The 72,089-nt window shown below is 34.9% G+C and overlaps 1 pseudogene; it reads right to left on the bottom strand.

The window, feature by feature from the left end:
• Nucleotides 1-25,095: 25,095 nt before the first annotated feature.
• LOC141489372 (nuclear pore complex protein Nup50-like) lies at nt 25,096-27,999 on the bottom strand (annotated as a pseudogene).
• Nucleotides 28,000-72,089: the final 44,090 nt, after the last annotated feature.

Below are 72,089 nucleotides of genomic sequence, written 5' to 3'. Positions count from 1 at the left end.
TTCTCAACACAGCATATCATCTGGTGTGAAGACCAGGTTCTTCATCTGTAAAATGAAAGGATTCAGTTGGATTATTTTTCATAGATTATTTTTCAGGGTCTATGAACTTTTAATACACACACAAAAACAGACATACATATACATACGTATATTTTTTATTTATACTTAGATTTCTATATGATTGCTTTTCTTTTTAAGATATTTTACAAACTATTATTCTGAGTTGTCCATAGACTTCACCAGACTACTAAAGGAGAACCTGAGACTAAATGAATTAAGAATCCCTGAATTAGGGATGGCTAGGTGGCGCAGTGGATAAAGCACCAGCCCTGGAGACAGGAGTACCTGGGTTCAAATCTGGTCTCAGACACTTAATAATTACCTAGCTTTGTGGCCTTGGGCAAGTTACTTAACCCCATTTGCCTTGCAAAAACCTAAAAAAAAAGAATCCCTGAATTAGATAATCTTAAAGGTTGCTTCCAGCTTTACATATCTGACCCTGTGATTCCATGAATTATCTTATTGCATACTTTACTCCTCTCCTATACATTTTCTTATTTGAAATATATTGCATTACTCACATCTACCTTGCACCTTGCCATTGCTTGCTGAGTCATTCTCAACTTTATCTGTTCAGTGACTGCCATTCTACAGCTAAGAGGTTTGAAATATCAACTGAATAATGTTGTTATGAGTCTTTGTTTCCTATATGGTAGTATGAATGAGGTTGTTTTTGGCTTAGTGCAATATTTCTAGAGTTGAAATGTTAAATCTGTCAAAGCATAAGAATAATTATAGAATTAGCACAATATCAATATATTCCTTTCTTTTTTTAACTCAGTGTCTATTTCCCTTAATATTGATTATATGTTATAGGAGCAGTTAGATAGTCTGGAGTTCAAATCCAGTCTCAGACTCTTGTTACTTACTATATGACCTTGGACCATCTCCATCCTCATACCTAGCCACTGGATCCAGATGACTCTTGAAAAGAGAGTGAGGCTGATGACAGCACAGCAGCTCCTCACTCAAATCCAGTACTTCTGCTTGTCATGACATCTCCTTCCTGATATCATGGTCCCCTTCAAGAATGAAGGACAAGCATATGTTACATGCACAATGGTGACGACCATGTAAAAGGAAAGAATAATGGCATAAAAAATCAAGTGATTATTGCAAAATTATGAAGAATAACCGCAGTTGGAATGAAGAGATATGAAAGGATGCTGCTTACTCACTCATTCATGGAGATGGAAAGTCTACAGATATTAGACATTGCACATATTTTCAAATGTTTTCTGTGAATTGATCTGTTATACTGATTTTTCTGCATATTTTCCTTTTTTTCATCTTTAGAATTGTTTGTTAAATGAGGTGACTGAGGGAAATGGGGAAGATATATGGGAAAATAAAAATAAAAGAAAATAATAATAAGAAGAAAATAATAAAAAATAAAAGAGTGATAAAATTTTATTTTAAAATATTTGTTATACAATCAATTAAGAATTACTGGCAATGGGGGTGGCTAGGTTGCATAGTGGATAGAGCACCGGCCCTGGAGTCAGGAGTACCTGGGTTCAAATCCGGTCTCAGACATTTATTATTACCCAGCCATGTGGCATTGGGCAAGCCACTTAACCCCATTTGCCTTGCAAAAACCTAAAAAAAAAAAGCATTACTGGCATGCTGGCAAAAAGGATAGAGCTAAGGATTATAGATTTCAAGTTGGTGATCATTGGATCTTTGAGTAAACTTCTTTCACTTACAGATGATAAACCTGGAGCACATATGTGGCTAAAGCAGTTACTTCAAGGTCATAGCAAGTAGACAACAATGATGGGGTTTGAACCCAGGGTTTCTAATTTGAAACTTAGGATTCCATTCACTATTCCTTCTTGCTTTCTAAATGATCTGAGCCTTAATTCCAGTTAGGTTATTTATTACTTGCATGACCTTGGGCTAATCACTTAAATTCTTTGGGACACAAAGGCTTATCAGCATAAAAAGGAGAGGGATGTAATGTCTTCTGAAAAAGGTGCTTTTAAACCAAAGTCCATGGCAATTTAAGCTGATATGATGTTGCTCTCTTATTAGACATATCTCTTAGAAATTTAAATAACTACATTTACTGAACCAGGAAAAGTAATAATTACCATTTATCCTTCGTATTGACTACATTTATTATATTATTATATTGCATACATTTATTTTCAATTTTTAATATTTTGAACTTATATATCAACAAACAAATATTTTACTACATAAAGAGAAAGGATTACCTAAAACACTGAGATTCTGATATATTGTTGTTCAATAATTTCAGTTATGTCCAGCTTTTAGAGTTTATAGAGTTTTCTTGGCAGAGTAAGAATAGGTTGCTATTTCCTTTTCTAGTCATTTTACAGATAAGAAAACTGAGGCCAACAGGGTTATAAGACTTGCTCAGGGTCACATAATCAATAAGTATCTGAGGCTAGATTTGAACTCAGATCTTTGTAACTCAAGGCCAGACTACCTATCCACTGTGCCACCTAGCTGCCCCTTCTGTTGTATATAGTTTTTATTTTTGGAGTTGTTTTTTTTTTTTTTGGCAAGGCAAATTGGGTTATGTGGCTTGCCCAAGGCCACATAGCTGGGTAATTATTAAATGTCTGAGTCCAGATTTGAACTCAGGTAGTCCTGACTCCAGGGCCGGTGCTCTATCCACTGTGCCACCTAACTACCCCTTTATATATTTTTTAAAAGTAATGGAAATATAGTGTGTGTGTATAGTATTCTATGAGGCACTAACAAAGTTGCTATTTTTGTTTGTGTCCCCTTCTGCACTTCTATTTGTTATATTTTGTGCATTTAAACAATACTTTCTTGATGCTTTTTTTGCAATTATATGAATATGTATACGTATATGAATCTATCAATCTATCAATTTCTCTATCTTCTATCTCACTATTCTCTAAGTCATTACTCCCTCGCAACAATCAAAGCTTTCTTTTATAATGAATGAGAAAAACAACTGATTAATTCAACATTTTCCCCGTATTTAAAGAAATGTCTCATTCTGTACTACCATTCTCCTAAGAAATTCCCTCAGAAGGATACACAGCTTCAATTCAATTAAATAAACATATAGAAAACACTTATGGTTGCAAATCATAGAGTCAGGCTGTGGGTATACATAAAAATGAATACTGATCCAGGGCCTGCTCCCAGAGAGCTTACAGTTTACTTGATGGTTATGATATATTTTCAAATTTGTATAATACTAGGGCGGAAGGGATAAGGCTATGGAATACAAGCTTCTTAAAATTCTTTGAGGAAAAAAAGAAGTCTTTCAGCTGGAGTCAATAAGGGAAGAATTCAATTAAGTAAACAAGCCATTAGATTGAGAACAGAAATATCAACATCAACATATTTCTTTAATTTGATCTCTGGTGAAAAGTAGTAAATTTAAGATTCTCATCTCTTTACATATATCTGGATTATTATCTAGCACAATGTCAAATTAGTCATTCAACATTTTACAACCTGGCTCCAGCTTCACTTTCTAAATTTACTTACTTTTGCATACTGTACTTTCCACACAAATTCCATTCCTCATCTCCAAGCCTTTCCTGTGACTGTGGTCTCCCATTCCTGGACTGTATTCTCTCCTCATATATACATCTTAAAGTCCCTTTCCTCTAAAATTCAGCTCAAACGTTTCTTACTTCATTAGACTTTTTATGACTGTCTTTAATTCTTATTGCTCACCTGAGAACTGACTGTTACATTATATTTTGTTGTTCAATAATTTCAGTCATGTCAGATTCTTTATGATTCCATTTAGGAGTTTCGTGGCAGAAATACTAAAAGTAGTTTGCTATTTCTTTTGCTGACTCATTTTACAGATGAGGAAACTGAGGCAAATTTAAGTTACTTGCTCAGAGTCAAACAGCAAGTGTCTCAAGAAGGTGAGACTTTCTAACTCCAGGCACAATATGCAAGCCAGCTGCCCACTGCATATTGTATGTTCATTTTTTACATACATTTAGAGCATGTAAATATGACAATGGTTAGAGTACCTGGGCTGTAGTCGTGTAGATCTGAGTTCAAATCTGCCCGCAGAAACTCCCTAGTTGTGTGACCCTGGGCAAGTCACTTAATTCTCTTTGTTTCCTCAACTGTAAAGTTGAAGTAAACTATTTTAAAATCTTTGCTAAGAAAATCTGAAATGGGGTCACAACTAAAATGGTGATAAAACAACAATTGCAACATTTGCAGATAGGTTATGCATTGAAAAAGTGTTGAAGTCAGAAAGATCTTAGTTCAAATTTTGTCATAGATATTTATTAGCCAAATGCAAGTCAGTTAACTTCTGTTTTTCCAGGTTTTCATATCTGTAAAGTAAAGATAATAATAGTCCCTACTGCCTAGGATTGTTTTTGAGGATTATGTGAAGTAATGTTTGTAAAATGTTTTATATAAGCATGATATGAAAATTAGCATTTTTCTTATTATTTGAGTTTTTTTATACAGGTTTCTCTCCTTCAGAAATATAAGTTCCTTGAGGGCAAGAAGACTGACATAGTGCTTGACATATAAAAGGAAATTAAAGATTGGTTAATTGAGTAATTGGCTGATTGAATCAAGGCAATATTTTATGTGAATGAAGGAAAAACTGGTTTAAATTTTTAACTGAACTTGACTAAGTGAATTGTTTCCCTCCTAATAGATTATTTTGTTGTCTATTTTATTCTCTATTTTACATTGTCAATGGTCATTATTATCTTAGAGTTTGGGGGATTCACATTTAGTCTTTCAAGAAATATAAGGAAACAAGCATGTGAAGACTTCCCTGGGTAGAATGGGTAGATTTGTTGTAATAGCCTTGAAGGCAGCCAGAGCAGAGGCCATGGGGGCAACGGCTAGGTTGCACAATGGAAAGAGCACCAGCCCTAAAGTCAGGAGGACCTGAATTCAAATCGGACCTCAGACACTTAATAATTACTTAGTTCTGTGACTTTGGCCAAGTCATTTAACCTTATTGCCTTGCAAAAACCAAAATACAAATATATAAAGTGGGCACTAGGAAGCACTTCGACCATGCATGAGGAAACTTTTTCTTCTGCCAAGGGCCATTTGGATATTTATAAGATCAGTTGTGGGTCATACAAAATTATCAACTTAAAAATTAGCCTGCTATAGTTGTCAAACATTTAATTAATTCATCCCTAAACCACTCCTAGATTTATTCAATTTTGAGTCTCACTTGTAGTTACCATGGCAGTACCAGACCAAATGATTTTGCTGGCTTCAGATGTTCCCCTCCCTTGAGACCCCTTCTTCAGGCACAGAAAACACCAAGGGGGTCATTCACTGCATCCTGGGTAATTACCGGGCATGTTGACTTTTGTCCTGCCACGGAACTGTGATGCCTCAGGAAGAGAGAGTGAGGCTGACCCTTTGTGCATCTCTGCTTCATTTAAATCCCAGTCACCTGAAAGTCAAGATATTAGCCATGATGCCATCTGTCCTCTTCAGAAATCAAGGACAAACAGCAATAACAATTATAGGTACTAAAAGGGGAACCCCTCAGTCTCCACAGTTGTACAGATCCAACATAAGAACTCTCAGACATTTCAGTTCATTCACTGAAGAAGGAAATACAATCATTGGTGTTGTTTGGAAACTTTTTAAGAAGATCATTCTAGCTCGTTGAAACAACTTCAATTTTTAAGTAGTCATGGGAGCATAAACCTAAAATAAAAGTTATAATGAAATACAAGATGGGAAGGTACAGCAAGTTTAGAATTGATCACATCTACAAGTGGGAGAACTAGACGTATGCAATTTTGTGGCAAGCGGGGAAGGGTAAGAGAGACTGGACTATCCAAAGCCTGGGTAAGTAGACAAATCTGAGTTGTGTGTCACTAACTGGTGATCACAAAAATTAAATAGTCTAGTAGGTAACATTTAGCCACTAGATCTAAAGAAAATTCCCTTCACTTTTAATTACCATCCAGAGAACTTGGACTCAGTTTTCTATTTACTAATGCAACCTGACTCTAAATGTGGAAAAATCTACTTTAAAGGTAGGAGGGGAGAAGGAAACAACAACTTTGAGAGCTATCATAGGCCTTGCCTCTTTGACAGTGATTAACAGTTTGGTAATGTGGAGCTGTTGTGTGGGGGTGAAAATCCAAACATGGTGTCCAATAGTTAGCTGCTCTTTTCATGACCCCCAAACACAGCAGTCCTGGATCCCACTAAGAATACTGTTTATAAAGTGTGACAAAAGAAGAGATAAATATCACTACCTTTACAAAGCTAGAGTCAAGAGATTTCTCTTAACTGCAGCCAGCCAAAGAAAATGAGTTGTGGTAATAGAGCTGATAAAAATGACAACAATACAAATAGCTCTTGGTGCTGATGAAAAATACAAACAAACAAAAAATGATCAAAACAACTGAAAATGCATCCTAAGAGAAAAATGTCTTTTTTTCTTTTCTTTTCTTTCTCTTCTCTTCTTTTCTTTCCTTTCCTTTTCTTCTTTTCTCTCTCTCTCTCTTCCTTCTCTCTCTTCCTTCCTTCCTTCCTTCCTTCCTTCCTTCCTTCCTTCCTTCCTTCCTTCCTTTCTTTCTTTCTCTCTCTCTCTCTCTCTCTCTCTCTCTCTCTCTCTCTCTCTCTCTCTCTCTCTTTCTTTCTTTCTTTCTTTCTTTCTTTCTTTCTTTCTTTTTAAAACTTAAATGTGCTGTTAAGAAAAGCTTTGAGAATCCATATACAATTCCCAGCTCAGTCAAGCTAATACTTGTGCCACCTTGGGCAAGTTGCTTTATCTTTTGAGGCCCCAGTTTTCTCATCTATAAAATGTGGAGGGTTGGATTTATTAATCTCAGAGGTCCCTAAATTCTATAACTATGATCCAAATTTGCAGTAAGGGTCAAATTGCTTTGAAAGCCTATAAAGTAGTATAGACTGTAAATGTGATTTTTGTTGTTGTTATCATTGACCAGGTTTCTAATTTTATTGAAAAGGAGTTGACCCTGAGAAACTTCCTTTACTGGTACATATAGGTACCTTATTTCTATTAATAATCTTAAAGAATGACTTGTTGAAGGTCACACAGTCTTTATATATCACATAGGTTTTCTTGACTCTGAGACCAACTGACACTAAGGTTCCTTGACCTCAAGGATCTTATATACTAAAAAGACAGACAATATATACATGTGTAATGAAAATAAAAATAATATTGTATATAACATAAAATCTGCATTTTATGTTAGATATGTCAAATATACTCATATCAATATATTATGTAGCAGGAGTGGCTAGGTGGCGCAGTGGATAGAGCACCGACCCTGGAGTCAGGTAGTACCTGAATTCAAATCTGGCCTCAGACACTTAATAATTACCTAGCTGTGTGACCCTGGGCAAGCCACTTAACCACAATGCCTTGCAAAAAACCTAATATATATTTATTACACAGCAACCATTATCATCAATAACTGCATTTAATTTTCTTTATTATTTGATCATATATATTTAACATTGCTCCTACAAATCAATGAGACAAAAATATGGGGTGAGAACCAACCCTCCCCAAGAAGTTGAAGATGCAAAAATAAATATATCTACAAGAATGTTTTACATTTTATGGTTATAATGACACTGTTGTTATTCATTCAACAATAAGAAACATTTATTTAGCATCTAGTATGGGCAGCTAAGTGCCACGATAGAGTACTGGGCCTGGAGTCAAAGAGGACTCATCTTCCTGGGTTTCAATCTGATCTCAGACAGTAGTTTTGTGACCTTGGACAAGTCAGTTACTCCTATTTGCTTCAGTTTTCTTATCTGTAAAAATATCTGATGAGGAAATGGCAAATCACTCTAGTATCTTTTACCAAGAAAACCCAACTAAAAGGCTAGATTTGACTGAAATAAGTGAACAACATTAGGATGCGCCAAATTATTAACAATCAACTGGGCTGGACACTGTGGACCCAATCTTTGACTTTAATTGGTTTAAGTTCATAGTACAATAGTGACAATGTCCATGGAGGGACTTAAGATTTTGGTACCTCCTGTTCATATCCCTTGGAACCATGACATTGTGATCCATTAACCCCTTCCATGTCTTGTGGGAAAGACAGATAGAAAAATAAAAACCTACTAGGGAGAGAGGAGAGGGAAGCAAATATGCATTACTTAAAACTTCTTCAAAAAAGGAAAGAAAAAATAATGGGAAAGAACAGGGGGTCAGAATTCCAGCTGGGTGCTTAGCATTACTATTATTGTTGTTGCAACCACTGCTGGTGCAGTTCTCTTTGGGAAAGAGTTACTGGGGAAAAGATTGCATTTGAAAGAAACAAACAGCAAGCATGTCAGTGTCTGTCTCTAATGCTGAGTGAGAAAAAAAGGACAAAACTCATACTTTCTTCTCCCTTACCTTGCTCTGGCTCTCTCTGCTAAAGCCTAAATAGCATCCTTTACCTTTCTCTGATAATACTTGCTTTTTATTTGGGTATTTATTCAAAAACAAAAACAACTGCAGCAGCAACAATAATAAAACTGGTTAATTGGTTGCTCTTTACTGTATATTGGTGTGAGAATGTGAGGGGGACTAAATGCAGAGTTGAATTGGAGCAGTAATTGGCTAAGGATACAGAGAGAAACAGAAGACTCTCTCCTTTTCATTTTCTGGGATTTGAGGCACCTAGGTAGCCTGATGGTTAAGGTATTTCTTTGAAATAAGGAAGTCCTGACTTCAAATATTACCTCAGACAGGCAATATCTATGTATCGCTAAATCTCAACCTAAAATAGCTGATCTGTAAAATGGAAATAATATTAACACTGGAACAAATAAGATAACTTATGTAAAGTGCTTTGTAAACTTTATAGCTTTATATGGTCAATGCTATTGATCATTTTTATTACTATTTGTTGATATGAGACAAATTTTAGAGATTTTATTAAAAATATATGATGATAACTCCCCCAAAGAAGGAAAAAGATTAAATGAATATAGACCATCCTGGATTTCCCTGAATAGAGAGGGTATGCAGATTTTTTACAAGAGAAAGCAATGGTTAATAAAAACAGAGAAAAGCTCTCCTGTGGTGACAGCCTTAAGCTAATTTCTATCTCCCTCCTTTAGAAGGTTAAAGATCCTAATCTTTTTTTTTTTTTTTTTTTTTTTTTGGTCTCAGCCCTTTGGGTTGGAGTGAATAGTCTTTTAGGGGAAAAGTCTGCCCAACTGGAACTTCTCTAGAAAGCAGTTAAGAAAGAAGGTTTTGAATTGGGCAAGGGTATTCTCCCCACAAAAGAATTGAAGCCAGAGAAGAAATGTAACTTATAATTCCTCTACAATCAAACACCTTCTATTTAGTTGTTCATTTGGTTCCAACTCTTCATGACCTCATTTGGGGTTTTTTTGGCAGAGATACTGGAGTGTCTGTCATTTCCTTCTCCACCTCATTTCATAGATGAGGAAACTGAATCAAACAGGATTAAGTGACTTGCCCAGCATCTCACAGCTAGTAAACATCTAAGGCCACATTTCAGAACTCAGGAAAATGCATCTTGACTCCAGACCCAGAATTCAATCCACTGTACCACTTAGCTAACTCAAGCACTGTTAGGATCATAGATTTAGGGGCCTATTTATTCTCTCATTTTGAAGATAAGAAAAATGGGGTCAAGAGAAATTGTCATTTGCCTTAGGTCACACACATAGTGACATAAAGTAGAATTTGAACCCAGTTTGAAATCCAATTCAGTCCTCTGATTTCAGAACCAGAACTCCTTCCGTCGTACTGTTTTTTTTTTAAATCAGACAAAAAGTCATGGCAACATCACTTTTTTGAAAATATTTTGATAATAAGAATATCACTAGAGTTTAAGACTGAAATTTTGAATTCACTGAAATAGAGAAATACTGGTTGAGAAAATTCTTTCAGCCAATACAGGATATCACCCTTCTCTACAACTTAGGCACTTAGAGAGTTTCCTAGATTGCTGAGACTGCATAACTTGAGCAGGGTCATAATAGTCTGTAGATAGAAGATTGAAGAATCCAGGTCTTTCTTACTCTAAGGAATTCAATAAATTTTGCTGCCTACCTTGATAATGAGAACCAGAAAAATCAAGACAATTAATAAACCTGACTTCAGAAATGATTGTGGTATTTTTTACACCTTAGTGACTATAGCAACATGACAAAGTATTTTCATGTTTTAATAGGATTAGGATAGCTTTATGAATATTAATGAGAATAAATGTTTGAGGTAAAATATATTATTCTGTAAGCTAATTCCTTTGATGGGTAATGGCAAACAATTTATATTTGTAAAGTTAATTCAATAAGTCTTTCTGAATTACAATTAAATTGTAGGAAAATAAATCAATTGAAGTCCAATTTTTAAATAACTGCCTTAGGGAATATAGATAGATTTTTTTTTCAGGTCTTAGATGAGGAAATTAAAATAAAAAAAGTCATCTATGGGTTAAAACAACTTTTCTGAAGGTTTGTGTATGTGTGTATTTTGGTGTACATGTGTATTTGTACTGTGTACCTAAAAATCTTTATTAAAAATATGATTAATAAAATTTAGAAACAAGTGCCAATTTAACTAAAAATGTTCATGACTGACTTGAGATATACAAGGAAGGAAAGGAGAAAAGGCAGAATATGCCCAAAGTGGATTTTGGCCCAAATAAACTGGACAATTGCATCAACACAAGGAAGCCAAAGGAAAGCAAAGACCTGTCCAACAGCAGTCTAAATATGCAAACATTAAGCTATTGCATTTGGAGGAATTCAGTAATTCATAAGTTATGTCCAGCTTTAGTAGGATAAGTACTTTTCTTCTAAGTATGGGACTAGTATGTTTGATTATCTGAAACAGTCTGATGCTATTAAGAAGATAAATCAAATGTTTACCTATTTAAACCTGATTCCCTTTTCATCCATCACACATTTAGATTTCTAATAATTACATCCTGAAACACATCAAATTCCATCGGTTATATTCTTGTCTCTACACAAACTAGTTTTTAGTATCTAGAATGGGATACATCTGATCTTTGAGACTCTTAGGTTTTCTTTTATAATAAACAGAACTTTCTTCTTATCTAATCTTTAGATGTGCATGTGTTGATATATTTCAGTCCTTGATATACTTGTGACCTTGCCAATTCCATCTGGTTATGGGGGTGCTAAGTACTCCGCATCCCCAAACTCCTGTTCTAGTCCATCAAAAATACACCTCTCTGTTCCTGCAAGTTTTTTTTTTTTGAGAACCATATTGAATTGTTTGTAGAAGTTACCCTTAGACTAAGGAAGACCTGGATCCAAGTCCTGACTCTGGTACATATGGTCTATGGGCTGTATTATTATTTTTTAAAGGTTTTTGCAAGGCAAATGGGGGTTAAGTGGCTTGCCCAAGGCCACACAGCTAGGTAATTATTAAGTGTCTGAGACCAGATTTGAACCCAGGTACTCCTGACTACAAGGCTGGTGCTTTATCCACTACGCCATGGGCTGTATTATCTTTAATAAATTAACTTGACTTTTCACTTCTAGTCTTTTCCTTTACCATCATTTCACAACCTTTTATCCTCTGAGAATCATGCTATCCAAATTCATCATTCAAATCAATCCTGATGGCCATTTTCTGTTACTCCCTAATATACTCTCCTTCCTTACTCAATTGTTTTAGTGACTGGAACGTAGTGTTTTTTTCTCAATTCCTGCTCTTGTACTAGAGGGCTTCAACATATAAAATGAGCTGTCCTCTAATTAATTTACTAATCTACTCCATTTCCATTATCTACTACTCCTTCAGTTAAATATAAAGATGATCAGACCCTTCACCTTTCATTTTACCATCATCCTTAAGTATTTTGCTTCAATGTTCATGAATTCTAAACTTCCTTTAGCTTATGATAATGTTAATTTTTCACTCTCTTTCCCAGAATTTTATGATTCCTAATCCTGTTCCTTATCTTCATCCTGATCTTTTTGTCCCTCTACCCTTTAGTGCTTTCCCATGCCACTGTTTCTGCTTCAGGTATATTCTTCTGCATTCCCTATTTCAGTATTTTGGTGAACCAACTCAATCCTTTTCTAATTCCTATTCTCAAATATCTTACTCCTCATGCTATCACTGGTTATGCCTTGTCATATAAAAATCCTGGAGGTCTTCATTCATCTAAATTTTCTATCCTAAGCACGTGTTGCTAAATGAAGCTAGAAGAAATTATTAAACTATGATCAGGACCTCACAAGTTTATGATTTTTTAATATTAATTATTCCTTCACTTAAGCAAAACTATTCCTTCAGTTAAGCAAATACTATTCCCACTGTTTCTGTTTCAAACTTTCTTTTCTCACCTCAAGCTTTCAATGTTTCTCAACCCCACCTTGGTACATTTTCCTAACATTTTGCTTAAACAATTGAGGTTATGTTCCATAATCTTCCCTTCTTTTCTGTTCTCCTCATCTCACATCACTTAAACATCTTCCCCTACTATCTCCTTCTTCTGTCTTATATTGGATGAAGGAGTATCTTCCCCTTGACAGAGCCAATCTCTATTTTCACTATAGAACCATTGCTTCAAATACGTTTCCCTTATAATCATTCCCACTCAGTTTTCATCTTCTATCTTTTTCTACTGGATCCTTACTCTGCTGCCTACAAAAAATATCAAATTATCATATCCCCCTTATCTATAAAAAATTTCTTAAATAATTCTAACTTTACTAAGCCTAATTAGTATTATTTTGCTTTTCTTCTCCAGTTTTAGTGGATATCCTTAAGAAATTATCCTAATATCTGTGTCTCCAGTTCTTTTCATCTATCTGGCTTCAGACTTCAACATTCAATTGAAATTGTATCCTCCAGTTACCAATTTTAATACAATGAATAAACTGATAGACTCAGAGTCAGGAAGACCTGAGGTTGAATCTGGTCCCAAACATTTATAACCATGTGACCCAGACAAGTCATTTAACCTTTTTTGGCCTCAGTTTTCTCATCTGTGAAATGAGCTGAAAAAGGAAATGGCAAACCCCTCCAGTGTTTTCTGAGAAAATTCCAAATGGGAGTCAAAAAGAGTTAGAGTGCATTGTATAATGATCTTTTTCAATCTTCACTCTTCTTGAGTTTTCTGAATTCTTTGACTTTGTGAATTATTTTCTGTCTCTGGATACTCTCTCTCCTAAGTTGTTATTATATTGCTTTCTCTTGATTCTTCTTCTATTTGTCTGACCACTGCTTGTCAGTCTTCTTTGCCAATGCTTCACTGATACTACTACTAAACACTAACCATGTTGTCCCCCAAGATTCTACCTACCCTATTCTTTTTTGTTATATTATCTCATTAACTCCTAAACATTCCATTATTGTCTCTATGCAGATGAATAATAATTCTATATATCTAACTCTCCTCTCTCTCTGGAATTATATTTTTGGATATTTCCAGCTGCATATCTTATGGACATCCAGAAGTTTCCCCCAAATCTTTTCATCTTTTAAACTTTTCCATTACCTTTGAGTGCACTATCATCCTTCAAATAATCTAGATTCATTCTGATATCATCCTTACTTTCCTTTTCTTAACAAACCTTCAGATGCTTTGCCAAATCTTGTTAATTCTCCCTTTACAGTATTTTTCATATATGTCTCTTTCTCCCCACTCACATCATTTCCATCCTATTGCAGGCCCTTATCACCTCTCACCAGGATTATTAAAATAACATTGTAATTTGTCTCCTCACCTCAAATGTCTGCCCACTCTAATCCACCCTTTACTAAGCTCCAGTCATTTTACTAAAGCATAGGTATGATCATTAATTCTTATTCAGTAAATTTACTCTTCAGTATTCAAATTATCTATGTTCAATAAATTCCAGTAGTTGACTTTTACCTGCAGAATTAAATATAACATCCTTTGTTTGACTTTTAGAGTCCTTTATTCCTAAATCTTACACTACTCCTTTTTGCAATACAGCCATTTCCTATCTCTATACCTATCCACTGTTGGTTTCTCTGGAATGTTCTCCCTCAGTTCTGTCTTCTAGCTTTTCTTCAAGATTAGCTCAAAATTCATCTTCTTGGGTGGTCTTTTCTGTTCTCCCATCTACGTTTGTATATATCTTGTAGAAACATAGCTATGGAAATGTTGTCTCCTTCATTAGAATGGAGCTCCTTTAAGGCCAGGGCTAACAGTCATATTTTGTGTCCCTGGTATTCATAGTAAGAACTTGCTGACCACCTCTCAGTGCCCCAAGTAACTCTTTAAAACTATAATTTGCAGACAATTTCTGATCAGCATTTATAAGAAGAAGCTTCCTTATGGCAGTATTCAAATAGTCTAAACAATTTTTAAATTTTGAATTTTAAAAATTTGAATTTTTTTAAATTTTAAAATGTTAATAATTAAAAAATTAAAGGCTAAAAAGGGTCATTTAATGCTAATTACAAAGATATAGCATTCTTAATTGTATTTTCATCCTCATTTGGGAGGCAGTATAATACACCAGAAAGAGCTTGGAGGGACAATTAAAAAGCCTAGATTCTAATTGAGGCTCTGTCATTAATAATATATCTTAGGTAAATCATTTAACTTTCCTGGACCTTGGTTTCTTGACCAAGGTAAGTTGGGGTAACTGTGTGGTGCAGTGGATAGAGCACTGGCCCTCAGGAAGACCTGAGTTCAGATCCTCCCTCAGTCACTTATTTACTATGTGATACTAGTCAAGTCACTTAAACTTGTCTGGGATCATTCAACTGTAAAATGAGAATAATAATAGCAATTAACTCCCAAGGTTGTTGTGTGGATCAAATAAGATAATGTTTATAAACTTCTTCCTTTCTGGTCTTCAAAGGAAAGCTTGGCATGATTAATTACAAGATTCTTTTTTTTCTGAAATCATATTTGATTTTTTTTATAAATATTTACTGATCATTACATGAAGATGGAAAGGATTATTTTCATGTAGTTTTTTCTTGCTTCAGAGAAACATATGGTATGAGAATTTTAGAGTTCATGTACTTCAGTAATTTTTATAAAAGAGGGAACTGAAGCCAAGAGAAATGAAGGGATTTACCTAAAGTCACACAGACAATTGGCACAGTTAAAATTTAAAACCAGCTCTTTTGACACCAAGGCCATTGTTCATTAAAATTGGAAGCAACTGAAATGGGGGCTGGAGAGGCATATGTTGCAGTAATCTGTAGAATATTTTATTTTATTTGCTTTTTCAATGGTATGTGACCTTTTCCTTATATTTGGGGGGGAACATTTCCACATTGGTGGATGGTACTGCTGCATTAGTTGACTGGCAGAAAGTGTGGTAAGAATGATACTAGTGTCAATCCTTCTCCAGAGACCAGTTTAAACCACATTTAAAAAAAATGACTTTTCATCTTTTTTTTCCTATGAGGGTATTCTCTTTTGAACATTCACCCTGGAATAATTTTCATGCTTTCTATTAAATGTGGTAGAATGACTTTGGAGAAAAATTAGACTTGATTTTTCCTACTATTTCCCCCCTGATTTCTTGTGTACTTAGAGGTAAATAATTTAATTTTGTTTTAATTTTGTTTGATTTAATTTTGCCATCTGAAAAATGGGCATAAACTATGAATGGAAGATTAGCAAAGGTATGCTGAGAACATTTTTGAAATCCCTTTTACCTGCTTTGATGTCCTTAGGAAGTAACAAATGTTATTTTAAGCAGAATTATATTATTTAAAGACTTCTAAAAAACATAACATATAGAAACTCACCCAAAGCAACTAGATTCCATCCTCAAGAACTGGATACTTCCAAGAACTGTAACAGGTTTTTGCTTCTAAATTCAACTTGTATTTTATATTCCCAGTGGGACAAAGAAATTTGACCTGATACATCTTCTTAAATGCAATGCAGCCTGGATATAAACTTAAGAACATCACCTATGTAACCTAGGGATTTCTAAAATCTTGAAACATAAGCATCTTCATATGGCTATCATGTTTGACATCACCATCATCATCATCATCATCATCATCATAATTTCTTTTCTGTATTCTTTTGAATGTGTGTGTGTGTGTGTGTGTGTGTGTGTGTGTGTGTGTGTATGTTCAGTCCCTTTTGACAGAATGTAAGCCCATTTGAACACAGGCTCTATTTTATTTTTGTCTTTATATCTCCATTACTTAACACTATATCAAACACATCATGGAGAAACACTTATTTATTGTATGCCCTTTTTGGTCTTTACAGAAGTAATTCAGGACACTTAATATTTACTTAGCTATGTGAGCCTGGATGAGTCATTAAGTCCCATTGCATTGCAAAAAATAAAAAATAATTCAATTGCTTGATGTGATCAAGAATGTGATATTTATATATAGGCAATATAATTCAAAGGAAAAGCTATCTCTAGGTACCGCTAGAACTTTTAAATATACTTATGTGAATCAAATAGATATCTATAATATTCTATATATAATAATCATGAAAAACTCAATATTATTGCTCTTACTTTTCTATTTTTCATAACTATGTGGTTATTGGAAATTATAAGAATATATAACTTCTGATATAATTCAATGAATACAAAGTATAACAAGAAAAAGATATTATATATATTTAAAAAAAGACCACTGCTTTAAGAATCAAAGACTCTACTATTTATAACCTCTGTGACCTTGGGTGAATCACTTTTTTCTTCTTTATTTTCTTATCTTTTAAAATGATGAGTTGTACTAAATAATCTCTCTGTTCCTTTTGAGCTATTTTTATTATTGTTCATTGATTGGTCATTTTTAAGTTGTATCTGACTCTTTGGGACTCCATTTGAGTTTTTCTTGGCAAAGATACTAGAGCTGCTTTGCCCTTTCCTTCTCCAGTTAATTTACAGATGAGTAAACTTGAGGCAAAGAAATTTAACTGACTTGCCTGGTAAGTGTCTTGACCAGATTTGAACTCAAGAAGATGAGTCTTTCTGACTCCAGTTGACATGTCACTAAGAACTCTAGAAATCTGAGTTAATGAAAAATTTATGACTACATATTTATGTGTGTGTGTGTATATACACACAAGCATTCATATATATATAGGAAGCAGAGATGACAGTGCAATAGGAAATAAAATAAATAAAAAATATGAAGAATTTCTAGTCTAGAAAATACAAAATGAAGGATTGCAGTATCATATATTTAGATCTAGAGGGATCCTACCTCTTCATTTTACAGATGAGGAAGTTGAGGTCTAGAGAGTAAGGATTAAAATGGAGATCATTTTTGACTCCAAATTTCTTACCTTCTTCCGGATCTTTTATGATGCAGAGTTTTTAATAGGATGGACATGGAAGCTTTCCAGACTTTTCTTTGGTAATTTCCTGGTCTAGAAGAAACTCTGAAGAAATTAGTCCTGGTATTCTTGGGATTGGATGTCATATCAAGTAATTCATGCTTTACAGTGATTTTTTTTATCTTTCATAAGGTAAAAAAAAGTTATACCTTGAAATTGAATGCAAGTTGATTGCCTTTTTTTGAAGGGGAAACAAAATGCCAACACTTCATTCTTTGCCCCAAACTAATTCAACACCAGATAATTCTGTAGCTGTTCCCATGGTCACAGAATTGCAATGAACAACAGACCTTGGCAATATTATTCACCTAGCTCACAGGGGTGTTGGGAGGATTAATTAATTAATGTTTGTGAAGCACTTTATGATTCATAGGTCAAAGACACCATATATGTGTAAAGCACTATTGTTACAATGTTACCACCTGTGGACTTCGCTGCTTTCCATCAGAAACACGGCATGAGAGGCGGGATGCCTTTTAGGAAAGCACATTTTCTCATGGCTTTTCTTTTGCCCCCTCTGGAAAAAAAAGTGCTGTCTTGCAGTATTTCAACAAGAAATATTACCACATTGCTTATACTTGAGGGATTTCCAGGAGAAATACCACAAAAATGCTTTTCTTTGGGGGGTATTCAGAAAAATTCTTACCAATTGAATATGTATCAACATAGTTCAAACTAGTATTGTGTAGGGTTTTTTTCCCCCAACTGGAGGGTCTGGTATGCCAGATGAAAAAGACTTCCTTTTTAGATGGGGAACAGGAAGCAGATTGTTGACTCGGAGAGCAGAATAGGCCAGTGGATAGATAAATTGACCAGGGTTGGAAAACCAAGATTTAATTTCCACTTCTTATATAGTTATCCTATAAGTTAGATAGACCTGAACAAGTCATTCAACTTTGCATATCTCATTCCTATCTTTATTTATTTTATTTATTTATTTTTTGCAAGGCAAATGGGGTTAAATAGTTTTCCTAAGGTCACACAGCTAGGTAATCATTAAGTGTCTGAGGTCAAATTTGAACTCAGGTACTCCTGACTTCAGGGCTGGTACTCCATCCACTGAGCCACCTAGCCACCCCTCATTCCTATCTTTAAAATGAAGGATTGAGCTGGATAAACACTAATGTGCCCTTTACTTCTAACAGTCTATATGAATCCAATCTTTCAGAAATATTTTCCTACATCTGAATAAAATTTATCTCATTTCCAGTTAAGTTCTCCAATTGACTAAAGTAAGATAAAAAAAAAAAGATTACATAGTTCAATCACACATTTAATCACAATATCCTTGGGGCTATTTCTCATATACACAAAGAACAGGTCACCCTTATTTCTCTAGAATTTATTGGGAGAGACCATCAAAACTTCCCTTTCCTGAGAGTTGTTATTTTACATCCATCTGAACTCACAGAAAGAGGCTGCATTGGTGTCTAACCTCACTCTCAGCCTCAGACACTTAATAATTACCTAGCTGTGTGACCTTGGACAAGTCACTTAACCCCATTGCCTTGTTAAAAAAAATTAGGTAACCAAACATTCTATGTTATTATTGAATCAAAAAATGTTTATTAAATGCTTATGCTATTATCAATACTGTCTTAGATTATGAGGATTACAAATAATGTGTAAATCTTAGTAATACATTTAAAACTGGAAGGGACTTTAGAGATCATGTAGCTACCCCTTCCTCATTTTATAGTTCCAGAGAAGAAAGATAACTTGCAAAGCGCATAAAGGTGATAATCAGGATTCAAATCCAGGTCTTTTGACACTAAATCCAACTCTTTATTCATATTAAAATCTCACTTCAGATTTTAATTTTAATTCAGATATATGCTAGAAAAACAGATAGGGAATGATCCAAGGTCACCCATTGTTGAGCTTTGTTCCTTCTAAAGCCAAGAACACAGAAAGAACACATCTCAGTATCACTATGTGTGTGTTTCCAAGAGAAACTATCCCACCTGTTTTGAATGAGTTACATTTTAAATTTTGAAATATAATGATTCTTTAGGCCTTTTCTTAGCTTTCAAATTTAGCTTCTCAAAGATCAATGAAAAATAGTTCTTGATATAAGAACAAGGAGCACACCAAATATGGGTGTGAAGACAAGGCCAGTTTCATTCTGACTAGGCCAGAGGTTTCATCTCGAGTTAACTGAATTCATGGCAGCTGCCTTGTGTTGTTTTCAAAGTAAAAGGTCTGGGTTAGATTGCCATACTGGCTCTCATCACTGGTTAATTCATACAGAATAGACAGAAAGAAACCTACCTCACTATATTCTCTTTTGCCAGAGAGAATATAAGATGTTCTCAATTTTGTAGCACATCTGGTAGTGCTGTCACCAAACTTGGTTTGTTTACTTATTGTCTTTTTTTTTATTTGAGAAATAACCTTGTTCTAATACTGTAAGCTTGGGGAGGCCCTCTGCATTTGGAGTCCATTTTAAAAGTAAAATGTGAGACTTTTCCATGTGTTTTTGCTTATTGTAGAATCATCCATAATTTGAACCTTTAGTAGATCACAATTTATCACACCAAAGTTGTCAATGCTGCCACTTATATAGTAGGAAAGACTGGCAAACCAATGTAAACTTCCCATAAAATGTTCTCCCTATATAACCTTATTATAGCAGCATTCAAAACTTCCTCCTTGTACTTCCACTTTGTTTTTCTCTCCAACCCTCAAACTCAAACCCAAATCCTTCACTGAGGCATTCTATGTTCAGACAGAACCCAGTGATTTGACATCACTAGTAATCAAAAACCAGGGATTAATTGAAAACCCAATTGTAAACTTGAATTTCCATTTCATTTTTTGAAATACAAATGGATTATCTCTTCTCTACCATCTAGTGAGATAGTTATGTGACCACTGGTCAGAAGCTGAAATCTCATGACCTCCTTTTCCTTGTAGTAACTATTGAACTTAGGGAGAGGGTTGAAGTGACATGGTGAATAAAGTATTGACTTTTTGGCTAGTGGGATCCAGGTTTCTGTTTGATCTGCTGCCCTACATAAAATGGATAGTTTTAGTCTTTTCCCTAGGGGCATGTTAGAAAAACCACTGTACATGACTCACCACAGTAGGTAGTCCTGCTAAGCTGCGAGTTGGGACTAAATTGGCAAAGTGAATTGAATTTTCCCCTCCCCTTTTCCAACTGTAAGAGAATGTGAAAGGGTGGTCCTTTCCTGCTGAGAATTCAGGTCATTGACAGGGTTTGGGTGGAGGAGTCACTCCACAGCTGTCTTTTGTACCTGTCCCATAGAGAAGGAAAAGGAATCCAAATTCCAGAAACAGGATCCAAATCTGTATTCTCTGGGCATAAATCAACCTTGTTCTAGCTGCCTGAACTTGGACTAGCTAGACTCATAATAACAAGCACAAAAATTCTATTGCACACCCCTGGGAAATAATCACTATCATGAAAAACACTTAATTGCCCATTGTATAGGGTTAGACTGGAAGTTCTATACATGGTTAGGCACCCCATTCTCTAAGAGACTTCTGTTTTAAGATATACACTACATTGATGTGAATATATATCCATAAAGGAAACATAGTCATATGAAAAATCAAACATGAAACAAAGAAATCTTATATTTCTGTCATGTTCAAGGGAAAGGGCAAATGGGGAATGTTGAATGAAATAAGACTAATCACAATTAGATGTTTCAGCAAACTGAAAGAAAGAAATAGAGAAACATTATATCCATATCTGTTGTTACCTCTGAAAGACAATCTTGACTACAACTAGGGTGAACTACTCAAGAACTTTTAAAATATAGTTTCCTTTCTCCCACCATAGAGACTATTTGACTTTTGTCTTTGAATCTTTAATACCAAATGAATCTCTTGTAACAAAGGTGGTGTGTTTAATAAATTCTTGAAGACTGATTGATTCCCATGCTCTGTAGTGGTCATACCTGGCATTGGAATTATTGTGTATTGAGGTTTCTAACTGATGTTGCAATTTCATGTATTCCTTACATTTGAAAGATGTATTGCAGTTGCTGTCCCAATCAACTGATTGGATGGGTTTGAATATTTTCCTTTAGAAACTTCATAATCCCTTGTTCCAAACTGTTGAATTAGATTTTAAATCCTAACATCAACTTCCTTTTAGTTTCTAAGCACTTGGTGAGAATGATTAACACCCTTGCCTTGATCTTGTCCTTTTGTGTTCAGTTTTGATCCAATTTCTTCATTCTTAATGTCATCTTTGTTTCTACAATTGCTGCCTACAGTTCAAGAAAGATATATATATTGACTTGAGAGGATGAAAATATTTTCATAATATGATGTAGTGGAAGAATACTGTTCTAAAACAACTGAGTTTTAGTCCAAGCTCTGCCATCAGTTCATTATATGATCTCAGGCAAGTGACTTGACATATTTGGATTTAAGTTTCATTTTATGAGAGTTTGCTTAAATTATCTTCAAGGTCACTAGAGAATAGAGAAAAAACCCTGAGACGGTGACTCCTAGGATCATATGAAGGGCAAATGATAATAGTAATATCACAGGGACTAACAGGCCAGATTGAGCATGGAAGAAGATTAAGGAAATATCAAAGATACTCAGTAAGGAGAGGATAAGGGTATTGGTTCCAAATCCCAAAGAAAGATAGAGATAAATTATTTTTGTCTCCTCAAACTTCAAAATTTTGTATCTTGAGGAATTTTTATAGCAAGATTGTGGGAGAAGAGCAATTTAAGTACAGGAAAATGAAGAAAGGGGAAAGAAAAATGAAAGTGCTATGTGGGAGGAGGGAGGAAAGAATCACAACTTGGAAATGTGCCACAATAATGCTTAAATTTTCTGTGAACCTGGTGACCATTTCTGTGAACCTGGTTGTAGTTTGTGTTTGTGTGTGTGTTTAATAAAGTAGGTTTACATGTAACAATTTTGGGGAAAATACATATTCTCTGAGCATACAGGGGTACATTTCCAGTCTCCTCTTGTCTTCTTTCAGAGAATCTATCAATGCAAATACCACTGACTGATACCTACTGATACACAAAATAATGGGGGCAAACATGTCAAAGAGCAGTACAAGAAAATATTTGTGAGGATCACATAGTTCAATGAATTTCCATAATACTCAGCTGATTATGACTTAACTATATATATATATGTATATATATATATATATATATATATATATATATATATATATATATATATACTTTTTATGTTTTTTTCAAGGCAAATGGAATCAAGTGAGTTGTCCAAGGCCACACAGTGAGATAAGTGTCTGAGGCAGGATTTGAACGCAAGTACTCCTGACTCCAGGGCCAGTGCTCTATCCATGTGGCTAGCTGCCCACAACAATATATACTTTTAAGACTTAGTCATTCATTTTTGTTTCTCATAAATCTCTCTAAAGGCAGTTCTGTGCTATGCATTATTCTGAAGAGTACTGGAGATGCAGTTAGAAGAGTCTGGATTCAAATGCTGCCAATGATACTTCCTAACTGTGCGTGTAATCCTATATACCCAGTGTTTCGGATTCCTCATTATTAAACTGAGAAGATGAGACTCAATGAATTCTCAATGAATTTAGTTCTAAATATATGATCCTAAGTCACTTAATATTTAAATACTCTGGGCAAATAAAACTATTAGTCATAGAGAATGTACTGACCTTCATACATAGAGAGATTTTACTCATCTGAGAATTCATTATAACAATAAAATCACAAGTCCATTCCTAGTACTTATCTTCATTTCTATACCTTTTTAGATTTAAACAATATGAATTTCTCTCCTTAAATATATAAAATCTTCAACTAAGGAACACTGACAAATGAGGTGAATAAATCAGTGACATAAGTCCAAATGAGATCAGTTCATTTTTTCCCCTCTAAAAGCATCCCTTAAATAGAGATCAATGCTCCCTTCTTACTCTATGAACCCATAGCTTATTTCAGTATTCAGCTCATGTGACTTCCTTCAAAATGCCTTTTTCTAGTTTCTCACTTAGTTTTCCACAAAATCATTTTGCATTTATTTTATGTTGTCTTTACTAACCTTTGAATATGTTATGTCTCATGCACCTCTCTCTCATCCAATAGAATGGATACTTAGTAAGGGAAGGTGCTATCTCACTTTTGTTTTGGTATGACTAAGACCTGGCACAGACCCTTGCACACAGTAGGCAATTAATAAATGCTTATTTATTGATTGATGGAAAATATGAAGCAAATTATCAGTTTCATAAGGTGAAAGATGCTCTGCTGCAATATAATTTCAATTAATTGCAAGAATCACTGCTTTTAAAATATCATTTTTTAATTTTAAGTAGAAATCTACTTTCTTAAGAAATAGCTATAAAGAAAAATGTAATCCACAAGGTCAGTTAATAGTCACCAACTGATTTTATAGCATCTACTGGCAGGCTAGAGTGCAAAAAAAAAAAAACAACAAAACAGTATACATTAATTATGAGGAGAAATTCTTCCAAGATGTTTATATATAATTTCTACTAATCTAAAACTCCTTAGAATGAGATACAGAAAAAAAAATGTTTGGAATAAAATATGAGGAGGCCTGGCACATCCAGAACATTAAAAACCATAGTGAGATCAATTTCAGATTCCTGACCAGTTTACCTAGAGTATCTTTCAAGTCTAAATGGAAATATTTAATTTTTTTTTTTAAGAAAGGTGAGTCTTGGTCACAAGTCCTACAAAGAGTTAGGGCTAGCACACACCAGAGCACTTTAGAAAGGCTAAGTAGAAGAAGCTCATAAAATTGATCTTGTCCAAAGCACAATGTCGCAAACATTTTCTGTCACATGTGTTCAGAATTGAATTGAGTAAATGGGGCTCAACATGAAATTTACTAATGTCATTGAGTACAGTGGGTTACACCCCCTAAACATCCTGGAAACCACATCAAGGTACAGGTCCTTGCAAAAACACCAAAAATTATTGGATGGGAGAAGGTAATAATTACAGGGAAAGCCTCAATGGGCAGCTGGTTATGATTTTAATTGCTGCTAAATACAAGGCTAAGAACTTTACAAAAGGAAAAAAAATATCTCTAAATCAAAGTCAATTCCCCTTTTATTTCTGACTTCTAAAGTAGAGTAAATTCCAAGACTTTCAGATCAAGCTGTCTCCTTCGTGCTAACTCACCAATAATCTGAGGTCATTAGTGTGGTTTGTTTGGCAAATCAGAATGGTCATCTTCTTTAGTTTGAATGGGAACTGCTTTTGAATATAGAGCCATTTACAGTCAGAAACCTCATGGGGATATTTTTAGGTACTGGTACCCTCCAAGAAACCAACAAATATAGGAGGGATTATTCTTCTCACTGGTGCTAAAAATCTTCCATTTTATCTCAACTATGAATCTCTGGTTAAGAGGCAAAAAGAATATCAGGAAGAGAGGATTCTCTTATAGGAGAATTGGATAACTTCCAGAAAGCAAAAGGTTGTATAAATGCCCATGGTACCCAGTCACTAAACTGTGTTTACACAGGGTTTTCAGGTAGTCCCTTCTCTCTCTCTCTCTCTCTCTCTCTCTCTCTCTCTCTCTCTCTCTCTCTCTCTCTCTCTCTCTCCCTCCCCCTTCTTCTTTATGACAAAAAAAATGGAAAAAACAAATCACTAAACGATTAGGCAAATGACAAAAAAAACTTCTTTGTGCTAACTCATTCATTCACAAGATCTCCTGATTTCTTTCCAAGTGCCAAATGGCAGCAGATAAAGAAAAAAAATGACAGCAGGATCCCATTTGGACTTTTGGGCAAGATATTTTTCAAATGCATATTTCACTTCCAAGTGGGGTTCCTTAACTTTTCTTCCCACAGTCTACAGTAGGTTGGTAGTTATCATCTCCAGATCTCCATCTCAAAAGCATACCCTGAGAGGGAAACAATGCAAACAACAAAAACAGTGAACTTTATACTCATGTCAACTTAAGGGGAAAATTCAGGTTTCCAAAAACAGGATGTTAACAATAATTTTTATTGATTGTCCAAGTGCCAGTGGGAATTTGATACATACTAGTCAAGGAGATCTAAATTTGTAAAGCTGTCACACTATGGAAAAGCCTAGAGGAATTCTCATTAGCAGAGGCAATCACACATGGCATTCCTCTCTGTTTTTCTACAAGGCTTTTTCATCACAGAACTCACATATACTGGGAATAATTAGATGGAGAAGCAATTTTGTGCGGTGATACAATCAGAGATCCAGTATGAGCAGGATGGGCAGAGTAGTAGTGAATAGCAGGCTGGATAGTTACTTTAGTATAAAGATACTTCCCATGAAAGAAAGGCTTTCCTCAGATTCAGGGTATACTTCTCCACAACATCCTAATATATTATATTATGCCTGCCCCTTCACCTCTGACTGTTGGATTGGTCTTAACTTAGTGTTCCATTTTGATCTGTAGCTTCCCTGGATTCTTATTGTTTCATATACTGCCCTGAACAGTTAATTCTTTTGTATCTATCACTCTTTTGCATTATTTCATTCATAAATACGCATGTGTGAAATTGACTAATAAATTAATTTTAAAAATTACTTAGTTTCTTAGTAAATAAAAAAGCTACATAATATATTTCATGCAAATTCCAAAACACATAGCATAATTCACACATAAAAGAAATGAATATAAGTAAAGAAATCTGCATATTGGTAATATTTTGTTCAAAGGATCATTAGAATAACAATTTACAGTGTCAATGACTTAATAGCAGCTATTGTTTTTTAATCCAATTTTTTTGAAGAGGACAAATGACATCACAGACAATGTTTTGACTTGTGAGTGGATTGGATTTAAGTGAGGCCAACTTGCACAGTCATCAACCTTACTCTGTCTTCCTGAGTCAATAAAGCCTAGTGGTAGGTCAAAAGTCAGGACATCTGGTGATGACCTAGGATGAACCAACACTTGACCTTGGTGTCTTCAGTGCCTCATCAAGTCGAAGTGCTTCACAGTGCCTACTTTGGGCACCTTCATGGCTATTGGAACAAATTGCTATTTGCTCATTCCACCAAAGGATGTCTTCAACATCCTTGGGGTAAACACTCACTAAAGGGTTTGAGGCCTGGCCCATTCAGTTGCCCTCAACCTTATAGCAAAATGCAACAATAAAATGAAGCCAGTGACAACAGTAACAAAAGCAACAATAACTAAATGACATTTGTAAAAAGAGAGTTAGGTAAATATGTATCATATATTCTTGTCATTATACATTAGACCTATATATAACTAACTTTTCGTTATCCCTAATCAGAGGTGAAAAGGGTGGGAATGGGGAAGGCTGCAATGTGTAGTTCATCCAGAAATTTTTTTCCATTTCCTTTTAGAATGAACTATATGCACAGGGATACCTTGCTAAATTGATTTTGAGAATGATCTCCTATATAAGGAGAATTTGCTAAAGGATCAAAATCAGTTTCCTAAATCAGGATTTATATGCGATGACTTTAGTGGCAATTTTCCAGTTAAACTATGTTATTAGAACCAAATTTAATTCCATTGGCAGTTTCTGTTGCTGCAAACATTAAAAATAAGTAGAGTGAGCATGAAACCAGATTGTGAAGGTAGCAAAAGTTATCTTTAATGTCTCTAGACTCCTTTTTTCTGCACCTTTCTCTTACTGTCAGTGTTGATCCTAACTCTATTCCCTGCCATTGGAGGAAGCTAAAGGCTCCCCGATAATCTCATTCTGTCAAAACAGTTAAGTATCTGATATCAGTTATCTCTACTTGCTGAGATATTATTCACACAATAATTAATACTTAATATCCATAATTGAGTTCCAGTCAATAAAAAGCTCAAATCCTGGAATGTACTTTATGCCCCCTGTATTTTTTTTCCTCTTTTTTTTTCAGTTAAAGCTTTTTATTGGTCATAGTTAATTTCCCCCCCAAAACCTTTCAGAATATCTGTATGTTCTTAGAATGTCAAAATGGAAAGTTAAGACTAAAAGGAATGAGTTTAAGGGAAAGAAGCAGTAATTTGGCAAACAAGCCTTTGAATCCCACACCCACCTTCAGGCCCCCTTTTTCTCCAGTAAGAATTTTGTGCAGCTAGTGGTCAGCATCCTCCTTCTACCGCTGCTGTCGGGTAGATGCTGCTCGATGCTGGCGAGGCATCTCTCCGAGTCTTTGAAAATGGGCATCAGGTAGCAAAGCGGTTGGTGTCCACAGTGCTTGACGATCCAGTCCTGTACCCAGCAGTTTAAGTAGTGGTGAACTGCGGTGGGCACGGGCTCTGGGACCCGAGGAGGAGGAAGACTGCTGCTGGTCCCCACTGGTCTTAGGGTCAAGCGGCCTTCCTGTCTGTTGCCAAGGGAGGCTTGGAGCCATTGACTGTGATGCCATCGGAGGTTGCATTGTTTTCTAGTGTGGCCCTGGCAGGGGCCCAATTAAGACACAGCACTGCCGGTGCCAGTGCTGGAGCCAGCCAGGCCCCCTCCTCCTCCCAGAGGTACCACCAGCCTTTGGGACCTTTAAAAAGACCCTGTGCTTTCAGATTCAAAGGCCACACTCCTGAGCTTCACCCTCTTGATAGCTCTGTTCTTAAAGATTTCCTCACTTGCCACTGAGAAAGTTCCCATCTCTTCTACGTCGTTCTCTTGATCCCAGTTCCTGTCTGTCAACTACTTCTCTGCCTCTCTTTTGGCCATTTTTTTGGTACCCACCGGCTGCTTCCTGGGACTAGCTACACAGCATCATCCCGGATGCCTTCTTCCCTTCAGCCTCAATTGACCCCTGGGTTAGGTGGTGGAAGGGGTGGGGGTGGGGGTATCACCGAGAGAGAAGGGTCGGTGCACAAGTGACCAGAGTGGATCAAGAAAGGCCTCTGATATTTCTTACAATAAGCATGGCATTGAAATTTCATCCTCTTAATACAAATGTGTGTTTATGTGTGTGTGTGTGTGTGTGTGTGTGTGTGTGAACACATATTCAGAGAACTCTAAAAATCATTTTATTGTAGATTTATATTAGAAACTATATTTTTATTAGAGTGATTTTAAAGTTAGTTTGAATTTATTGAGTACACAAAATCTCAACTAAAGGGTATAAAGGGCAAGGGGTAAGAAACTTTGATGTTGGTTCTTTTTATTTTCCCTCTTTTGGGGGGGGGGATTTTTACAAGGAAATGGCAATAAGTGACTTGCCCAAGGTCACACAGCTAGTTAATTATTAAGTGTCTGAGGGCACATTTGGACTCAGGTCCTCCTGACTCCAGGGCCAGGGCTCTATCCATTAGATGCTGGTTCTACTCCGAGTTCTGCTCATTAGTAGGTAGGGAAATTTACCTAAATCACTTATGTCTTCAGAACTAAATTTTTCTCAGCTGCCTATTTATCCGTTGTCAGATATCAGGCAGTCAGGAATCATTTATTAAGGTATTAAGGATCAACTACCCACTATACATTGTATCAAGCAATGGGGTTTACAAAGAAGGGTAAATGATGATCCCTGATCTTAAGGACCTCATGAGCTACTTTGGGGAGACACAATGCAAACAAGTATTGGATAATTTAGAAATAATCAGCAGGAAGAAGGCACTCAAATTAAGAGAAATTGAGAAAAGTTTCCTATAAATTATGGAATTTAACCAGTATTAGGAAAAATATATCATGTGAAGATCAAATGGGAGATTGCAGAGGAGCAAGCTAATGTAAATTGTGAAGCAATATGAAAATTCAGTCATCATTATTATGACTGAATTTAAAGTTTTAAAGATCATAGAATCTTTGAATTTTAAGGTGAAAGGAAGTTTTAGCTATCATCTAATCAAATCCTTTTGGTTTCAGATGAGAAAATTGAGACTAGGAAAAGTTAGGTAACTTGCCTAAGCACAAACAGGTAAATAAGTGGCTAGCAATGCACAAAACTGAATGAGCTGATTGTATCACAACTCTCCCCAAAGCTGCAAAGAGATCCATCCACAAGTCAAGAGGAACTTCCTGATATTCAGCACTGGAGGTTAACTGGAAAATGAGAATCAGGAAGAGTAGAAATAATAGGAAGATAAAGAAGAAAGAAAGGAGAAATAAAAAAGAAAGAATTGGAAAAAAAGGAAAGGTGGAAATAAGCAGTAGATTGTGACAAATTTAAAAGGCTAGATTATGACAATAAATCTAGCCCCTTTCTCCTAATTTAATGCTCCATATGTTTAGCTTAATTCCTGGCAATGGTTATAATATCTCTTGTATAAAATAAGTTTTATTGTGCTCCATTGTCTATTTCTAACAAAAATTGGATGTCCTATTTTTGAGAAAAAATTAATGACAAAAATTTCCCATAGTTACATGCCAAAGTTCCCTGTGAAGAACCCACTGTAAATTCTCATAGAGGACCAAAGTCCAATGTAGGAGGATTCAACATTATTATTCTTGCTGTGTGTTCTTATACCTAACCTTCTGAAACATACTGAGTAACCAGATAGTTACTCATGAATGGAATTATATGAAATTATAAGCACATTTAATTCCATAAAATAGCTAAAATAAATTTATGTCCAAAGGTGGCACTCAATTGTGATTCAATATTAATTAAAAAAATCCAGCAGCTCAACTTCAGAAACATGACTATTAGCTAGAAATTTCACTGAAGCTAATGAATAGAAGAGAAAACAGTGCAAGTTATAATACATTTTTGTCTCTTCATGAAAATAGAAAAATAATTAATTTTTCCATTAGGTTATTAAAAAGATTTTTATTACCATGCCCTCTATGAAAATATAATAAGAAACCTAAGTCACTTAGTAATTTCTGCCTTTATAATTATTGTTATTTAGTCAGTCATGTCTGGCTGTTTGTGGCCTTTTAGAATATACTGTTCATGAGATTTTCTTTGACAAAGGTATTTCAGTGGTTAGTCATTTTCTTCTCCAGTGGATTAAGGCAAACAGAGTTTAAGTGACTTGCCCAGGATGACACAGCTAGTAACTATCTGATCTGGATTTGAATTCAGGTCTTCTTGATTCCAGGACCAGTACTTTTATCCACTGAGTCACTTAGCTGTCTTTACAATTACTGATTTTCATTCTATTATGTTAATTAATATGCTTTCAGTAAAATAATGATTTACTTTAAATCATGAGATAAAGAGTTGTGGAGAAAATATACTAATGTTTGCAGGCTCATAAGAAGCCCTTTTTGATGAATTGACAATATAATTTAAAATTAAAATATGCTGTTTACTAAAGTAATGCTGCATATTTGAGACAAATGGGATACTCTGCATTTTTAATTAATGGCAATGGATAGAATCTAAGCTCCTTAAAAATTAAGGAATATTTATTTTTTGTCTTTATGCTAAATATACAGCATAGTTTCTGATCCACAGGTGTTACTTAATAAATGTTTAATATTGATTAATTGGTTTATTGGCTGGATGAAGTCATCCACACTCTCTCAGTCAGTCTACTTTGTAATGAATAACACAACTGAAAAATAATTTTCCAATATTCAGAGAGAAAACTATGATCATAAAAAAGTTTTCTTTTTTGTTTTGGAAGGAGTTAATTGACCCATTCAGAAATTGAATTCATACTCCTGTCTTCATTAGAATTGTACTCTAGCCAACTAAACCAAGTACCCATAATTTACAAGAAAATATCTGAAAATTATGCTACCTAGAAAGTTCTAATGTCAAGAAATCTATTTCTGTTGGAACAATGGACTCTACTACAAACACTAAGAAAGGAGCATTATTTACTTTAACTTCTTAACTTCTTTTTCCAACTTCAATACCCTAGAGTTTCCATTTTTCTCTCCTACTAAGCCATTCTTCTGTTGACCTTGGCCTTCTCCCCCAAACCTGCTCTAGGGAACAATTCACTGGACAGTGGGAAAACTGTTTCTTGGCTGGCAGCCTTTTCAGGTGGTTGGCCTCCAACCTGAGCTCTGGGGAGGGGCTCATAGGAATGATCATGCTTGATCTTTTTTCCAAGCAGCTGGTCCTTTCTTACTGCCCAATGTAGTGGGAGTTCAGAGGAAACAAACAGTAGAGAAGCCAGTATGGCAAAACACTCTGTCAGGTGGAGAAATTGGCAGATGTAATCAATGAGTGAGCATGATTATTTCCCTATGGAAGTTTTAAGCATGCTTCTGAGTTCATGGGCATTTCTTGAATCTGCTCAGTAAAAGCTGTTTCATCACAGTAGTTAACATTCAATTGTCTATTGGAGACTTCAGGGTCAAGGGAACAACAAGATGGTAGACTAGGCACTTTCCTCAATATTTCTTTTGTCTTAAAAAACAAAAAGAATTTTATAATAGATATAGAGTAATTAGAACTGAATCCACAAGTAAAAGATTAGATAAAATGCTTATGAATAACATAAAAAGTACTAACCTTTAAGATGTTAATTCAACATTTTCCCCATATCAACCTGCAAGTTCCTGGTCAGGACACTCAAGCAGAAACATGCAAAGTGATATAAGATTACCTAAGGTCTTTTTTTCTGAGAACAACATTGAGAGTCCCTTCTTCTACTGAGACCTTCTGCTGACCTTATCCCCTTTGCCACTCCCCATAACAATGATCAGTAGACTGATTAAACTGAGTCAGTTCAGAGTTTGGAGATGGGGAGAAGTGTAATGTCTTCTGTCCTACAATTAGCAATGTTATGACAAATTGTCAGAGAGTCTGTCCAAAACATTGTCCATTGCCTATAACACAGTAAAAATGGTGGCAAATATTTATTCAGGAAAAGAAGAGCTTTGCAATAATTTTGCCACTCAACCCTTCAGGATGTACCTTTATGGAAAGAAGAGTCAAAAAGTAAGTAATGGGGACATTTAAGGAAAGAAGGCTAAAACAATAAAGATTGCAGAAAGATTGAAACTCAAAAACAGAACACAAGTGCATAAGTGAACAAAATAGATCTTAAAATTCAAAGGAAGGATAATTACTAAGGCCTTAAAAATGAACCAATGTTTAATGTAATATATATATGAAAAAGAAGTAAATGAAAAAGTTCAAAAGAAATGAAATTCATAAGAGAAGGAAGTGGGAATGAATATATTTCAGAATTTGTAACTCTTAAACCAGAAATGAAAACTTAAATAACAGATTAGGCTTCATGGTAGAGAGTTTCTCTAAAATAATGAAATTGACAGATTTTTAAAACTAAAAATAACTGAAACATAGGAAAATGTTGCAGGAAAAAAGCAAAAAGATAATGTTTAAAGAACAAATGTAGTCCAAGTAACCCAAAAGCACTGACTTTGAAGATATGCTGAGACAATGAAAGACCTTGATTATTCAAGAAGAATATGACAATTAAAAAAAAGGTCAAATGCCATAATTCAGCAAATGATGAGGGAATTCTTCAGAACTTCTAAAACAGAGCACAAAGTAGCAAATAAAAAGGATCAACAAATAACTCCCAGAAAACTTTACTCTTCCAACTCCAAATCTTATAGTGGTTAAATGTAGCCTTTAGAATAATAACCAACTTATCTGCAATTATCCAGGAAAAAATCTCTAAGTTTAAAGGAAACTGAATTATATTTGTATGATTCTTTCACTTCTACCACGAAGTCCAAAAGGGAAGAGAATGGTGGAATCAAGAATGTGTCAGTAATTTAACTGCTATAGAAAACTCCCATGTGAGAAATCTTTCTTAACCAATTATGTGCTTATAAAGTTTCTTAGACCTCTGAAAGATGAGATCTCTTGGTCAGGTCACACAGCCAATATATCCCAGAGACAGGATTGAAATCCAGATCTTCCTGGCTTGGAGGCCAGAACTATATGGTACTTCACTTTCTCTATGAAAACAAGAGCAATAACTTAATTTGCAGCCTACAAAATGTGAGCCAAATCATAAAAGAAACAAAAGTTCTTTCAATAAAAGATGTATAAGTCATTTCTTTCCCTCAACCCAAATGAGCAGATTATTAAAAAAACAAAAAAAATCCAAATAATAGAAAAAAGAAAACTAAATAAGTAAAATTGTCAATAAATGCCAAATAACAAAATAAATCATTTCATGTTCATCAGTTATTTTTAAATGAGCTAAAATAAATAAAATGATTAATAAACAGGTATAAAATATTTTGATTATTTAAAAAAAAACAATAAACAGGAACCAGAGTAGATGTCCATCATGTAGAGACTTAGGGACAAAACACTGAAAAATACATGTAATGCAATATTGTTGAACTATGCAAAACAATGACTATGATGAGCACAGAAAAAGCATGGAAATGTTTAGATGAACTGATAAAAGTAAAGGAATTTAGGAAAACAACATTCATAACTACAATAATATAAATAGAATGAATGATGATAAAACAATGGAAAATGAATGCTGTGAAAATGTAGGGGTAAACCCAAAGAAGATAAAATTAATGCTGTGAATTTATGAGGATAAATGCAAAGAAGATATATAATAAAACACTTTCCCCACTTCTCTGCTGAGGTGGGAGAGCACAAGTGTAGAACATGGCATAAAATGTAAGCTTTTTTTATATGATAGCTAATTTTCCTGAACTTTTTTATTTTAAAGTATGGTACTCAAAGAGGATACAGAGGATGAACTTTTAAAAAATATCAATGATATCAAACTTCATCTTAACAAATGTTTATTGGAAATTCATCCTTGTCTTTTATATAGCAGAATAAGAAAAATCACTAACACCCATAAAATACCCATAAATATACCATTGCAAATATAATTTCTTTGATCAAAGTAATTTTTAAAAGATTAGGCTTTTACTAGAATTTCCATGTTTCATGTACTTTTTAAAGAGACTGTTAAGTTCATTGACATTACTTCTTAACTGGTGTTTTCGGTAAATAATTTATTTTAAGAAGAGGTAAAGAAAATCAGCAAGTGGAAAATTATCCATGTTCTGATAGAAAGAAGAGAACAAATATTCCTCATATGCATATCAAGTGCACAGTTTAAAATCCCTTTGCATTCAATCAACAAAAAAGTCAAAATAATTATTTTACCCAATTGGTGTGTACAGGTCCAGTCTATTTTTGTTATACATGAAAATTTAAGCAGGTGGCTAGAAAAAAAAGTTTAAGACATCAGAAACAGCTGAATAAACTTTCCATAGTCTGAAGGGGAAAAAGAAGTAAATTTGTTTTTTAACCTTCTTTATATTCTTTATATGCATTGGGGATTTAATTGAGCAGGGTTTCATTTTCTGTTTTGTAGAACATGCTTTGATCATTTTTTTTTAAAATAGGAAAATGTAATTACCATTCAAAGGGATGAAGCTCAATTATCATTTTACCAGAACAATGTTACTTTTAAGTTATTATTTAATTTTTTTTCTTTCCTGAAGTCTTCTGATACTTTATTGTGACACAGAAGTAACCCTACATACTCTGAGTTTATACCAATGAAGGGCAAGCTCTGGCTAGTTCTGCTAAACTAGAAAACACAATAACTGGTACATATTAAAATAATGTTTATCCTTCATTTTCAAAGAAGACCATGATATCAGGGAGTTGGTGATGCCATATTAAGTGTATGAATTGGATTTGAGTGAGGGAGGGCTGTGCTAAAGCACTAGTTTCATTTTTTCCTCCAGAGCCATCTGGGTCCAGTGGCCAGCTATGAATGAGGACAATTGGAGATGGCCCTTGGATGCAAGGCAACCAAGGTTAAGTGATTTTACCCAGATCACATGGGTAGTAAAGTGTCTAAGGCAAAATTTGAACTTAGGTCCTCCTGATTTCTGGGCTGGGCTGGAGAGAGAGAGAGAGAGAGAGAGAGAGAGAGAGAGAGAGAGAGAGAGAGAGAGAGAGAGAGAGAGAGAGAGAGAGAGAGCAATTATTAAGTGTTTACTAAGCTCTGGGGAGATAGATATAAGTAAACAGAAGAGTTTAGAGATCTTATTTTCTAAAGGAAGAATAAAGGAGTGTTTGACAAGGGGTGGGGTGGCAGGAGGAGTATACTCTGAGGTTATAGCATAGAAACTTCAAGATGGTAGAATCATGATTCCTGGCAAGATATGCCAAATGGCTCACCTATAGGGAAGAGTGTATCTATGTGAGTGAGTGAATGTGTGTGTGTGTGTGTGTGTGTGTGTGTGTGTGTGTGTGTGTGTGTGTGTGTCTGTCTGTCTCTCTGTCTGTGAATTGAGGGTATATAGGAACTATGGATTGTTACAAGTGAGGGATATCATACATAAGAAATCATCGTTCTTTGGAAATATTTGAATAAACATTTCCTTATCTCTAATGCATATTATTGTTCCACCAGAGAAACTCACATCACTCTCCCATGGGGATGATGTGGGTTGGGGGATGGAAAGAAATGCTGGGATGCTGGAAGACTTTTGCTGAAGGGGCCTGACTGATGGGAGTGGAGCAGTGACCTGGAAGGAGTTCCTATGTGATGCTCGCTACAATGAAAAGATTGCAGTTAGCATCAGTAATGTTACTTATACCATAATTTCAGTTGTTTTCATATCATTAAGATGTGATATGTTGGGGTGAGTAGGTGGTTTAGTGGATAAAACACCAGCCTTGGAGGCAGGAGTACCTGGGTTCAAATCCAGTCTCAGACACTTAATAATTACCTAGCTGTGTGGCCTTGGGCAAACCACTTAACCCCATTTTCCTTGCAAAAAACCTAAAAAAAAGATGTGACATTTTGTCATCTGAATCATCAGATCAGTTCACAACTCCACTATCAGTGCATTAATATTCCACTTTTCCAACATCTGCAATAATTATTATTTTCCTTTTCTTTAATATTAGCCAATCTGATAAGTGTGAGGTGGTACCTCAGAGATGTTTTTATTTGCATTTCTCTAATCAATAATGATTTTGAGTATTTTTTTAATGAGACTATAGAAAGTTTTATGGGCAGCTGGGGGGGGCATAGTGCATACAGCACTGGTCTTAGAATGACGGGAGTTTAAATCTAGCCTCAGACACTTGCTGCTAACTCCCTGTGTGACCTTCAGCAAGTCACTTAAACCTGATTGTCTCACATCCAGGGTCAGCTCCAGTCATCCTCATTCATATCTGGTCACTGGACCCAGATAACTCCAGAGGAGAAACTGAAACTAGTGTCTTAGCACAGCACCCCCTTACTCAAATTAAATTCATGTGCTGGTCATGGTATCACCTGCCCTGATGTCATGGGTCTTCTTTCAGAATGAAGACCAAACATTAAAGGTAACTTTAATTTCTTCATGGAAAACTGCCCGTTCATATCCTTTGACCACTTATGAATTGAAGAAGGATTTGTATTTTTATATATTTGATGTCATTTTCTATATATTTGAGAAATGAGGCCTTTACCAGAAACAATATCTGTAAAGATTGTTTCTCAGCTTTCTGTTTTCCATGAATTTTTGGTTGCATTGACATTTTTGTGTAAAACCTTTTTAATTTAATGTAAACAAAATGATCTGTTTTGTCTTTCATAATGTTCACCATATCTTCTTTGGTCATAAATTCTTCTCTTCTCCATAGATCTGAAAAGTAAACTATTCCTTGTTCTCCTAATTTGTTTATGGTGTCATCCTTTATATATAATTCATATACCCATTTTGACTTCATCTGGTTATAAAGTTTTGTTGCTTGTTGTAGGCAAGTAAAAGAAATATGTGTCAAACCAAAAGGCAGTTCCCAAAAGATAAATAACCAGAGGGTAACAAAGAAGGAATTGAAAAATATTAGCAACCATATAAAAAATGCTTCCAATCAGTGAAATGCAAATCAAAACAATTTACCTCACATGCTGGAAATTGGCAAAGAGATTCACCTCCCTCTGACCCACTGATAGGCTGTCAGAAATAGGAGAAGTAGGTGAAAACCTCCTAATGATTAAAATGACTGTTCATAGAGGACTGTGTTTCCTTTAAGGCATAGATTAATAAATTGGAGAACTTGAACTTTTAGCAAATTATTTTGATAATAGTATTTCAAATATAATGTTTCTGTTGTAGTACTATTTCATTTTGTCCATTTAAAAACATTATCCTATGAAAGAGTTGACAAAGTAGGCTGTCAGAGCAGTTCATGACACACCAAAAACATTGCTGTTGAGGTGTTGTGATAGGTGGATGTTGTTGGGGATTTATGAGCAATAGAAGTCTTTAGTTAAGATGCTGGAATGTCATAGATAGGATTCCTTCTCTAGGAAATTCCTAAGGATCTAGGGGATAGATACCTTTTGTAACCTCTTCTGAGATTCTATGATTGTGTTACCTACTTGTACTTTTCTACTAACTGCAGACTCATAGTTATGTATGTATGTATATATATATGTGTGTGTGTGTGTGTGTGTGTGTGTGTGTGTGTGTGTGTGTATGTGTATGTGTATCCACATACACAAAAATTTAGCATATCTATCAAGACAGTTTTCTGGGGCATGGCCATTGCACATGCTACATAGTTTCTTATACCGCAGGTGAGAGTTAAATGAAAGGTGGAGGAGAAACCCTGAAAAAGTTTCGGCAAGCCCTCATACCAGAAATCCTCCCTTAATATCCCACAGGACCCTTATTTGTACTTATTTGTTCCCTCTCTCCATCTATACCTATATCTATATATACATACATACATACATACATACATACATACATAGGCATATATAGAAACATATATATATATACACAATTATACATTTACCATGTGTACATATGCATACATCTGTATTTCTGTAAATATTTCACATATATTTATAAATATATACATATATACACATATATTATATACATACAGATGATGAATCATAAGTGGTCTCTCAAACTTCTCATTTTTCATATAAACAATGTAGAACCATCTTTTAAGAATTGTTTCATTACTTCTAGGTCACCCATTGGACAAACTTGGCAATTCTCTCAAAAATCAAACTTATTAAACTTAGACCAATATTTATGCCATATTCTATGACAAATTCAAAGAGAATATCTGACCTTAATGTTGAATGTAATACCATAAAAAAATCAGAAAGAGAGTGCTTATGGGGGCAGGGCCAAGATGGCGACAGGGGAAGAACCTCTCTTAGGTGCTCTCTACATAATATTTCAAAAATCTTAAAATTATGACTCTAAATTTTTGAGAGACAGAACCCACAGAAAGATTCAGTGAGGCAATTCTCCAGACCAATGTAACCTGGAAAATAGTGGACAGACTCCACTACATGGGGCTTGAGGGGCAGCCCATCAGAGTGAAGAAACTTCAGTCTCCTGGAGGCAGCCCCAGAGCACTTGGGAGGTAGTGCACAGCAGTGGGGGCAGTTTCCTGACCTACACCCCAGAAGAGCACAAGGCACAAATTGGAGGATCAGCTGAGGGGACCTTTGCCAGAGCAAGCACAAAGCCTAGGCCCTCAGGAGCAGTGGCCATGCAAGCCCAGATCCAGGAAATGGAAGCAGGCCTAGAGCTGGCAAGTAGTAGCCCCCAGGCAATTGAACCTTGAGTGCTCTTGAGAGACTTTCAAGGTCTGTCCTCTGTACCTGTACCTGTACCTGGAACAGGACTCTGGGGCTCTGACCACATTCAGAACCTGATCAAAGTCTAGGCCCCCCATAAAACAGGACCCCACCACCTCAGTCCCATGGCAGAAGGGTGTACTTGTGGTCATTCACAGGCCAGGAGGGAAGTCAGAGCTTCACACACTGAGATCTTTGTGGGGGGGTGTCCCAATAATACTCAAAAGCTTAGGAAGCACCTCAAAACCAGGCACAGACTAGAGAAATGAGTAAATATAGGAAAAAAGAGGAACACCATTGAGAAATACATTGGTGGGGTGGCTAGGTGGAACAGTGAATAGAGTACCAGCCCTGGAGTCAGGAGTACCTGAGTTCAAATCCGGCCTCAGACACATAACAATTACCTAGCTGTGTAGCCTTGGGCAAGCCACCTAACCCCATCTGCCTTGCAAAAACCTAAAAAAAAATACATTGTCTATGATCCCAAGAAGGATCAAAATACTCAATCTGAAGGTGAGGAAGAACAAGCTCCTGCATCTAAAGAATGCAAGAAAAACTGAAATTGGGTTCAGGCTATGGAAGAGCTCAAAAAAGATTTTGAAAATCAAATAAGGGAGATAGAAGGAAAATTGAGAAAAGAAAGGAGACAGATGCAGGAAAAAGATGAAAGATTCCCAGTGCAGGAGAGATGCAGGCATCAATCCCTGGGCTCCTCTGGTCTGGAGGAACTCAGAGCCCACACTTCCATTTCAGCAGAAGCCCCTTCCCAGAACAAACACAATTACAGAATACCTCTGCCCCAGACTAAGGCTGAGCAACAGAAACTCCACAGCTGACAATATGGAGAGTGATCACATCACAGGGTAGAACCCACTAGTGACTGAAGGCCAAAGTATTTAACAGCTTCAACCACTCCCTCTAGGCCAATGGAAAGGGACTCAATCAAAGTCACAGATACTCCAGAGAAAGCAACCAGCACCCCTACAGGCTGGCTGGAGATATTACATTCAGTGACCAAAACCTCTAGCTTCCCCTACTGGTCAGCTGGAGATTTCACACTCAGTGAGTAAAGCCTCTAGAGATCTTGAAACCAAACCCCTGTGAAACAGCTCCTCCCCCAAACAAGTTTTTAGGTTAATGAAGAAAAGCAAGCACAAAGGAGGGTCTATAGAAAAAATTTTGGAAAGAAAAGACACTAACTCAGAGAGACCTAGAAACTCTGAGGAAAAGATTACCTGCTCTCCAGAACAGAAAGATTTCCTTGAAGAAATAAAGAATAATTTTAAAGATCAATTGGAAAATGTGGGAGAGAAAATTAACACCTTGCAACAAGAAAACCACTCTCTCAAAACCTCAATTGGTCAAATGGAAAACTCTTAATAAAAACAGAATCAACCAATTGGAAAAGGAGTTGAAAAGATAAATGAAGAAAATTCTTCTCTAAAAAAATAGAATGGAGTCTGTGGAAACTAATGACTTCATGAGACAGCAAGAGTTTGTTAAACAAAACCAAAAAAATAGAAAAAGAGAAGAAAATGTAAACTATTTCATCATCAAAACCACTGACTTTGAGAATAGATTGAGGAGGGACAACCTGAGAATAATAGATCTTCCTCAAAACATTGAAGAGGGAAAAAAAGCCTGGACTTAATATTACAAGATTTGGTGATGGGAAATTGCCCTGATATCATGGAACCAGAGGGAAAAATAGTTATTTCCAGAATACATTAATCCCCTCCAGAAAGAGATCCTAAAATGAAAACACCAAGGAATGTTGTGTCCAAATTCCAGAACTATCCATTAAAAGAGAAAATCCTGCAAGCAGCCAGAAAGAAACAATTTAAATAGCAAAGAGCTACAGTAAGGATTACACAGGACCTGGCTACATCAACATTAAGGGATCAAAGGGCCTGGACTGAGATATTTCAAAAAGCAAGGGAGCTTGGCAAAGCTGAGACTTCTCTTTCAGGGGAAAAGATGGACATTTAATGAAATTGAAGACTTCCAACAATTCCTGATGAAAAAGTCAGAGCTAAATAGAAAATTTGGACATCAAACAGAAGGAGGTTCAAGGGACATATAAAAAGATTAAAAAGGGGGGGTAAAGAAAAAAACTGCTATCCAATAAGAAGAAACTGGCTATATCCCAGCATGGGAAAATTATTCTCACAGCTCTTGAGAACTGTAACTCTATCAGAGAGAATATACTTAGCCAGAAGTGATGGACACTCTCATGACTTAGCAATGAGAAAGCTACACAATGCCATGAAACTGGCTATAACCTTACTTGGTAGAAAGACCTTAATAACTCTCAAGAATTATAACTCTATTAGAGAAAATATACTAAGCAAGAAGTAATGGATACTCAGGATTTTCTATGACTTAGATAGAATGATTTAAAAACACTTCCTCCTTAAAAAGAGGGATAGGAAGTAGACAGGAGGATGGAGGGGATTGAATGGAGTAAATCTCATTACATTAAGAGATACAAAAGATCTATTGTAATAGAGAGGAAGAAGGGAGGAGATGAGAAACACATGAATCTTCCTCTCATCAGATTTGGCTTAAAGTTAAATTACGCACACACACACACACACACGCACACACTCACACACACACACACACACACACTCACATTTAAAGTATTAAAATGGGAAAAGGGGAGGAGAGAACAGAGAGAGGGAGGGGGAGAATAAAGGGAACTAAAAGAAGGAAGGGAAGGGAAAAGGGAAAAAGGGAAAGGGAAAAGAAAGGGGAGGAGGATATAGGATGGCAAACATACTGAAGGTGATGGTATTCAGAAACAAAATACTGGGAAATACAGATAAATGGGGGAAAGGGGGAAAATACAAGCAGAGAAAAGATAGCATGAAGGGCAATAAAAAGTTAGTAGCTATAATGTTAAATGGGAATGGGATGAACTCTACCTTAAAACATAAGCAAATAGCAGACTGGATTAAAAACCAGAATTCTACCATATGTTGCTTACAAGAGCTTCAGCTGAAACAGAGAGATACATATAGGGTAAAGGTAAAAGATTGGAGAAAAATATATCTTGCTTCAGCCAAAGTGGAAGAATCAGGGGTAGCAATCCTCATCTCAGACAAAGCTACTGCAAAAATATATAGCATTACAAGAGATAAGGAAGGAAACTATTCTCCTAAAAGGTACCATATACAATAATGTGATTTCAATACTCAATATGTATTCACCCAATAAGATAGCATCCAAATCCTTAGATGAGAAGCTGAAAGAACTACAGGAAGACATAGACAGCAAAACTCTACAAGTGGGAGACCTCAAACTCCCACTCTCAGATTTAGATAAATGAAATCATAAAATAAGCAAGAAAGAAGTTAAGGAGGTAAATAGATTGTTAGAAAACCTAGATATGATAGACTTATGGAGGAAAATGAATGGGGATAGAAAGGAATATACACATGGCACTTACAGAAAATTTAACCTTGTACTAGGGCATAAACACCTAATAATCAACTGCAGAAAGGCAGAAATAGTGAATACATCTTTCTCAGATCACAATGCAATAAAAGTCATATTCAATATTGAGCCAAGGAGATATAGACCCAGAACAAATTGGAAATGGAATAAAACTCATTTTAAAGAATGAGTGGACAAAAACCAAATTAAAGAAAGAATTAATCATTTTATCTTAGATAATGATAATAATGAAACAACCTACCAAAACCTATGGGATTCACTCAAAGCTGTTCTCAGGGGATATATTGTAGATTTAAATGCTTATATGAATAAATTAGAGAAAGAGGAAATCAATGAACTAAATAAGCAACTAAAAAATTAGAGAAAGAACAAATTAAAAATACCCAATTAACTGCCAAATTAGAAATTCTAAAACTTAAAGGAGAAATTAATATAATCAAAAGCAAAAAAAAATTATTGAATTAATAAATAAAACCAAAAGTTAGTTTTTTGAAAAAACCAATAAAATTGACAAAACTCTGGTCAATTTTATTTAAAAAAAAGAAAGAAGAAAATGAAATTTCTAGTATCATAAATGAAAAAGGTGAACTCACCACCAATGAGGAGGAAATTAAAGTAATAATTCGAAATTATTTTCCCCAACTCTATGCCAATAAATTTGACAACCTAAGTGAAGTGGATGAAAATTTATAAAAATATAAGTTGCCTGTGATAAATGAAAAGGAGATTAAATAACTAAACAACCCTATCTCAGAAACAGAAATTCAACATGCCATCATTGAACTCCCTAAGGAAAAAATCTCCAGGGCCTGAATGGATTCACAAGTGAATTCTACCAAACATTTAAGGAACAATTGGTTCCAATTCTATATAAAATCTTTGGAAAAATAGGGGAAGATGGAACTCTGCCTAACTCTTTCTATGAAACCAGTATGGTTCTAATACCTAAACCAGGAAGAGTAAAAACAGAGAAAGAAAATTATAGACCTATCTCCCTGATGAATATAGATACAAAAATCTTAAAAAAAATCTTAGCAAAATGATTACAAGTTATCACTGGGATAAAACAATATGATAAAGTAGGATTTAATTAGGAAAACTGTTAGTGCAATCAATTATATCAACAACAAACCTATCAGAAATTATATGATCATATCAATAGATGCTGAGAAAGCTTTTGACAAAGTACAGCACCCATTCCTACTAAAACACTAGAGATTGTAGGAATAAATAGACTATTCCTTAGAAAAAATAGCAGTATCTATCTGAACCCATCAACAAGCATATTCAATGGGGAGAGGCTGGAAGCATTCCCAATACCATCAGGGGTGAAAGAAGGATGCCCATTATCACCAGTACTATTCAATATTTTATTAGAAATGTTAGCTTCAGCAATTAGAGAAGAAAAAGAAATTGAAGGAATTAGACTTGGGAAGGAAGAGACAAAACTCCAACTCTTTGCAGATGACATGATGGTATACCTAGAGAATCCCAAGAAATCATCCAAAAAACTACTGGAAACAATTAGCAATTTTAATAAAGTTGCAGGATATAAAATAAACCCTCATAAATCCTCAACTTTTCTATATATGACTAGCAAGATACAGAGGAAGAGTTAGAAAGATAAATCCCATTCAAAGTAACCTCAGACCATATAAAATAACTGGGAGTCTATTTGACAAGGCAGATTCAGAACCTTTTTGAACACAATTATAAAACACTTCTCACACAAATTAAATCAGATATAAATAACTGGGCAAACATCAACTTCTCATGGATAGTTCAAGCTAATATAATAAAAATGACAGTTCTACGAAAGCTAAACGACATTTTTTGTGCCCTACCAATCAACATTCCAAAAAATTACTTTAATGACTTAGGAAAAAGTTGTAAGTAAATTCATATGGAGAAATAAAAAGTGAAGAATTCCCAGGAGCTTAATGAAAAAAATGCAAAACAAGGGGGCTTAGCCCTACCTGATCTAAAATTATATTATGAAATATCAGTCATTGAAACTGTCTGGTATTGGCTAAGAAATAGAGTGATGGACCAGTGGAACAGACTAGGTGAAATAGCAGGAAACGATTATAGTAATCTGCTATTTGATAAACCCAGAGTCCAGCTATTGGGATAAAAAAAATCTCTCTTTGATTAAAAAATTCTGGGAAAATTGTAAATTAGTATGGAACAAATTTTGATAAAAGACCAACACCTCACACCCTTTATCAAGATAAGAGCCAAATGGATACAGGATGTAGACATAAAAAAAACAATTCTATAAGCAAATTAGATAATCAAGGAGTAGTTTACCTGTAAAATCTATGGAAAGGGGAGCGGTTTATGACTAATGAAGAGATGGAGAACATCACCAAAAACAAGCTAGACGATTTAGATTACATCAAAGTTTTTACACAGGTAAAACCACTGTAAGAAAAATCAAAAGAAATGTAGTAAACTGGAAAACAATCTTTATAACTAATGATTCTGACAAGGACTCATTTCTAAAATAAACAGAGAACTGAGCCATATTTTTTTTAAAAAAAAGATATTCCCCAGTTGACAAATGGTCAAAGGATATGCAAAGGCAATTTACAGATGAGGAGATCAAAGCAATCCATAGTCATATGAAAAATTGTTCTAAATCATTAATTATTAGAGAAATGAAAATTAAAGCTTCTCTGAGGTACCACCTCAAACCTCTCAAACTGACCAATATGACCAGAAAGGATAATGATCATTGTTGGAAGAGTTGTGGGAAATCTGGGACACTATTACACTGTTGGTGGAGCTGTATACTCCCAACTTTCTGGAGAGAAATTTGTAACTACGCCCAAAAGACAACAAAAATGTGCATACCCTTTGATCCAGCAATACCACTACTGGGTCTGTACTCTTAAGAGATGATGAAAAAGAGTAAAAACATCACTTCTACAAAAATATTCATAGCAGCCCTGTTTGTGATGGCAAAGAATTGGAAATCAAGTAAATGTCCTTCAATTGGGGAATGGCTTGGCAAACTGTGGCATATGTATCTCATGGAACACTTGTTCTATTAGAAACCAGGAGGGATGGAAATTCAGGGAAGCCTGGAGGGATTTGCTTGAACTGATGCTGAGCGAGATAAGCAGAACCAGTAAAACATTGTAAACCTAACAGCAACATGGGAGTGAGGATCAACCTTCATGGACTTGCTCATTCCATCAGTGCAACAATCAGGGACAATTTTGGGCTACCTGCAATGGAGAATACCATCTGTATTCAGATACAGAACCGTGGAGTTTGAACAAGGTTCAAGGACTATTCCCTTTAATTTAGAAAAAAAAAACCAGATATCTTATTGTCTGATCTTGTTATCTCTTCTACTTTTTGTTTCTTCCTTAAGGATATGATTTCTCTCTCATCACACTCAACTTGGATCAATGTACAACATGGAAACAAAGTAAAGACTTTCAAATTGCTTTCTGTGGGGTGTGGGGGAAGGGAAGTAAGATTGGGGGGTAAATTGTAAAACTCAAAATAAATAAAATTTTTAATAAAAAAAGAAAAATAAAATAAAAAAAGACATTTAACATATTTTAAAAATGAATTCTCTATTCTACCATAAAGTATCACAGTCATTCTCTGTGTTTACTTTTATTAAATTGACATGCCTTTCTTATTTCTTACTTCCTTTAGTGTCTTTTATTATTCCTCATTTAGCATAGCATTTCAGAAACTATGATGTTGCCCAAAGTGGCAATTCAACTCTTAATGATAGAAAATAGAATTTATTATAGAAGTCTCTATCAAGATTTTTTTTTTTATTTTTTAGCCATTTGTTTTCCCCTCTGTTTTTTTTTTTTATTCTGTGATAATCTGTATTCTGGTTGTAATACTGGCTATCTCACAAAAATATCAAAAATCTTTTTTCCATACACTGCTTCCCAGTGTTTTACTGTAAGGTTGTGTACAATTTTCCACCATCCTCCTTTGTAAGATGTTACAAACATTATAAATAACACTGCCCTTAACTGTTCTGTCTCTGTTCTTGGCAAGGATGTCAAGCTGCTTGAGATAATTTATAGGATTTTTAAGTCTTATTGTGATGATTGATTTCAGTATTTAGACTTCCTTAAGAAATGGTAATAGGTTTTATTTATGTTTATTCTTTTTAACTATTTTCCATTTCTTGTATTAATACAGTATTCATAAATGTTAGCCTAGAGTTTCATTGAGTAGATACTGTATCTTTTCATTTTTATATTGTATTTGATTTTTAATAAAAATTTATATTCTCTGCACTAAGTTCATATTCTGACTACATATAGAGAGCTGTCAACTTAGAAAAAAGGACCCAAAGCACCACAGGTTTCTTATTGTTTCTCATTTGATGTAAGTGAAATAAATAAAACAATGAGTTAAAACAATAAAAAAGGAGCTGAGAAGGGGATTTCCAAAAGAATCCAAAAAAAAAAAAAAAAAGAGAAACAAATCTGGCAAGTCTGATGCTTGTAAATCAAGAAAGTCAAGGTTGAACAGTTTATTGATAAGTATGAAGTATTCCATTTGACTGGTGTGACTAGATCTAGTCATTGTAGAATGATTGCAAGTTTCCTGGGCTGCCATATTACATGGGATATCAGGGATCAGAATTAATGAAAGCCTATGCCTGTCTTTTGGTACCCCGTGGCCCTCCTACTTTTCTATAATGAATTTAAACCAGATATTCAAATTCAATTTCCAGTTCAAATCTGCCAGAAAATATTTACTAGTTAAATTAAAACTACTTGTTTTAGCTATCAAATCTGATAGCTTTTCTCAATTTTCACTTTCCTTGACTTTTCTACATCCCTTGACACTATTAGTCATAATTTCCTCCTTTTTATTCTCCTCTTTAGAGGTGGTTCCCCTCTTACCTATTGGACCACTCTTTCTCTTTCTCCTCTGTTGGAGTCTGATCCAGACCACAATTGGGTTCCATCTTGAATTTTCTTCCTTTTCTCCATCTTATACCACTTCACTTGGTGATCTCATCAACTTCAGTGGTTTTAATTGACATCTCTATGCTGATTCTCAGATTTACCTAATTCCCCTAATTCTCTGTGGACCTCCAGTCTCACATCTCCACCTGCCTCTCAGACATTTCCAATTAGATGAAAGATATCTGAAATTTATATGCCCCAAATAGAACCCATTACCTTTCCACTGAAATACTCCCCACCTCCTGCCTTCCCTATTTCCTACCTTCTAGTCCCTCAAGTTTGCAACATAGATATCGTCCTCAGTTTTTCACTCCCCACATCTCTTAAGTTACTGAGACCTGTCAATTTTTGTCTTTTTTGATATCTCTTTATTGTGCTGTCTTATCTCCTCTCCATTCTGCTTAATAAATATTTATTGAATTGAATATACATCTGCATATATTTGTCTATTGTTTCCAAAGATTAGACTGTAAGCTCCATGAGGGCAAGGAGTATCTTTTACTTCTTTTTGCATCCTCAATGCATGACACATAGTAGATGTTTAATAAATATTTACTGTTTGATTGCTCAACAAGACAATTAGAATTATAGAGATCCTATAATGGACCATCTTACAGTTATTCTTACCCTACTCTTCTCTCTCCCTAAATTTCCTATTCATAATGTTTTGTTACTATTCCCCTATTCCTTCACCCCTTCCAGGCCATGAGGTCCAAGGTCATGGTTCCTGTTTACCCTCTAATTTTGGTCACATGCAAACTGAAAAGCTACTAAATAGAAAGATAAACCCATGTTCCAGGTCTCCATGTTCGAGCTTCACTTTTCCTGTTTTTCCAGACAAATTGGAAGAGATATGAACAATGCTATTAAAGCCAAACTATGATAGAAGTTGCAAAATTTTGCTTCCTGTGAAGAATTAAGGTTTAATTAGCTAAAAAGGAAGTGAACAGAGGAATGATAAGTGAAAGTTGGTCACTGTCTCTCTAATGAGATTACCCTCAGTACCTCTGAACTTTATTATCCAAACAATGAGTCCATGGCGTGACTTGGAGCCTCCAGTAATCTCATACTCATTATTCCTCACGTAAATTTGTTAAGAGGCTGTCAGCTATTGCAGTGGCTTTGTGCTAAGGATAGGAAAACCTCAAAAAGGTCTGTTATTTGGAGAAAGTTCAGATATGTTTCCAAAATTTGGCTGCTTGTCCAAAGCTTATCCGAACTATCTGAACTTTTTAAGACTTCAAAATTGGCTTAGAAATTTCTGGCACTTCCCCATTGAACCTGGCTTTGAACTACATAAGGACAGCCGTTTACAAAGTTTTTTGGCACCTCTGATTCTGTTCTTTCTTGGAAGATGGAAGTAAAAAAAATTATCAAAGAAAAATGTATTTCAATTTTCACAACCTCTGAAAAACTGTGTTAAAGAAAAAAAGTACATTCAGGATGTCTAACTTGCTTTGCCAATCTTTGAAAAAATAACATAAGCTGATTTTCTGTCCCACTATAGACTAAATGTTGGTAATATCCACAGATGGAAAAAATGAAGAACAAATTTATGAAATGATTTATTTTCATATTAATTATAAATTCCATGTATTTAATATAAAATTTACATATGGATGTGATTGATTGAGCCAGGGGTAGAATTTCTCTTTCAATTCTGTCTTCTTACTTGTGAAAGAGAAACAGCATAGCTTAATAAAAAAATGAGTTGGCCTCGGAATCAAGACTTGGGTTCAAGACCCAGCTGTAGACCAACATTCTCTGTTTAACCCTGGACAAGTCACTTAACCTCTCAATGCTCAGCCATTTAAACATTTAAGATTATAAATTGCAGAGATGACGTTTACTTACAGTTGAAGACAGAATTTCCTCACAAGGGAATTCTCTAAATCAATGAAATCATGGTTCTAATCCTTATCCCTTCACTATAAGCACAATACATACAATATAATAAACATTTACTTAATGTCTATATGCAAATGTGTCACCTTTGATTTAATCATTATCTTCTGGGAATCTCCATTGCTTCACTCTGTGCCATTAATGAGACTTTAGTTGCAGTGCCACTTCTTATCCAGAAGATGGGAAATGCACTATTTATTTGTTTATAAATCTATTTATGTATTTTTGACCAGGGACTATCCTTAGTTACTGTTATTGTTGTTGTTATTATTATTGTTGCTGTTGTTTGATATATACCCAGCCATCCTCACTCAAGTGGTTAGTTAGTAAAACCCTTATGCATTTAAAAGTCTCTCTTTTTAAAATATTTTGTCTGTTTGAATCTCTCATTTTAATTTTTATCCGTTATGCTGGAAACTTCATTTTAACCTCCTATCATCTATTAGCCTCTGATAATAATTCTCAGATGATTTACCTTTTAAAGCCCCTATACTGTGACCCATCATGGTCCTCAAAATCCATGCAAATCAGAGAGAGACAGAGATAGACAGGCAGAGACAGAGACAGATAGAAAGGTGAGAAAGATGGAAACAGAAACAGACAGCCAGAGTTGGAGAGACAGAGAGACAAAGACAGGCAGAGACTGAGATTAAGTCATAACATTTCAAAATCCTCTAAAGAGAACTCTAAGAAAGAGACTTTCAACTTTGTCTCTATAATTTTTAGATTTCCTTCATGCCTTATCAAGTTTTTATCTTTCAGTTTCCCATTAGTTCTCAGCACATTCTCAGAGCTAGAATGACTTATACTCCCTAGTCTTAAGATGTTACCTAATGGGATAGAGGAAGAATTCTTAAAATGAAAGTGAGTCACTTAACTAATCTCTTCATCTCAAGAGGCTGTATAGTTAGGATTTCCTCACCTTGTCTCTGAGTTGACTAGGTTGACAGTCATGTTGATTGAATAGATGCTATGTGCTTATAAAGGAGGGAAAAGATGACAGAGATATCTTAGTGTTGGCTCAAACTCAGTAATAGGTTCACATAAGACTTTGGCATGTATGTGGTTAAATGTATGAAAGTATAAAGAAGATATAAAATTCTCAAAGGTTAATGACTAAAAGACTAAAAGAAATCTGTTTTGAAAACACAGAAAATGGAAGAAAGCCCAACAAATATAAGTTTCAAATCTTAAGCTTTTCAGAGAAAAGATAAAGAAAGCAAAAAGCTAAAAGTGAGAGAATTTAATGTATTATACAAAAAGTTTCAAAAATACTGGAAGTAAAAAATATGGACAACAGGGGCAAGAATGGGGATAAGAGCAAGGAGAATCCAGGTGTGCAAGAATATGAAAATGATGGTGAGGCCTAACCCAAACCCATGAGCATTCACATCACAATATTGGAAGTAGAAAGGATTTTTTAAATAGTTTGAACTCCTCAATTTATCAGTGAAGAAATTAAGGCCCCCTCCTCCTTACAGATGAGGAAATTAAGGCTCAGAGGAGAAAAATGGTTTGTCCAAAGCCAAACTGCTAGTAAGTGGTAGAGCCAAGATAGGATTACAAGTCCAGCAAATTTTCCACTACTCCTATGGACCCATAGATGCCTTCTCACTCTCTATTCCTAACCCATGAAAGCATGCTTGTATTCTCTTTTTTTAAAAAGTTGTTGCCAAAGTGAGTGAAGTCATTTATATGGAAAGAATTGGCACTTAGCATTATTTTCATTGCTTTATTATTCCTAGAATAGAACTAACCAAGGAATCAAGAGGATGTACATATAACCAATAATATGTTGATCTAAAATTGTAAAAAGATTGAAATAAAAAAATATAAAGAATGGTTTATTTTATGAATAATGATATGTATAGAAAATACTTTTTTGGTAGTCCAGTCCTATGATTTCTTCCATGTGGAGAACTCCTTCCGCTAATAGAGGTCAGCAACTCATCTATAACTTATAGTTTTGGAGGACTGTCTAGACTTCCAAGAATTTGTGTAATCAGTCAGTGGTAACACTGCCCCTAAATGGGTGTCAGAAGCATGTCTATGTCACATCACTTATAAAAACATTTATAAAAAATCTTATATGTTCCAGATACTCTGCTTAGTGTTGGGAAGACAAAAAAAGGAAAAAAAATCTCCCTGATCTCAGAAAGTTCACAATCCAATAGGAGTAATTTAATGCAACCAATTAAGTACAAATAAGATAAATAGATGTGTGTGTAATATGTATGTGTGTGCATCTACCCAATGTATTTATATGTGAATATTATATATTAATGTTTATATTTAATATATGTGTATAAAGAGTATGGGATAAATTAGGGATAGCTTCTGAAAAGAAAGTGAGAAACCCTTCTGAAGGAAGATGGACCTTTAGCTGAGAAATGGTGGAAGCCAGGAAAATTAGGAGGTGGAGATGAGAAGCAAAAACATCCAAAGAATGAGGGATAGCATGTGATGATGGTCTGAATTGTGTGATTATAATCTCTTGTGTAAGGTAAAGCAAAATAGACCAGCATCACCGAATCAAAGAATTTGAATGGAAGAGTTAAGAAAAAAAGCCTGGGAATGTGGAAGTGCTTAGGAAGGGCTTTTAAACACCTAAAGAAAATTTGAACCTGATACTAGAGATAACAAGGAGTGACAAAGAACAATCTGACAGTTCTGTGGAGAATGAATTGGAACAGGAAAATACTTAAGGGAGTATTGTAAGAGTCCAGGCATGAGGTAATGGCCTGAATCAGGGTATTTGTAATGTTAGAGAAGAGAAAATATCATAAATGTGAGATGAACCCAAAGCTCTGAAAGAAGAGGGAGAGAGCATTGGATGATATAATGATTCTTATGTGGTCACATAGGTATCTCTGTTGTTTAGCATGGGTTAATGGAAAGGAACTTTTTCATTGATTGATTGATTGGCTGCTTGATTTAGAAGTCATACAACTCAAGATATAGGAGAAAAGCCAGGGGACATAGTGAAAAGACTTGACTCAGTGACCTTGGATAAGTTGTGATATCCCTTTGGTAGTTCCTCATCTCTAAAATATGTGTATGATTTACCAAATGTATCTAGAGAAAGAATTGTGGAGTTTGAACAAAGACCAAAAACTATCACCTTTAATTTAAAAAAAAGTTATCCTATTATGGAATTTTGCTATCTCTTATATTTAATTTTTCTTCCTTATGGATATGATTTCACAGTCAACTTATATCAATGTATACCATGGACACAATGTAAAGACTAATAAACTGCCTTCTGTGGGGGGTGGGGAGAGGGAAGGTTGGGGAATAATTGTAAAATTCAAAATAAATAAAATCTTTCTAAAAATAAAATAAAATAATGGGAAAAAAAGAAAAAAGTATATGTATGATTGATGGAAAATACCATAGATGGAGAGGGACGGTGGGGGAGGTGAAGGTGGGGAAGGCAGAAACCAAAACAATGACAGGTGGGGAAATGCTAACAACACACAGGTCTCATTTGGGTATGGAAGGTTGCTAGAGGGTTTCTAATGCAATTCTTATGGTAGATTAGTTCTGAAGTCATAAAGAAGCTATGAAAGTAGCCCATTCAATAGTGAGATAACACTAAGAAAGCAGAATCAGTAGAAGTAGGAATCAGGGCATATCAGTAGAAAACTCATGAATGGCCAAGAAGAAAGTCTTGCAAACAAACACGTTCAGAAAAGGGATGAAGTAATGACTATCCATTGGAATTTGAAAAGCCAGAATCAGAGAAAGTATCAGTAAGTCAGAGTACAAGACAAAGCCCAGCAGAGCATGAAGTCAACTCTATAATTGTTGAAAATGAGCCATCTAATTTTATCTTCTTTGGCAGCACTGGATTTAAGAGGATTTAAAATGGCAGACCATATAAGGTCTTAAACTAAGAATCTAACCTTTCACCAACCAATCAATTGCCAATGATTTATTAAGTATTTATTAATTGCCAGGTCCTGTGGTAGGCACTAGGGATACAAAGACCAAAAAAACAATCAATATTTGCCTTAAAGAATTTATATTCTCTTTGAAAGAAATAATATGTACCAAGTCAAATATCTAGAGAATGTATGAATGGTAGAATACGTTAATTTAGAAGGGGAAATAATAGCAAAAGGAAAGGCCTCATTTGAGCTGAACTTTGAAAGAAGTTGGGGATTTACTGAAGCAGAGATGAGATCAGAGAACATTGCAGGCATGAGAGTGCAATCTGGGTAAATACATGGAGACCCATGGAATGTTTTGTACGTGGAAAAGCAGTAAGCCATGTTAATATGAGAGGAAGTTGTATCTAAAAGGCCTAGAAAGATAAGCTAAGCCAGATTGCCAAGAGTTTCAAATGCCAGAGGAATTTATATTTTTTCCTTAAGGTAATGGGATCCACTAAGATTTTTAGAGCTAAGGAGTAATACGGCCAGTTAGCAGATCAACAAACATTTCTTTAGTCCCTACCATGGTTGGGGCCTTGTGCTAAGCACTGTCAAAATTGTGTTTTGGGGATATTATTTTGGCTACTACACAAGGGATGGATTGAAGAGAGGACAGAGTTTAGGGCAGGATACCCAAATAAGAGGCTATTTTAATAGTCCAGGCATGAAGTAATGAGGGACTGTACTAGGGTTATGGCATTTGTTGGGGGTGTGGTGTGATGTGGTGTGGTATAGATAATTGAGCACTGTGTTTCCTAGTTTAAAACTTTTAAGTTCATTTTTGTACATCTTCAAATTGGAGAAAAATGAGTAAGATATGTTTGTTCTTTTCATGTAATCTGATTTGGCTGTGGCTTGTGTTTTCACAGTCCCTTCCTTATTTATTATTCACATAATGAAGAAGGAACCAAGCTATACACATTCAACCTTACTTTTTACTCCTTGCCCCTGCCCCAGAATTCCTTCCCCCCTTCATTCCTGCTTGGCCAGAGGAGAGTAAGAATTCAGAATATATTTTTAATTGGATGGTTAAAAAAAAAACAACAGAAAACAAAAAACCTTCTCCCAACATATCTCCAACAGCTTGGGGTAGACCACTTAGAACCACCTCCAAAATCCCCAGAGAGTGAATTTACTGCTTGGTCTTCCCTTAAAGTAGTAAACCAAGTATTGCTCCTCTCTGGGAGATTTAACTGCTGGGTGGTTATTGACAAATGACAAAATTGTGTGTTGACTGGTACATCGTGCTTGCTCTGGGCTTGGATCCAAATGGCTTTCATTGAGCAAACTCAATGGAGCCTAATATTTCATTTATAACATCACTTTTCTCTGCTGTATTACCCAGGTCCTAAGTACTTGCAACCATGGAGGAAGTCTGCTTTTCTGGCACTGAGCAAAATGGCCAGGCATATCAAATGAGCTCCATAGCCCTTAATTGACAATGGCAACAAGTCGTACACAATCACTTGTGAAATTCTCATTCTCATCTCAAGTGACTCTGGATGGGGGTTGGCACGGGCCCCCTTTCCTTTCAAACATCTCAGATTCTGTTTCTCTCTTTTTTTGGCGAGCACTCACGCTGATTCTGGAAGAAGACCAAGATATATCATGTTGTTGCTTTTTTTCAATCTTGACTTTGAGACAAAATGCTGCTTAATTTTATAGGAGAGAGAGAGAGAGAGAGAGAGAGAGAGAGAGAGAGAGAGAGAGACAGAGAGACAGAGAGACAGAGAGACAGAGAGACAGAGAAAGAGAGAGACAGATAAACAGAGAGACAGAGAGACAGAGACACAGAGAAAGAGACATGGAGACAAACAGAGAAATAGATACAGAGACATAGACACACACACAAAGAAAGAGAGAGAGAGAGAGAGAGAGAGAGAGAGAGAGAGAGAAATCAGTTGCCATCTCTTCATATTAACTTCTCATTCAGGGCTCAATGCTATTGAGCAGCACCTTTTGAGATGGCCTGCTAGCTGCATGGTGGTCAGATTAATTTCACTTGCACCTTGGTTAATGGACTTTTTATAGTATACTTGTATACATGGACCATCCAGCTCATTTTCTGGATCCCCATTTAGAGAAATAAGAAATCTCCTGTTACTATACTTTACTTTATTATGTTAGAGGCAGAAGTATCATTTAATGAACCATAACACAGAATTCATTAAGACATTGGAGATAAACTATACATGTTAATTAGCAATTTCATACTAAGTAAAAAGAATCTATGAGAACACTCCTTCCATTTAAACCTCCTCTAACCATGCTGTTGGACTGTTCAGGCTCTCAATTAACACTCACATTAGAATTTTATCACCCCCCCCAACTCCCAGAGGCAACCTTAGAATTAAACTTTGTGCAACAAGAAAAATCGATTTGGCAATTTCTCACAGTCTACCTCCTCACCCTTTTTGGTGATTAGATGGTTTTCCTTTCTTTTTCCCCCAGTCATCTGAGCTGCTACTGCTTAATGGACTAGATGAAGTTTCTAGCTCTATCCCTATCAAGTGTTTTTATTTCAGTCTAGTAGAAATGGGAATCTCTCCCTATGCCCCCTCCACCATCATTACTATTTCTTAGTTCATCTATTCCTCCATCAAGCATCAAGTGTTATGATTATCTTCTGCCCTATCCATCTACTTCTCTATTAACAGTAGTATTAACTGTTTGAGACAAGGTATAATTTGGATGTAGTTTCATTTTTTGACAACAGATGTGTGTGTGTGTGTGTGTGTGTGTGTGTGTGTGTGTGTGTGTGTGTGTGTATTTGTACTGGCATCAGACTGATTTAGAATGTCTGGCCTTGACCAGATGAAACTAGATTTAGCTGGATTTCTGATCTTTCATTAGCATTCTAACAAAGTTCAATTGAATACTGGATCCCTTTTTATACAATGTGCTTCATGACTCTCTTTTGTTATGATTTTAATTCTATGGTTTTTAAGAAAGTATATTACTCAAAAATGTATATTTCTCATGCAAAAATTAGTCTTAAAGAGCACATTTAAATGATCATTAGAGACATTTGTTGGAATTAAAGCCAAGTGTTTAAAGAAGATTCAAGTTTGTAATGAAATAGGATGTCACATGTAAATTCATAGGAAAAGGTGATTAAAAAAACAATGCCCCCAACTATTGAATTAGTGATACAAATTTTATCCTCAAAAATTAAAAAATTAAGTAAAGAGTTTAGAAGGACTAGTCTGCTAGAAAAATTGTTAATGATTCCTTTACATTGCAGTTTAGGCTTTTTGAAGTTGGAAGAATATCAAGAACACTATTTCAAAAAAATTGTTAACCACTGTATCCTAGGCCATTGCCAGTTGTCTTAACTATTGCCCTATTCCTGGACTTCAACAAATTAGGAAGAGTGAAGATGACTTTGCATACTTGTCCCACTTAAATCTAATCCATGCTCAAGTCAAAAGGTAACCTGAAAATGTGATTGTTCCTTATCAAAAATGTAGGACAAAAACAATTAACATTCATCCATATAATATCTTATTTCAATGACAGCAGAATGAACTCTGTAACATATATTGATATATTGCGAAGTAGAATTGTTCTAGAATCACTAAAATCTCCACATGGCGATGTAATATTCCCATTCAACTTTGTGCCATATCAGCATTTAGTGAAAGCTTAAGAAATCCAAGAGATTACAATAACCATGCTTTGATGCTCAAGGACTTATTTATAATCCATTGAAAACCTACAGGCTAAAATTAAAGTTAAATATAGGAAACTGGACTATTTGTCAAGATAAATTTAATATTCAATGTGATAAAAGTACAGTTTCTTGATGAAGAATTAAGTGTATTTGTCTAAATCTTGTGAATTAAATGCCAATTCCTGTAAACAAATAAATTCAGTCAAAGGAGGATATAGTAAAATATTTTTAAAGATATAAAATCTTGTGGTATATGTATGTCATGGAACACTATTGTTCTATTAGAAACTAGGAGGGATGGGATTTCAGGGAAGCCTGGAAGGATTTGCATGAACTGATACTGAGCAAGATGAGCAGAACCAGAAGAACATTGCACATCCTAACATCCACATAGGGAAGACCTTAATGGACTTTCTCATTACAACAGTGCAACAATCAGGCACAATTTTGGGGTATCTACATTGGAGAATGCCATCTATATCAAGAAAAAGAATTGTGGAGTTTGAACAAAGACCAAAGACTATTAGCTTTAATTTCTAAAAATGTGATCTTATTATGTAATTTTGCTATATCTCATACTTTGTTTCTCCCTTAAGGATACGATTTCTTTCTCATCACATTCAACTTAGATAAATGCATACCATGGAAACAATGTAAAGATTAACAGACTGCCTTCTGTGGGGGGTGGGGGGGAAGGAAGAAGATTAGGGGGAAAATTGTAAAATTCAAAATAAATAAAATCTTTCTGAAAAAAGATATAAAACTTTGTAGAGTTTGTTATTTGTACCAAATATTGCATGTGCCAATCTGATCCAGTGTAGTAAACTTTATTAAGCACCTACTATGTGCTAGATACTTGGCTAACCACCAGGAATACAATTAATAAAATAAAAGGCAGTCATTTTCTCAAGGAGTCTATAGTCTAAAGAAGTAAGCAACATGCAAAAAGATGCAGAAATGGTATGAGGAAACAGTATATTAAGAAGAATCCAATATAAGTCACTTTGTTATGTGGAACTGAAACCAGTCAGGGCCACAGGTGCAGGCTGGAGGGAGGGAATGGAGGAGCTGAGTTTGCTTTTTGCCCTCTATAAAGGAAGCAATTGAGAAGAGTTTGGTTCTCCTCCCTCTAGCCCTCTAATTAAATAGAGGAGGCTGATGGAGGCAATGTCAATCAAAATTTGGGTTAGCAGTATAGTGATGAGCTTAGAAGTGATGAGTTTAACTTGGGGCAGCAACAATGGAGGAGCATCTTGTTTCATGAATACCAAACCATGGAGGGTGTCAGATATAAGCAGTGAACTACTATAGAAGAAAAGAAATAGAATAGAATGGAATGGAATAGAATAAAACAGAACAGAACAGAATAGACTAGACTAGAATAGAATAGAATAGAATAGAATAGAATAGAATAGAATAGAATAGAATAGAATAGAATAGAATAGAATAGAACAGATGAATAGAATAGAAGAATAGAACAGAACAGAATAGAATAGGATAGAAGAATAGAATAGAACAGAACAGAACAGAGCAGAATAGAACAGAACAGAACAGAACAAAATAGAATAGAATAGAATAGAATAGAATAGAATAGAATAGAATAGAATAGAATAGAATAGAATATCTGCAGAACATCAACATCATTTGTAGAACATCATCATCTGTAGAACATTTGTAGAACATCATCATCATCTGTAGAACCTCATCGTCATCTGTAGAACATCTGTAGAAAACCATCATCTGTAGAACTGTAGAATATCATCATCATCTGTAGAACATCTATAGAACGTCATCACCATCTGTAGAACAACATCATCATCTGTAGAACATGTGTAGAACATCATCACCATCTGTAGAACATCAGTAGAACATCTGTAGAACATCATCATCTGTAAAACATCTGTAGAACAGAATAGAGTAGAACAGAACAGAAAGGAGTAGAATAGAATAGAATAGAATAGAATAGAATAGAATAGAATAGAATAGAACAGAAGAGAAGAGAATAGGACAGTAGAGGGCAGAACAGAAAAGAATAGAACAAAATAGAAAAGAACAGAACAGAATAGATAGACCAGAACAGAATAGAATAGAATAGAATAGAGAATTGAATAGAACAGAGCAGAGTAGAATAGAACAGAACAGAACAGAATACAATACAATACAATAGCATAGAACAGAATAGAACAGACTAGAACAGACTAGAACAGACTACAATAGACAGAAAAGACTAGACTAAAAATTGACTAAACTATACTAGACTAGACTAGACTAGACTAGACTAGACTAGACTAGACTAGACTAGAATAGATAGATTTAAAGATAGATAGTAGGTAAATATAGACAGAGAGATATGTATATGTTTAAGTGTATATATACGTGCATATTTTTTGATGGCTTCAACATAGAGATATGAGGATTCTATATAGGATCATAAATTTAGAGTTGGATGAAACTCAAAAGTCATTAAGTTCAATATGCTTATAAATCATTGGGAGAAATAAAGGGACTTTCTTAAGGTCACCAAGTTAGTAAGCAAGAGAGTAGGACTCAAACCATTCTAATTCCAAATCCAGTTTTCTTCCCATTCCACTAATGAAGAGGAAAAGAGTCATTATTGCTAACAAAACCTTCAGTTTCTTCATTTTCCATTTCAGAAGAACTATAGTAAGTTTTATGTTGCCTGTCTCTACAAAGAATGTAAAACTTGACAGGGAAATGGGAAGGGAAGAAAATAAACATTTTAATATCACTGGATGCCAGACACTATGGAAGCACTTTGCAAATATTTCATTTGAACCTAATAACTGTGTTGCAAAGTATTCTCATCTTATAGTTGAGGAAGTTGAGTCAACAGAGATGAAGTGACTTGCCCAGGGTCAAATAGCTAGGAAGTATATGAAGTTAGATTTAAACACTCATTCCAGATGCACCACTCTATCCACAATACTATTTAGCTGGTTAAGAATGGCTAATCCTAAGAATAAGTCAATATGTTCTACTTTGAGATATAGTGAATACATTACAAAATGGTTTCAAATATTTTCCTATCATAAATTAAAGTTTATTGTAAGTCTCTTCAAATGTGTCAACATTGTGTTAGTTTAGGAACCTATTTGCTAAGGAGAAAAAATAAAGAGACAAATGAACCTTTGCTACTCAAGGGTGAACTAGGGTGAAGGGGAAGTGTCACTAGTCAGTAATATTTTTGAATCAAAGGAAAAGCACTAATTTATATGAATAACAATATAAATAGAAGCATTCTGTGTAGAGATGGCAAATACTCCTACAAAGGAAGAGACTGAAAAAAAGGAAAGGAAACATATGATGTTGTATTCATTTTATTTTGAAATGACAGAAACACTTTTCTCAGAAACTCTTTGTGTCTCAATAAGCAACTCAAGTGGACAATGGGTAGGTTCAATGTCCTAGTGTTTGAATGCTGTAGAACTCCTTAACCAGTATTAAAAATTAAATATTAGTTTTTTAAACAGGTATTTTTTAAAATTATTTTTCTTAAAATTGTGTGAATACAAGATAAATCGAATTGACTAGAAGAAAAACAAAAAATTCACCTTAGTCCATTTTCTAAGCTAATTATTAAAAAAATTAAATAATCTTTAAGATTTACACTTCAATTCGAATTTAAGAAAAATATAATAAAATTATTGCTTAGAAATCTGAGATTGAAAGGCAAAAAATGGACAACTTTTCTTCATTTCCACTGAATACAAGGACAAATGGACTAGCAATGTAGCACAAGGGATTTCATTTAAATAACAAGGAGAACTTTCTGCTCATAATGGGAGGAAAGAAGATAAAGAAGATAAAGGGGAAGTAACAAAAGGAAGGGAAGGGAAAAGGGAACAAGGGAAAGGGGAAAGAAAGGGGAGGGTGTGATATAGGAGGGCAAACACAATGAAAGGGGTGGTATTTAGAAACAAAAGACTGGGGAATATGGATAAAGGGGGGAAGGGGGAAAATACAAACAGAGGGAAGATAGCATGGAGGGCAATAAAGAATTAGTAATCATAACCTTGAATGTGAATGGGATGAACTCTCCCTTAAAACATAAGAAATAGCAGAGTGGATTAAAAACCAGAATCCTACAATATGCTGCTTACAAGAAACTCATTTGAAGCAGAGAGATACATATGGAGTAAAGGTAAAAGGTTGGAGCAAAATATATTTTGCTTCAGCTGAAGTAAAAAAAGCAGGGGTAGCAATCCTTATCTCAGACAAAGCAGCAGCAAAAATAGTGTTAAAATTGATAAGGAAGGAAACTTTATCCTCTTAAAAGGTACCATAGACAATAAAGTCATTTCAATATTGAATATATATGCACCCAGTGGGACAGAACTCACATTCTTAGAGGAGAAGCTGAAAGAACTACAGGAAGACAAAGACAGCAAAACTCTACTAGTGGGAGACCTCAACCTCCCACTAACAGATCTAGATAAATCGAATCATAAAACAAACAAGAAAGAAGTTAAGGAGGTAAATAGATTGTTAGAAAAAAATAGATATGGTAGACTTATGGAGGAAACTGAATGGGGATAGAAAGGAATATACCTTTTTCTCTGCAGTACATGGAACTTATACATAAATTGACCATGTCCTAGGACATAAAAACCTAATGATCAACTGCAGAAAGGCAGAAATAGTGAATACATTTTGCTCAGATCACAATGAATAAAAGTCATATGCAATACTGGGCCAAGGAGATATAGACCCAGAACAAATTGGAAACTGAATAAAAAAATGAGTGGACCAAAAAACAAATTATAGAAAGAATTAACCATTTTATCCTAGGTAATGATAATAATGAAACAACATACCAAAACCTATGGGATTCATTCAAAGCAACTCTCAGGGGATATATTATAGCTCTAAATGCTTACATGAATAAATTGGAGAAAGAGAAAATCAATGAACTAACCATGCAACTAAAAAAATGGAGAAAGAACAAATCAAAAATCCCCAATTAAATACCAAATTAGAAATTCTAAAAATTAAAGGAGAAATTAATAAAATTGAAAGCAAATAACTATTGAATTAATAAATAAAACCAAAAGATGTTGTTATGAAAAAACAATATTGATAAACCTCTGGTCAATTAGATTAAAAAAAGAAGGAAGAAAGCAAAATTGCTAGTATCATAAATGAAAAAGGTGAACTCACCACCAATGAGGAGGAAATTAAAGTAATAATTTGAAATTATTTTCCCCAACTCTGTGCCAATAAATTTGATAATCTAAGTGAAATGGATGAATATTTACAAAAATGTAAATTGCCCAGGTTAAATGAAGAAGAGATTGAATACCTAAACAACCCTATCTCAGAAAAAAGAAATTCAACAAGCCATTATTAAACTCCCTAAAAACAATCTCCAGGGCCTGATGGATTCACAAATCAATTCTCCCAAACATTTATCCCCCAGAGATGGTAAGAGAAGTCTGCAGACATCTCTGCTCTCCCTAGCTGTAGGACTCTGCTGTTTGCCTACACTCAGACCCAGGTTGCAGTTTGGGCCTCCATACTAAGTAGCCAAGCTGGATCCCTCCTTATAGCTCCAGGGCAGAGGGAAGTGGGGGGTTGCATCTACATAACAAAACCAGGCAAGAGAGTATAAGACCTTAGATGAATAAAGGTTCCAGTGGGGTGTCCCCTCCAAAAAAATCTAAAGACTTGGTAGTGCTGTCTTGGGCTGAGGAAATGATTAAACAACAGAAAAAAGAAGAATCTGACCATAGAGAATTACTTTAGTCCCATGGAAGAACAAAACACATACTCAGATGATGACAAAATTGAAGCTTCTATATCCAAAACCTTGAAGAGAAATAGAAAATAGGATCAGACTATGGATGAGCTCAAAAAAAGACTTTGGAAAGCAATTAAGGGAGATGGAGGAAAAATTGGGAGGAGAAATGAGAGCAATGCATAAAAATCATGAAAAACCAAACAAAAAGCTTGATGAAAGATATACAAAAAATACTGAAGAAAATATGTTAAAAACCAGTTTAGGCATAATGGAAAAAGTGAAACAAAAGGCAAATGAGGAGAAGAATGCCTTAAAAAGCAGAATTGGCCAGCTGGAAAAGGAGATAAAAAAGCTCTCTGAAGAAAAGAATTCCTTCAAATGCAGAATGGAACTAAAGGAAGCTGATGACTTTGCAAGAAATCAGGAAGAAATAAAACTCTTCCAAAGAAAATGTGAAATACCTCATTGGAAAAAACAACCGACCTCGAAAACAGATCCAGGAGAAATAATTTAAAAATTATTGGGCTATCTAAAAGTCACAACTAGGAAAAGGGCCTACACTTCATTTTTCAAGAACTAATACAGCAAAATTGCCCTGGGATCCTAGAAGCAGAGGGTAAAATAGAAATTGAGAGAATTCACCGGTCACCTCCTGAAAGAGAGCCCAAAAGAAAAACTTCCAAGAATATTATAGCCAAATCCCAAAACTCCCAAATCAAAGAGAAAATTCTAAAAGCTGTCAGAAACAAACAATTCAACTATTAAGGCTCCGTAGTCAGGATTACACAGGATCTGGCAACATCTACATTAAGGACTCATAGGGATTGGAATATGATATTCTGGAAGACAAATGATCTTGGTTTGCAACTGAGAATCAACTACCCATCAAAACTGAACATCCAGGACAGCTAGGTGGCATAGTGGATAAAGCACCAGCCTTGGAGTCAGGAGTACCTGGTTCAAATCCCTTCTCAGATACTTAATAATTACCTAGCTGTGTGGCCTTGGTCAAGCCACTTAACCCCGTTTGCCTTGCAAAAACCTAAAAAACAACAACAACAACAAAACAAAATTGAACATCCTCTTTCATAGGAAAAGATGGACTTTCAATGAAACAGGGGACTTTCAAACTTTACTACTGAAACAACCAGAGCTGAACAGAAAGTTTTATCTCCAAGTACAGGACTCTGGTGAACCATAGAGGGGGGTGGAAGAGAAGCACTAACAATGAGGAATGTAATGATATTGAACTGTTTGTATTCCTGCATGGGAAGAAGATATTGAAAACTCATATGAATTTTCTCATTTATAAGAGCTGTTAGAAGGAGCATATTTAGACAGGACATAGGAAGGAGTGGAATATAATGGTATAGTATAGTAAAAAGATAGAGTCAATGGGTGATAAAGGAAAGGATTGAAAAGGAGGATTGAAAGGAGGATTGAAAAGGAGATGAAGAAGAAGCTAAGAAATTTCACATAAAAATCAAGAAAAAGCTTTTTCAATGAAGTGGAATGGGGAAGGCAAGGGCAGGAATGAGTGAACCTTCATTATCATCAGAAATGGCTCAGAGAGGAAATAACATACACACTTAATAGGGTGAGGAAATCCATCTTACCCTTAGAGAAAAATAAGAACAAAAGGACGAGATAAGGGGAAATGGGGGGGAGGGAAGGGGGGTATAGGTGATAGAAGAGAGGGAAGACCAAGAGAGGGTACTCAAATTCAACATAGATTTGGACAGGGTCAGGATGAAGGAGAGAGAGAGAGTAGAATAAATGAGAGTGGGGAGAAATAGAGTGGAGGTACAGATAGTAATAGCAACTGTAGGAAAAATATTGAAGCAAGTTCTCTGGTGGACTTATGATAAAGAAATCAACTCACCCCAGAGACAGAGCCATTGAAATCTGAACACAGAATGAAGTAGTTTTTTTTTCTCTCTCTCTCTCTATTCTTGAGGTTTCTCATCATCTTGGTGGGGGGGGAGGGGTTTTATGTTTACTCTTATAACACATTCTATTTACATCAATGTATGGTATGAAAACAATGTAGAGATTGGGGGGAAGGAACTGATGGGGGAAAATTGTAGAATTCAGAGCATTGCAAAAATGATGGGTACATATTACTATTGTATATAATTGGAAAACAAATAAAATGTCAAAAATGAAAAAAATTAAAGGCAATAGTCCTTGATTTTTGTTCAAACTCCAGTTCTTTCTCTGCATACAGATAGTATTCTCCATCACAGACAGCCCCAAATTGTCCCAGATTGTTACACTGATGGAATGAGCAAGTCCATCAAAGTGGATCCTCACCCCCATGTTACTATTAGGGTGTACAATGTTTTCTGGTTCTGCTCAGCTTTCTCAGTATCAGTTCATGCAAATCCCTCCAGGATTCCCTGAATTCCCATCCCTTCTGGTTTCTAATAGAACAATAGTAATCCATGCTATACATATACAATAGTTTGCTAAGCCATTCCCCAATTGGAGGACATTTACTTGATTTCCAATCCTTTACCACCACTGCTATGAATGTTTTTGTACAAGTGATGTTTTTACCCTTTTTCATCATCTCTTCAGGGTTTAGACCCAGTAGTGGTATTTCTGAATCAATGGGTATGCACATTTTTGTTGCTCTTTGGGCATAGTTCCAGACTGCTCTCCAGAAATGTTGGATGGGTTCACAGCTCCACCAACAATGTATTAGTGTCCCAGATTTCCCACAATCCTTTCAGCAATGATCGTTGTCCTTTCTGGTGATATTAGTCAGTCTGAGAAATGTGAGGTGGTACCTCAGAGATGCTTTAATTTGCATTTCTCTAATAAGTAATGATTTAGAGCAATTTTTCATTATGAATATGGATTGCTTTGATCTCCTCATTTGTAAATTGCCTTTGCATATCCTTTGACCATTTGTCAACTGGGGAAATGGCTTTTTTGTAAAATTGACTCAGTTCTCTGTATATTTTAGAAATGAGTCCTTTGTCAGGAATACTAGTTTGAAAGATTGTTTCCCAGTTTCCTACATTTCTTTTAATCTTGGTTACAGTGGTTTTGTCTGTGCAAAAGCTTTTTAATTTAATGTAATCAAAATCATCTAGTTTGTTTTTAGCAATGTTCTCATCTTTTTCCTTATTCATAAACTGCTTCCCTTTCCATAGATCTGATAGGTAAACTACTCCATGATCTTCTAGTTTCTTTATGATATTGTTTTTTATGTCTAAATTCTGTATCCATTTTGAACTTATCTTGGTATAGGGTGTGAGGTGATGGTCTAATCTAAGTTTCTTCCATTTCCAATTTTCCCCAGCAGTTTATATCAAAGAGAAAGTTTTTTTCCCAATAGCTAGACTCTTTGGGTTTATCAAACAGCAGATTACTATAATCATTTCCTGATAGTCTATTCCACTGATCCACCACACTATTTCTTAGCCAAAACCAGACAGTTTTGATACTGATGCTTTACAATACAATTTAAGATCTGGTAGGGCTAAGCCACTTTCTTTTGCACTTGATTTCATTGAATACCTGGAAATTCTTGACTTTTTATTTCTCCATATGAATTTACTTACAACTTTTTCTAACTCATTAAAGTAATTTTTTGGAATTTTGTTTGGTAGGGCACTAAAAGGTTGTTTAGTTTTGGTAGAATTGTCACTTTTATTATATTAACTCAACCTATCTATGTGCAGTTGATATTTGCCCAGTTATTTAAATCTGATTTAATTTATGTGAGAAGTGTTTTATAATTGTTTTCAATAAGGTTCTGAGTCTGCCTTGGCAAATAGACTCCCAGGTATTTTATATTGTCTGAGATTACTTTGAATAGGATTTCTCTTTCTAGTTCTTCCTGCTGTATCTTGCTAGTCATATATAGAAAAAGTTGAGGATTGTTGAGAGTTTATTTTATATCCTGCAACTTTGCTAAAGTTGCTAATTTTTTTCCAGTAGTTTTTTGGATGATTTCTTGGGATTCTCTAGGTATACCTTCATGTAATCTGCAAGGAGTGAGAATTTTGTTTCTTCCTTTCCAATTCTAATTCCTTCAATTTCATTTTCTTCTTTTATTTCTGAAGCTAACATTTCTAATGTGATTTTGAATAGTAGTGGTGATAATGGGCATCCTTGTTTCACCCCAATCTTATTGGGAATGCTTCTAGCCTCTCCCCATTGAATATAATGTTTGGTTTCAGAGGGATACTGATTATTATTCTAAAGAACAGCCCATTTATTCCTATACTTTCTAGTGTTTTTAGTAGGAATTGGTGCTGTATTTTGTCAAAAGCTTTTTCAGCATCTATTGATATGATCATATAATTTCTGATAGGTTTGTTGTTGATATAATTAATTATACTAACAGTTTTTCTAATATTGAACCAACCCTGCATTCCTGGGATAAATCCAACTTGGTCATAATGTATTATCCTAATGATATCTATATAAAAAATGGAGATAGTTCTATAATTTTCTTTCTCTGTTTTAACTTGTCCTGGTGTAGGTATCAGCACCATATTGGTGTCATAGAAAGAGTTAGAGTTCCATCTTCACTTTTTGTCCAAAGAGTTTATATAGAATTGGAACCAATTGTTCCTTAAATGTTTGGTCAAATTCAATTGTGAATCCATCAGGCCCTGGAGATTTTTTCTTAGGGAGTTCAATGATGATTTGTTGAATTTCTTTTTCTGAGATAGGGTTGTTTAGGCATTTAATCTCCTCTACATTTAACCTGGGCAACTTATATTTTTGTAAATATTTGTCCATTTCACTTAGTGAAATTTATTGTCATAGAGTTGGGCAAAATAATTCTGAATTATTACTTTAATTGACTCCTCATTGGCAGTGAGTTCACCTTTTCATTTATGATACTAGCAATTTGGTTTTCTTCTTTCTTTTATTTAATCAAATTTACCAGAGTTTTATCAATTTTATTGTTTTTTTCCCTAAAAAACAACTCTTGGCTTTATTTATTAATTCAATAGTTTTTTCTTTTAATTTTATTAATTTCTTTTTTAATTTTTAGAATTTCTAATTTGGTACTTAATTGGGGTTTTTTGATTGGAGTTTCTTTAGGTGGGAGTTGACCTAGTAGATACCTATGCATTATGAAAAACAGAACAAAATAAAGCTGAATACTGTGTAGAGGGTGACATTTGGAGTGGGAGAAAGATGTGAAGCAGGGAGAGCAAATAGGAAGCTATTGCAGTATTGGGGGACTAAGGACAGATTGAGGAGATATTTGAGTAGAAAAGATTATTTGGTAATTGATTAAAGTCCTGTTACAAAGCAGTAGTGAGACCATAAGTCATTTAAAGTTTCAATTCCCTGGGTAATTTTGTAGGAAATCATTTCTACATCTATTTTAATGCCTTCTCTTTGAGACTGCCCCTCAACTTATCTCTGTATTTAATTATTTGCAAGTCATCTTCTATACTAGACTGCGAATTCCTTGAAATCAGGGGCTATTCTTTTACATGTATTTATTTATAATATCTCTTTTTGAATCTTTAAAGCTTAGAACAGTGTCTATCACTTAGCAATCATTTAATAAGTGTCAATTGACAATGACTATGAATGTAATTCTGTAAAGAGGAGCTGCTTATTTGCATCAGCAATGGAAATTAATTACATTGATGGAATTACAGTTAAAATGCGAATACTCTATTTTTATATATATATATATATATATTTTCTACACACACGTACATATGTGTTTGTATACATATATCAGGCAAACAATATATTAAGGAATGTCTAACCTTTTCTCCTCTGTCCTGCAACAATAACAAAAAACCCTTCAAGATCCACAGGCAGAATTCAATATTTACTCATAAATTCAATGCAACCCACAACCACCAATAAACACACCAACAAATTTGATGTCGTCTTGGTTGAATGAGCTAGGAGGACCTTAGTTGGACACACATAGTTTCAGAAAATCATCCAGATTTCAATCTTTAAAATTAATAATCATTCTGACAAAGGAAATAAGCAAAATATATCCACACACACATATATATCTCCAATAGGAATAGAGAATAAAAACAGGAACATAGTTAATTAAATAGTTTTTATATTAAAATGACCACTTTTTTCTTGAAAACATATGTACATATACATGCATATGTGTATAAATATATATATATATTTATACACATATGCATGTATAACCTTCTTAAAGAATACTAATAGTGGATCTCTAAAAATGGAAGACACAATATGGGGTAAATGTTGCCCAAATCTAACCTAACAGATATACTATACTAGTTAATCAATTCAACAAACTTTTTCCCCATTCTTATTCTGTCTGCTATCCAGGAATGTATATATGATTAAGTAAAAATGGAACTCTAGCTGTGAAATAAAGTAATGATTGAACAAAACACATATAAGTCAACTTTAAATGATGAAACAGAAAGACCATTATAGCCAAGAGAAATAGAGATGCATATTTTGGATAAATCTTAAAATTCATATCATCAAACCATTTCAGACTTTTAAGGTCAACTGCAAGGATTAAAATTCTACCTTAAATGTTCACTACCTAAATGGCATAAAATATCATTGTTTTCATTCTGATTAACTCTGTAGGTAAGTAACAGTTTTCTTATTCCAAAGCTAACTTCTTCTACTTACAGGTTTGCAGCCAATAAGATATGAAGTGGTGACTCAGCATAGAAATGTCATGCAGGAATGGTACAATCTTGCAGTTCTATAAACTATTTCTTTTTTTTTTAAGGTTTTGCAAGGCAAATGGGGTTAAGTGGCTTGCCCAAGGCCACACAGCTAGGTAATTATTAAGTGCCTGAGACCGGATTTGAACCCAGGTATTCCTGACTCCAGGGCTGGTACTTTATCCACTGCGCCACCTAGCTGCCCCTCTATAAACTATTTCTTATGTAGCTGATGATCAATGCATGCTGTAATTATTAGTGTTGTTGACAATGAAAATGTTATGAGAATATACTACAAAGCACCTGGACAGATTAAGTAAAATCAAATCAAAATCCTGTCATGGAGGCATCATATAAAATGATGGTACACCACAATTATTCAGATATCTGCTTGAACTCTCTTGCCAAGTTTGCAAGATAAGTGCGTAAGAGATAGGAATGGCCATAGACTAAGTATTATTACCACCTACATTGTGTATTACTTGGAACCTCAGACCTATCACCTAGACAATTTGGGTGCCATATCTTCCTCTAAGTTTGTCTCATTCCTCCAGCCTGCTCTCTCCCACTAACAGGTCTAAGTTTCTAGAGACAATCAATACACAGTTAAATGCAAACTCTTTCAATGTCCTAGAATAAGACTTGTTAGGAAACTTTTGCCTCATTTGTTATTTTGCTCTTGCATACTATCACATATGTATATATATATATATATATATCTATATATATCTATATATCTATCTATCTATATATATATATATATATAAACTACTCACAATACAATACATACTCATTGTGGATATTTCTTATATCACCATTCATTCATGATGTCACTTTTAGAACTCAAACAAAGCAAATTACTTAATTATAAGTCAAAAGAAGTAGTATAATAATTAATATATTCAAGAAAAATTATCTACATATTAAAATATATTACAATACTCATAAACCCCAAATCTCATTTGTACAACAATGCATTCAATAACTATAGTAAAAGAAGAAATTGTCATATAGGAACCATTCAGGTAAACACAAGGAAAGAAGAGAGATTTTTAGGATAAATCAAATTTCTACAGAGCAAGGTTCAACAATATTAACTAATTCAAGAAAATCTGTACCATATAAAAAACTTTTTCTCAGCTTACCATTTGTCCATTGATTCTTATCACTATTTCTCTTGATAAGTCCTTCTCCTGTACTCAAACATAGCTTTTATAAAGACAATTATTATTCTGAGTTTTTCAACCAGCCTGTGAAGTTTTTCACTCACATGCTGTGCTATCCAACCACCAAGGATCTCATAATAACCTAGTGAGAAAGTTCATTGGGATACCAGGCAAATGTAAAATTTCAATATATTTTCTTCTCATCAGAGAGAAAAAAATCCCCTATGAAGAGTTTCACCTTTATCTAATGGTAAGTAATATTAGAGAACAATAGCTGTGCCTGGAAATCTTGGCCAGTGAAACAGTTCTCAACGTCATCTAATTAGAAATCACTCAGCTGAAGTCTTCCCTTAGTTGACTGCTTCTGTCAAGGCTCCAACTGTCTCCAACTACTCATGTTCTTCTTCCTCTATTGTTGTCTTGTGTGATGCCTTTTGCTCCTCTACTACATTTGTTTTATATTCAGTGCCTTATAGCAGTGCCTCCGGACTACCAATAACTTACCTTTTATTAAAGTATTGTAATTCTCCAAATTTCTTTGTCAAAGTGACATTTGTTTTGTAATCATATCTCAGTCTCCACGTTTATTTGATTTCCATTTAGCTTTACCCTGTCTAATCTATAAAAATATACATACATGCACATGTGAATACAAATATACATATCGACACACATATATATGTATATGTAGCCATATTACATATGTTCAAATGTGAGATGTCCATGATATTTCATCTTTGGAGTTCTCAATAAAGCCCTTTCCCTCTTTTGTCTGTAGAACTGTATTTCTTTATAATTACATTTCTCTAATTTTAGTAAATAAAAGATCTTTCTTTTGCTCCTTTATGACATAAACTGTTTTTGTATAAGTGAAGCAACCCTCCACATTGTTCAGAAAGATCTCAAACCTAAAATCAGTTTTTTTCATCAGAATTGTCCAAACACTCATTACAAGCTGTGTTTCTTCATGTATAACAGTTTATATAAAAACAAAACTCTTTTTCATATTCTTACTAAACATAAAAATGTCTATCCACAACAGTAGCAATATTCTAAATCTTTTGACAATTAAAATAAATCTTTTTCTTTCTACAAGAACCATTTTTTTGCCTTCCTCATAATTAACTGCTCCATTTGAAGAGCCTTAAAGAGACAATATTTCGTATACATAGAAATTAATATTTTCTTTACTTGTGGTAATGATAATTTCATCATTCAAAATTTTGAGATTATAATGAAAGGAACTGTATTTCTTTTTTTAGTTTTTTTGCAAGGCAATGGGGTTAAGTGGCTTGCCCAAGGCCACACAGCTAGGTAATTATTAAGTGTCTGAGGTCAGATTTGAACTCAGGTCCTCCTGACTCCAGTGCCGGTGCTCTATCCACTGTGCCACCTAGCCGCCCGTAAGGAACTATATTTCTGAACTTGATTATGATCAATAAAGAAGACCTGGTCTGTTAGATATGGTAAAATCTTGAGGGGAAGTTACTTCCTCTACCTTATAATTCATGATTGAGAGGTTGAGGAAGTAACTTGCACAGTCTGACATGTATATGATTTGGAGAGAGCAGACTTGAAAATGAGTAGGAGATCATGGCCTAACATCCTTAAACCAAAAAAACAGAAGAAATGAAAAATTCTTAAAAACTCCCAAAATTCTAAAGAAAGCAATAGAAATCATTCTAAAGAGGAAAGAAAAGAGAAGTGTCTAAAAAAGACTGTGTTGATCAACAGGGAATTCTTGAACTTCATAGATTTAAACATCATGTACCATCAAAGTGTAAGAACAAGCATTGGAGACCTAATAAAAAAGG

Source organism: Macrotis lagotis, chromosome 5 (genome assembly GCF_037893015.1).
Source record: "Macrotis lagotis isolate mMagLag1 chromosome 5, bilby.v1.9.chrom.fasta, whole genome shotgun sequence".
In the NCBI taxonomy this organism is placed as follows: Eukaryota; Metazoa; Chordata; class Mammalia; order Peramelemorphia; family Peramelidae; genus Macrotis; species Macrotis lagotis.
Note: the sequence above shows the minus strand (reverse complement) of the source record. Positions and strands in the feature narration are given on the sequence as shown.